The following is a 72,089-nucleotide window of genomic DNA, read 5'->3' on the forward strand; positions in this document are numbered from 1 at the left end:
TTTGCTCCTGGGCAGAACAGACAGCAGATGTTCACTTGGTTCTGTATTCATGAGTGTATCTTCCCCTTTATTTCCTTAATAAATCCTTGTTACCCCTCAAACAGACTCATGGATTTTTCATAAAAAGTGGCACCCAACATGGGGCACGAACCCATGACCCTGAGATTAAGAGTCTCATGCTCTACCGACTGAACTAGAATAGGATTGACAGATTGATAACTCTTTCTTGATTCCATGAGTGGTGGTACATGGCAATTCTTTTTTGTTTATTTGTTTTTTTGTTTTTTGAGACAGAGTTTCTCTGTGTAGTTTTGGTGCCTGTCCTGGATCTCACTCTGTAGACCAGGCTGGCTGCAAACTCACAGAGATCTGCCTGGCTCTGCCTCCCAAGTGCTGGTATTAAAGGCCACCACCCAGCTCTTTTTGTTTTTAATTTTTATTCATTTTACATACCAACCACAGATCCCCCTCTCTTCCCTCCTCCTGTCCCCCCAGCCTTCCCCTCCAACCCACCCCCCCATTGCCTCCTCCAACAAGGTAAGGCCTCCCATGAGGAGTCAGCAGAGTCTGGTACATTCAGTTGAGGCAAGTTCAAGCCCCTCCCCCCTGTATCAAGGCTGTGCAAGGTTTCCCACCATAGGTAGTGGACTCAAAAAAGCCAGCTCATGCACCAGGGATGGATGCTGATCATACTACCAGGAAACCCCTTAAGCAGATCAAGTTGCACAACTGTCTTGCTTATGCAGAGGGTCTACTCCAGTCCCATGGAGGCTCCACAGCTGTTGGTCTAAAGTTCATGAATTCTCACTAGCTTGGTTTGGTTGTCTCTATAGGTTTTTCCATATGATCTTGATGCCCCTTGCTCATGGAATCCCTCTTCTCTCTCTCTTCGACTAGACTCCTGGTGCTGTTGTTCTCTGCATCTGTTTCTATCAGTTACTGGATGAAGGCTCTATGATGACAGGGTGTTCACTGATCTAATTACTGGGGTTAACCAGTTGAAGCACCCTCTCTACTATTGCTAGTATTCTAAGCTTGAGTCATCCTTGTGAATTCCTGGGAACTTCAAAGAATGCTCAATCATACTACAAGGACACATGCTCAACTATATTCATAGCAGCATTATTCATAATATCCAGAACCTGGAAACAACCTAGATGCCCCTCAACTGAAGAATGGATAAAGAAAATGTGGCACATATATACAATGGAATACTACTCAGCAGTAAAAAACAATGACATCATGAAATTTGCAGGCAAATGGATGGAACTAGAAAATACCCTGAATGAGGTAACCTAGACTCAGAAGGACAAGCATGGTATGTACTCACTGGTAAGTGGATACTAAATGTAAAGCAAAGGATAACCAGACTACAATCCACAGCTCCAGAGAAGCTAACTAACAAGGAGGACCCTAAGAGGGACACATGGATCACCTTGGGAAGGGGAAATAGATAAGATTTCCATGAGTAAACTGGGAATGAAGGTGGGCAATGGAGGGTAAAGGATGGCAGATGAGAACATAAGGGAATAGGATGGTAGAGCTGGAACAGAGACTGAGTGGGAGAGCAATGAAAGAGATACCATGACAGAGGGAGACATCAAGGGGATAGGGAGAAACTGGGTGTTAGGAAAGTTCCCAGGAATCCACATGGATGACCCCAGCATGGCTGTTCTTAATTGGTGGAACGAAATCCTACTACAGTTCCCTCTTATGGCATGGGTCTCAAATTAGACCAATAATTGGTTAGCCATTCCCACCTGATTTCTCCTGTTTCCATTCCCACCTGCACCAGTCCACTCACAAAATCTATTGTTTCCCCATCCCAAGGGAATCTATACATCTCCCCTAGAGTTCTCCTTTTCCCTTAGCCTCTCTGGTTCTGTGGATTGTAGCATGATTATCATTTACTTAACATCTAATATCCACTTATAAGTGAGTATATACCATGTTTGCCTTTCTGGGTCTTGGTTACACTACTCAGGATGATTTTTTTCTAGTTTAAATCATTAGCTTGTAAATTTTATGATGTCATATTTTTAACAACCAAATAATACTCCATGATGTAAATATACAACACCTTCTTTATCCATTCTTCAGTTGGGGGATATCTAGGTTGTTTCCAGTTTCTGGTTATTATAAAAAGAGCTGCTATGAGCATGGTTGAGCAAGGGTCCTTGTGGTAAGATGAAACATCCTTTGGGTCTATATCTAAGAATGGTATAATTGTATCTTCAGGTAGATCAATTCCTAGTTTCCTGAGAAACCACCATATTGATTTCCAGAGTGGTTATACAAATTTACACTCCCACCAGCAAAGAAGAATATTTCTCTTGTTCCACATACTCGCCAGCATGAGCTGTCACTTGAGTTATTGATTTTAACCATTCTGACAGCTGTAAGATGGAATTTCAATGTAGTTTTGATTCACATTTTCCTGGTGGCTAAGGTTATTAAATATTTCTTTAGGTGTCTCTTATCCATTTGAGTTTCCTTTATTAAGAATTCTCTGTTTAGATTTGACCCCCTTTTAAACTGGATTATTTGTTTTCGTGTTATTTAGTTTCTTAAGTTCTTTGTATATTTTGGATTCTAGCCCTCTATTGGGTGTGGAGTTGGTGAAAATCTTTTCCCATTCTGTAGGCTGTTGTTTTGTTCTATTAGTGGTGCCCTTTGCTTTTCATTTTCATGAGGTCTCATTTATTAATTTTCGATCTTAGCATCTGTGCTCTTGGTGTTCTATTCAGGAAGTTGTCTTCTGTGCCAACGAGTTCAAGGGTATTCCCCCACTTCTTCTTCTCTTAGATTCAGTATATCTGGTTTTATATTGAGGTCTTTGATCCACTTGGACTTGAGTTTTGTGAGGGGTAATAAATATGAATCTATTTGCATTCTTCTACATGCAGATATCCAGTTAGATCAACACCATTTGTTGAAGATATTTTTTTCAATTTAATAATTCAGGTTTCTTTTTAAAAAAATCCACAGGTTTGAGGATTTATATCCATGTCTTTGATTCCATTTCTTTGATCAACCTGTCTGTTTTTATGTAAATGTCATGTGGTTTTACTACTGCAATTCTGTAGGACAGGTTGAAATCAGGGATTGTGATACCCCCTGAAGTTCTTTGTTAGTTCAGGATTGTTTTAGCTATCCTGGATTGCTTTTTGCATATGAAATTGAATATTGTCCTTTCTAGGTCTGTAAAGAATTGTGTTGGGATTTTGATGGGAATTATATCTAATCTATAGATTACTTTTGGTAAGATGGCCATTTTTCTATGTTGATCCTACTGATCCATGAGCATGGAAGATTTTTCCATCTTCTAATATCGTCTTCAATTTATTTGTTCAAAAACTTGAAATTTTTATCAAACAAGTCTTTCACTTGCTTGGTTAGAGTTACCCCAAGGTTTTTGACATTATTTGTGGCTATTGTGAAGGGTGTTGTTTCTTGATTTCTTTCTCAGCTCCTTTGTCATTTGTATATAGGAGGGTTATAGATTTTTTTAGTTAATCTTCTATCTATCCATTTCACTGGCAGTGCTCATCAGCTGTAGGACTTCCCTGCTAGAATTTTAGGGGTCACTTATGTATATTATATAATCTTTTAATAATAAGACTTTGCCTTTTTTCTTTCCAATTTATATCCTCTTTATCTCCTTCAGTTGTCTTATTGCTCTGTCTAGAACTTTGAGTACTATATTGAATAGACACGGAGGGTAGACAGTCTTGTTTTTGATTTTAGTGGAATTGCTTTGAGTTATTCTCCATTTAAAAGGATGTTGGCTATAGGCTTGCTGGAAATTGCCTTTACTATGTTTAGGTATGTTCCTTTTATCCCTACTCCCCCAAACACTTTTATCATGATGGGGTTCTGAATTTTGTCAAAGGCTATTTCATCATCTAATCAGATGTGCTGAGGGATGTCTTTCTGTACACTGTGAATATATGTTATTCCCATTGGTTAATAAATAAGCTGCTTTGGCCTATGGCAAGGCAGCTTAGAGGCAGGTAGGCAATATAAGGAGAGAGACAGGAAAGAGAAAAAATCTGGAGAGATGCTAGCCTGCTATCCAAGGAGCAACATGCCAGCAGAACAATAAAGCCATGGAACATGTTCAGAGTATAGATTTATAGAAATGGGTTAATTTAAGATATAATAGCTAGCTAGCAAGAGGCCTGACATGGGTCAAAGAGTTTGTAAATAATATTAAGCTTCTGAGTGATTATTTTATAAGTGGCTGTGGGACTGCGGGCCCAGGTAGGACTGGAGAAAACTTTGACTACAGATGAGCATGTTGGTTTTTATTTTCCCCTTTCCTTTCAGTTTGTTTATATGGGGGATTGTATAGACTGATTTTTGTACATTGAATTGTCCCTGCATCTCTGGCCATCTTCCTCCTTGATCAGGTTAGATGATCTTTTTGACATGTTCTTGAATTCAATTTGCAAGTATTTTATTGAATATTTTTGCATCTATATTCATAAGGAAATTTGATTTGTAATTTTCTTTCTTTGTTGAATCTTTGTGTAATTTTGATTATCAGGGTGGCTGTGGCCTCATAAAATGAACTTAGCAATGTTCCTTCTGTTTCTTTTTTTTTGGAATTATTTAAGGAGTATTGGACTTAACTCTTCTTTGAAACTCTGGTAGAATTCTGTGTTAAACCTTCTGGCCCTGGGCTTTTTTTTTTTTTTTTTTTTTTTTTTTGGTTTGGAGATTTTTAATGACTGCTTCTACTTTACTAGGGGTTATAATTGTTTATCTGATCTTGATTTAAGTTCAGTAAGTGCCTCCTATCAAGAATGTTACCAGTTGTTTTAAATATTCCAATTTGGTGAAGAATAGGTTTTTAATGTATGACCTTATGATTCTTTGAATTTTCCTGGTGTCTGTTGTTATGTCCCCCTTTTAATTTCTGATTTTGTTAATTTGGATATTCCTTCTGTCTTTTAGTTACTTTAGATAAGGGTTTATCTATCTTCTTGATTTTCTCAATCAACTCTTTGTTTTATTGATTCTTTGTATAATTCTCTTTTTTTTCTATTTTATTGATTTCAGCTCCCAGTTTGAATAACTCTTGTTATCTACTCCTCTTGGGTGTGTTTGTTTCTTTTTTGCCTAGAGCTTTCAGGTGTGCTGTTAAGTTGCTAGTATGAGATCTCTCTGATGTTTTTAAAGAGCTTAGTGCTATGAACTTTGCGTTTAGCACCTCTTTTACCATGTCCCATAAGTTTGGATGTGTTGTGTACTCATTTTCATTGAATTCTAGGAAGTCTTTAATTTCTTTATTTCTTCTTTGACTCAGTAGTCATTAAGTAGAGAGTTGTTCAATTTCCATGACTTTGTAGGCATTCTGTTGTTGAAGTCAAGCTTTAATCTGTAATGGTCTGATAGAATGCAGTGGGGTTTATTTCAGTTTTTTTGTATCTGTTGAGACTTGCTTGTTACTGATTATGTGGCCAATTTTGGAGAAAGTTCCATGAGGTGCTGAGAAGAAGATGTATTCTTTTGTGTTTGGGTGAGTGTTCTGTAGATATCTGTTCATCCCATTGGTTCATTATGTCTGCTAGCTTCAGTATTTCTCTGTTTAGTTTTTGCCTGCTGTCCTGTCTGTTGATGAGAGAAGTCTGCCACTATCCATGTGTGAAGGTCAATATGTGTGATTTAAGCATTTGAATGTAGATGATAAGAATTTAAACATCATGTTTATTGGTGAAATTATTAAGGCCACTCGACGTAGTTAAAAGGGAAATTTATTTAATGGCTTAACTTACAAATGAAGGGATAGGTAGGTGCCAGGTTCTGTGAAAGACGCAGCACAGTCTGGCAGTCCAAACAGGAAGAGAGTGTGGTGCATTCCCTCTTGGGTCTTCAGGGCCCTCCCTTGGCCCCACCTTGTAGGCGTGATAGTTACCGAAGCCTCAATGGGGGTTGGAACTTCCAGATCAAAGCTGGAATGGCTACCCACTACACATGTTGGTGGATTTTTTCCTTTGATTATTATGAAAAGTCCTTCCTCATCTCTTTTGATTAATTTTGGTTTGAAGTCTATTTTGCTAGATATTAGAATGGCAGAACCACATTGTTTCTTAGGTCCATTAGCTTTGAAAAATGTTTTTCCAACCCTTTACTCTGAGGTAATGTCTGTCTTTGATGTTGAGGCACATTTCTTGTGTGTGGCAGAAGGATGGATTCTGTTTTCACATCCATTCTGTTACTTTGTGTCTTTCTATTTCAGAATTGAGTCCATTGATAATGAAAAATAACAATGTCCAATGGTAGTTAGTTCCAGGGGTTTTGCTTTGTTTTGTTTTGTTTTTGTTAGCAGCATGTGTTTGTGTCTTTTTATTTTGGAGTTGAGTCCACTGATATTGAGAGATATCAATGTCCAATGATTGTTGGTTCCTGTTTTTTTGTTGGTAGTTTTGGTACATGTGTGTGTGTGTGCATGAACACAGGCATGTGCACATGTGAACGTGTGTGTGTGTGTGTGTGTGTGTGTGTGTGTGTGGTCCCCTTCTAAGGGTTTTGCTGATACAAGATCATTTATTTCCTGCATTTTTATGGTTGGAATTAACCTCCTCGTATTGGAGTTTCTCTTCTACTACCTTTTGTAGGGCTAGACTTGCAGATAGATATTCCATTATAAAGTCAAATTTAAACAATATATTGTTTTTTCTTCCTACAGTGATTGAAATTTTGCTGGGTATAGTAGTCTGGGATGGAGTCTGTGGTCTCTTAGAGTCTACATCTGTTCAGGCCCTTCTGGTTTTTAGAGTCTCTCCTGAGACCCAAATAAAATAAAATAAAATAAGCCGGCGGTGGTGGCACATGCCTTTAATCCCAGCACTCGGGAAGTAGAGCCAGGCAGATCTCTGTGAGTTCGAGGTCAACCTGGGCTACAGAGTAGTTCCAGGAAAGGTGCAAAGCTACACAGAGAAACCCTGTCTCAAAACACCCTCCCACAAAATTAAAATAAAATAAAATAGAGTCTCTCTTGAGAAGATGGGTGTAATTCTAATGGGTCTGCCTCTGTGTTGCTTGCTCTTTTTTTTTTCCTTGCAGCTTTTACTAATCTTCATTCTGTATATTTAGTGTTTTGATAATTATGTAGTGAAAAGACATACTTTTACGGTCCCATCTATTTGGTATTCTATATGCTTCTTGTACTTTTATAGGCATCTCCTTCTTTAGGTTAGGAAATGTTTCTTCAATGATTTTGCTGAATATATTTTCTGGGTCTTTGAGCTGGGATTCTTCTTCTATTTCTATTTTTCTTAGGTTTGGTCTTTTTATAGTATCCCAGATTTCCTGGATGTTTTGTGTCAGGAATTTTTCATTTAACAATTCCTTTGTACATGTCTATTTCCTCCTTGTTTATCTAGACTTTTCTTTTCCAGAATTCCCTCTTTGTGTTTTCTTTACTACTTCTCTTTCCTATTTTAGATCTTGAAGAGTTTTATTTGTTTCCTTCCAGTGTCTCTTTTTCTTGGCTTTCTTTAAGGGATTTTTTTTCCTCCAATTTATTGTTTATCTTTTCCTCAATTTCTTTACAGAATTTATTCATGTCATCTTTAAGGACCTCAATTATCTTCATAAAGTTGGTTTTAAGGTCTTTTTCTCATGCTTCAGCTGTTTTGGAATACTCAAGGGTTGCTGTAGTAGGATAGCTGGGCTCTGGTGGAGACATATTGCCTTGGCTGTTTTTGATTATGTTCTTCTACTGGCCTTAGGCATCTGGGTTTGGGGTAATTATAGGTCTAGTTGCAGATTTATGAGTTTGTCTTGTTGGATTGGTGTTTTATTCACTGTTTTCTATTTCCTCTCTGGTCTTCTGGTCACTGTGGCCTGGAATTTTGGTGGCCAGTGTCATTTCTGACAGAAAACGGAGCCTACCTTAGTTGAGGGCTGGGACATGGAGATATGGAAGGGGGTGAGGACTGGGAAGAGGGTTGGGGTGGCACCAAGTGAGAAGGGAGAGATTACTGGACAAGTGACATACCTGGACTTCTGGAGGCCAGTGTGGTCTCTGTGTAAGTTAATTTTTTATCTTTCTACTTTGCTGAAAACACTTATCAGCTGTAAGTTTCCCAGTGAAATTTTACGAGTCACTTGTGTATATCACATCATCTGCAAAGATACTTTGACTTTTCCTATCAGATTTGTTTCATCTTCATCATCTTCAGTTGTCTTACTGCTCTAGATAAGAACTCAAGAACTATACTGAATAGGTATGGAGAGAGTGGACATCCTTGTCTTGTTCCTGTTTTAGTGAAAATGCATTGCAGTTCTTTATATTTAGATTATTATTGGCTGTGGGCCTTCTGCAAATTGGCTTTACTCTGTCAAAATATGGCCCTTTATCCCCAGACTCTCCAGGACTTTTATCATGAAAGGGAGTTGGGTTTTGTCAAATGACAAATAAGATGTTATTATTATTATTATTATTATTTTTTTTTTTTTTTTTTGGTTTTTCGAGACATGGTTTCTCTGTGTAGCTTTGCGCCTTTCCTGGAACTCGCTTTGGAGACCAGGCTGGCCTCGAACTCACAAAGATCCGCCTGCCTCTGCCTCCCGAGTGCTGGGATTAAAGGCGTGTGCCACCACCGCCCGGCCTTATTATTGTTTTTGTCCTTAGTTTGTTTATTTGATGGGTTTTGTTTCTCAATTTATGTTTGTTGAATCTCTGCAGTGAAGCCTACTTGAAAATGGTGGATGATCTTTTTGATGTGTTCTTCAATTTGGATGCCAAGTATTTTATTGAGAATTTTAAATTTTATGTTTATAATGGAAATTGGTCTGTAATTCTTATTCATTCTTGGGTCTTATGTGACTTGGGTATCAAGGAATCTGTGACCTCATAAATTGAATTGGATAATGTTCCTCCTATTTATATTTTGTATTGGTATTAACTCTTCTTATTAGTTTGATAGAATTCTGTGCTAAAACCATCTGGGCCAGGGCTTTTTATTTGGTAGACTTTTAATTACTGTTTCTATTTCCCTAGGGCTTTTAGGTGAGTTTAAATTCCTTATCTGATATTGATTGAGTTTTGATAGGTAATATGTATCAAAAATATTACCCATTTCTTTTGTATTTTCTAATTTATGGAGAACATGTTTTTGACCTGTGTCCTCAAAGTTCGTGAGATTTCCCCCATGTCTGTTTTTATGTCTCCTTTTCATCACAAATGTTTTTAATTAGCATGTTCTCTGTATACCTCTTAATTAATTTGGATAAGGGTTTGTTGATCTTACTGATTTGATCATAGAACTAACTCTTTCTTTCATTGATTCTTTATATTTGTTTTTTGTTTGTTTGTTTCTATTTTATTGATTTCAGCCCTGAGTTTGATTAGTTCTTGCTGTCTACTCCTTTTGGGTGTGAGTTTTTTTCTTTCTGTTCCAGAGATTTTCATGTATACTCTTAAGTTACTAGTATTAGATCTCTACACATTTTTTAATATAGGCACTTAGTGCTTCATAGAACTGCCTTCATTGTTTTCCATAAGTTTGGGTATGTTGTGTATTCATTTTTTTTTTTCTATTCCAGAAAGTGTTCAGTTTCTTTCTTAAACCATTTTTTCTTTCAGGAGTGAATTGTCCAGTTTCTATGATTTTTTTTTTTTTTTTTGGTTTTTTGAAACAGGGTTTCTCTGTGTAGCTTTGTGCCTTTCCTGGAACTCACTCTGTAGCCCAGGTTGGCCTTGAACTCACAGAGATCCACCTGGCTCTGCCTCCCAAGTGCTGGGATTAAAGGCGTGCGCCACCACCACCATCTGGCCAGTTTCTATGATTTTATAAGCTTTTTGTTGTATCTCTGTTTGTTGATATCCAGCTTTAATCCATGTTAGTTAGATAGGATGCAGAGTGTTATTTCAATTTCTTGAATCTGTTAAGACTTTATGTGCAAGTATGTTGTTAATTTTGGATACAGTTCTATGAGCTGATGAGAAAAAGTATATTCTTTTGTGTTTGGGTGAAATATTCTATAAATATCTGTTAGGTTCATTTTGTTTGTGACTAAGCTCCAGCATTTCTCTGTTTAGTTTTTGTCTGGACAACCTCTGGTAGAGAGAGAAGGGTATTGAATTCTTGCACTATTGGTGTATGAGGTCAATATGGTATTTAAGCTGTAGTGGTGTTTGTTTATGAACTTGGGAACCCTTATGTGAAGTGCGTGGAATTTAAGAATTGCAATGTCCTTTTGGTGGATTTTTTTCTTTAATGAGTATGTAGGTGGCTTGCCTATTTCTTCTGATTAATTTTAGTTTAAAGTCTATTCTGTCAGACATTAAAATGGTTACACCTGTTTGCTTAGTTTGATTTGGTTGGAAATTTTTTTTCCATCCTTTTACCTTAGACATCCATGATGGAAAACTATTATTCTTGGATACAACAGAAAACAGATACTGTTTTTATCCATTCTGTTAGTCTGTGTCTTTTTTGAGGGGGAATTGACACCATTGATATTGAAGTTTTTTAATGAAAAATCTTTGTTGATTTCTGTTATTTTTGTTGTGAGGTGTGTTTGTGTGTGTGTGTGTGTGTGTGTGTGTGTGTGTGTGTGTGTGTGTGTGTGTTTTCTTCTCTTTTGATTTGCTAGATTGGGTTATTTATTCCTCGTGTTTTCTTGGGTATGGTTAATCTCCTCAGGTTCAGGTTTGCCTTCTAGTGTCTTCTATAGGACTGAATTTGTAGCTAGACAGTGCTTAACTTTGGTTTTATCACAGAATATCTTATTTTTTCCAGCTATGGTGATTGAAAGTTTTGCTGGGTATAGTAGTCTGGGCTGGAAACTGTGGTCTCCTAGAGTCTACAGCATATCTGTCCAAGTCCTTCTGGTTTTAAGAGTCTCCATTGAGAAGTAAAATGTAATTCTAATAGGTTTGCCTTTTTTCCCTTACTTGGTACTTTTCAGTTGCAGCTTTTAATATTCTGTCATGTGAATGAAAAAAAAAGTGAGTATCTTTAAAAAAAGAGAGATATTCTCTTGTGGAGGGTGTAGAGAGATGTCCCAGGAGGGTGTAGCAAGCTAGAGCCAAGGGGCATTCTTATGGAGTAGAGCATGATTGATGAATGGTTAGAAAGCAGGTACAGGGAAGTAGAATCTAGAATAGAATTTGGAATCAAACTTGGTGAGGGGCAAAAGCCAGCAAAAACAAAAGATCTCTACACACCTTAGGAGAGTCAAATGAGCAGCTTGGTGTGGAGCAGCTGAGTTCCTTGGAAAGGAACTCGTTTATACTACTCTTGTGGTTTTAGCTCCAGCTGAATGAAAAAAAAAATGAGGACCTGATTGACACTAGGTATGGGGAACAGGAAGGTTGATTGTAGATAAGAGGAGTTGCATAGTCTAGTCAGAGGCATTTGGAAGGCTCCAGACTGAACCAGATCATGGGGTGAGGGCCAGGAGGATGTAGACAAATTTCTAAATGGTCTTATTAATTAAAAAACACAGAGCCAAATACAGGGGTGAAAGCCTTAGAGAAAGATCAGGGAAATACGGAAAGCCGCCAGCCAACCTTACTTCACCAACTCTGCAGCTTCCAAATGCGAGTTACTTCCTGTCTACCCATGCCTTTATTGCCTTGCTATTCTGACATCTCATTGGCTCTCTTAGTGCAGCTACCTCACTTCCTCTTCCTACACAGCTCTGTCACTTTCTGTCGGTCTGTACAGACCTCCAGGTCTCTATGGTTGGTACTAGGATTAAAGGTGTGTGTCACCATGCTTGTCTCTGTCCCCTAGTATGGCCTTGAACACACGGAGATCCTACCTGCTAAGTGACAGGATTAAGGATGTGTGCTACCACTGTCTGACTTCTTTGTTTACTTAAAATGGCCTGCTATTTCCTCTGGTCTCCAGGCAAACTTTATTTATTAAAGCACAAATAAAATTATCACCACAGACGGGGAACAAGAGAGGAAGAGAAGAGAGAGGGAACAAAGAGAGTACTTGGGAACCCAGAGACCAAGAGGCCAAAGTTTCTGAGTGACTTAAATGGCTGGGTTGTATAGGGAAGAGCAGCTGAGGGCAGGGAAGCCTAGCCTAGTCCTTGAGCTGGAGAGGTTAGGGTAGGGAGGGGGCAGGGTATGCCGACCAGGAAGACACTGTAATAGCGGCAGTTGCTTTCACAGAGGACTCTGAGCAGCATTCTCAGTTTAGGCTGTGGTCTTTATTAAAGAACCTTTGAGTTTTACAAGTTAAAGCCTTTAGCGGGATGATTGCTGCTCTCACGGTACCTTTCCACTGTCCTGGCATAGAAAAGGATGTTTCTCTTTAACAATTCCAGTTGCTTTTCAGCACACGCCCTGCCTGCAATATTCATGCCACAGACTGAATGGTTTCCTGTCTTGAAAATTCCTCTTTCTCACAATTAGACCATTACCTTTAAGTTCACCTTTACTCAAGTTTTTAAGACATGGGCAGAAGGAAGCCAAATTCTTTGTCAAAATATCACAAGAGTGGACCTTAACCCTGTATCTTACAGGGTTCCTGTTCCTCTCTTGACCTAGATGCTGACCTGTTGCTGGAATTACACACTGACCAAAAGCAACCTGGGGAAGGAAGGGTTTATTTGGCTTAGACATCCATGTCATGGTCTATCTTTGATAAGAGTGAGGGCAGGACCTCAAGTTAAAGCAAAAAGCAGGAGCCATGGGAAAAAAAAATCTCTTTATTGACTTGCTATTTTTACAACCTAATACCAACTGACCTGAAGTGGACTGTCCACAGAGAGCTAGACCCTCCCACGTTAATCAGCCATCAAGAAAATACCCCACAGACATGCTCAGAGGCCAGTCAGATGGAAGAAATTCTTCAACTGACATTCCGTATTTGTAGGTGACTCTTGTTTGTGTATAATTGACACAAACTAACAAACACTTCTTGAAGATCAGGATCCAGGCCTCCACAGTCAACATTTCTCTCAGAATTCTTTCCTTCTAACATCCCACCAGAATGATTCAATAAGCTCTGCTCACAATCTATTCAAATACTTAGTTAGCCTGATATCCTAGTTAGGGTTACTATTGCTGTGATGAAACACCATGACCAAAAGCAAGTTGAGGAGGAAAGGGTTTATTTGGCTTACACTTCCACATCACTGTCTGTTATCAAAGGAAGTCAGAGCAGGATCTCAAACAGGGTGTGACCCTAGAGACAGGAGCTGGTGCAGAGGCCATGGAGGAGTGCTGCTTACTGGCTTGCTCAGCCTGCTTTCTTATAAAACCAGGACCATCAGCCCAGGGATGGCACCATCTACAATGAACTAGGCCCTCCCACATCAATCACCAGTTAAGAAAATGCCCTACAGACTTGTCTACAGCCCAGTCTTACTGAGGCATTTTCTCAACTGAGCCTCCCTCCTCTCCAGTGACTCTAGCTTGTGTCAAGTTGACATAAAACTAGCGAGTGCAGCTGGCATTCCAACCTCTTCTGTATTCCCTTTGCAAACCGGTTCAAAAGGCTTAAGAACCATATAGGCAGGCTTACCCTCAGCATGGTGCTACAGCTTGGTACCAGTTTCTATGTTAGTAACATCCTCATTGCTTTGCTAAAGTACTTTTCAGGAACAACTTTAAGAAGGAAGAATTGATTCTGGCTTACAGTTTGTGGTTACAGTTCATCTTGGCAGGGATGTCACAAGCATCAGAACTTGAGGCAGCTGCTTACACTGCATCCAGTCATAAAGAGAGAACAATGAATGTCTGTACTCAGCAAGCTTTCTCTTCTTTGTGCATTTTGAAACTGAAACCCAAGGAATTGCACTGCCTACCTTTAGGATTGGTCTTTTCACCTCAATTAACGTAGTCTAGATAATTTCTCTCAGGTGTGTCCAGATCCTAACCAAATCCATATAATCTCTATCAGGTGTGCCCAGAGGCTAAACTAATCTATGTAATCTCTCTCAAGTGTGCCCAGAAGCTAACCTAATCCATGTAATCTCTCTCAGGTATGCCTAGAGGCTGACTTCAGTCATGTAATCTCTCTCAGGTATATCCAGAGGCTTGCCTCTTTGGTGATTCTAGGTGATGCTAAATTTATAACCAATATGAACCATCACATTGGTCATCATAATTTATAAATTTTACATCCCAAATCTTTAATTATAAATACCCAGATGTAATGGTTTGAATTAGATGCCCATCCTCTCTCCCTCCCCCTGCCACCATTGACTAGGGCTTTCAAACAATTGGTCCCCAGTTGGTGGCGCTGTTTGGGTAGATTTTGGAAGGGTGGCCTTGCTGGAGGAAGTATGTCTCTGGGCAGGCTTTGAGAGTTTAAAAATTCTTCAGCTTTTGCTTATTCAGCTTCATGAGTGCAGTTCAGGATACAAGCTTGCTGTGGCAGGGGTCATGCTCACCACTATGCCTGCTGCTTCCCCTGCCATCATGGTGATGGACTCTTACTCCTCTGGAACCATAAGCCCAACTAAACTATTTCTTCTATAAATTGCCTCGGTTTTTGTGATTTATCACAGAAACCGAAAAGTAGCTAATACACTAACTAGGCTAGCAATTTATGTACTAAGGTATGCACACAGGATGTTTAGGCCATCTTAAATCATATATGTCAATTACTGGTACCAAATCAGAAAACAAACATAGCTATAGGAATAGAGATATGCATAAAAATCATCTTTTCCCTCAGAGTCCAAATCTTTGATTACTTGGAGATATGTTAAAATTAATCTTTTCTGCCTCTATGAGTATTACGTAAAGACCACTCCATATCAATATAACACAATGACAATATTTGCAAAATTATAAAAATGGTTTTAAATACTAATGAAGCATTCCATTTTAGCTATATTTTTCTCAGTTTTTATTTAGAAAGCTCAGTAAAACAGGCATCACAGTTTAGAAATATTTTAATCTCACTGTAACTCAACATTTAAAAAACTATTCATTTCTGATTTTCAACAATGAAATTTATAAAAATAATTTTGCATTTATAAAATGAATTGTTATTTCACAATAAATTATTTTTATCTATCACCTGAAAAAGTGTATTATATAAAAGCAATGACTTTTCTTAATAATATCATGATAATACACTGAAAACATCAATTCTTCTTTGTCCACTATTTCTGACAGCTTGGTATATAAAAATACTATATTACAAGTTCCCTGACCATAGTTATTAAAAATTATTAGCAATAGTTTCTAAAACATATATCTTTAGTAAATCTTTATGAATACATTATTCACCAAAAATAAATTTTATATTTTGTATTTTTAAATTATTTGCTATGGTCTGAAGGTCCGTATGCCTCCTCATTTATGCTGCAATACAGTAAAAAATATGATGATATGCGAAGGTGGAGATGCTGGCAGGTAAAGAGGTCATGAGGGTGAAGCCTACGTGGATGAGAATGGCGTTCTTACCAAAGTGGTCCCCTGAGAGCTGTCTCAGAAATCACCATCTACAGATCTGAGAGGGAATCTGACAACTCTTTCTCTTAGGCTTTGAACATGGAAAGCTGTGAGAAATAAATCTCTGTTTATCCTTCCCAGTATACGATATTTGGTTATAGTGGTGTGGATAGACTATTTTTTTTCTTTTAGGAGAATAACATTCAACAAGTAGACAAGCCCTACAGTTGACATTTGCATTCATGAAATTTAGTAACTTGCTTATTTCATGAAACAAGAGTAAATTTTAAAAGCATTAAAAATTAAGGAACACCCCTTTCTGTTTCTCTCTCTCTCTCTCTCTCTTCCTCCCCACTCCATCAAGGTTACATTTTACTTTCATAAAGATAATAGCATCTGAATAAATACAGTTGATTCTGTGAAACCCACTGATAGCTGCCACATTACTTCCCTTTTGGAGCCAAGTTAGTTAATATTAAAATGATCTCTACACTTGTAAGTAGGTGGAAATTATGACTCATAATCTGAGAAACTGTGAAGGGCCATGGAAAACTTTAACCCAAAATTTTACAGCTTCAGATGCTTTTTTCTTTTGATATATATTCAGTTTTATATACTTATATAATAATATTTACATATATATATATTCAAGCATTTTTCACTTCATCTGTAAATATAGTCAAGGGAAAGAACAACAGAGGCAGGAGAGAGAGAGAGAGAGAGAGAGAGAGAGAGAGAGAGAGAGAGAGAGAGAGAGAGAGAGTGCACACACAGAGAGAGGCATTGCTGCTTTATGAGGTGTCCTATGATTAATGCTTTTAAAAGGAACCCCAGCTGTGGGTAATCTCAAGTAGTTGGGATTACTTCTCAGTCTAGATTTAGATGTTCATTCCTAGGTTGCAAATTTTCCTGAGTCATCAAAACCAATGTTTCTATCTTCTTTGTGTTTTAGGGGAAGATGTAAGGATTGAATAAGGTACAAAACCGGCCTCTTATCCTCACTGAAAATACTGTAAGAAGTTCTGTATTTGTCACTTTCATTTATGAGTACCATGGCAAATAATACTCCATTGTCAGCCCTGTAAATTTTCAAAACCACACCGTAGACTTTCATGTGTTCTTTTGTTACCTAATCTCATTAAAGCCAACCAGAGTTGGTTTGCACAAATGTGTTCAATGACTTGTTCCCCAGTATCCTTTCTCCCAGAGTTGCATAACTTGAACTGACCAAGGTCCCTATAAAAAGCCTCTCCTGGCTTTACAGAGAGCTGGTGTGGGGATGTGCTAAGTTCTAACGAATGGGTGACTTTTCACATTTCCCAGGAGTGAGAAATGAATGTCCTTTCAGTTGAGCCATTGTTTAGTATGTCTTTGTTTTACTTTGGCTTGTATCCTAACTGAAAGAAGCAACTTGTCTCCCTTAGCAAACCTCTTCAAATACAATCACATTGCAGAGATTATCCAGTCATCTCTAAAATGGCGTTAGTTCTCTGAAGTTAGCATGGAAACATTTCCTGCAGGCAACAGAAGGCCCTGACATATTATCTTTTAGAGAAATGCTCTAGTCTACAGCTACTGCTCACCTTTTCTAATCTTCAAGTTTACAATTTATTTTTTTAATTTGGTTAATTTTTATATTATCTAGTATTTCTGATCTACTTTTAACCAAAAAGAATACTTAATTCTGCATCACATCACAGCAAAGCAATTATTTACAGACTTAAATTAATATTATGAAAAAAAATGAAAGTCATACATAAGATCCCAGTGGTTTGGGCACAGTGCATGGATAGTTTGAAACAATACACTATAAAACAACTTCAAATTCAAATATACATAGGTTGCATGTAAAGGCTTTACTTTACATCATCAATAAACATAATGTGTTTACAAACAAGAAAATAGGAGACCAGCTTACAAGAGCACCATGAAGAAGCCTTGTTGCCTAAAAGTTGGCAAAAGTACCATCCTGAGAGATTTGCGGACCAATGTGTTTCACATTTACACAGTACCAGTCAGAAGCAAGCACATTCTCACAACTGCTTTGGTTTAGAGAGGGACTGGTGTGAAATGACCGAAGCTTGGTTTGCAGTGATTTTGTACTGTTCTTGTCCTGAGCCCTGGGGTGGGGAAGGCAGTGGGGTTTCTGGAGTTGCTGAAAAGAAAGCAGAGAATTCTATGAGAGCAGCGGTCCTTCTGCCTCACCACACGAAGTCGTACATAATGTCAATATGCATTATTATATTTTGAGTAACAGCTCACATGTAAAGCATTAATGTTTATAAGGAATTATCAGGCCACTGACATACTAATGGCGAAACACTTACCCTCCCTTCCTAAATACAGCTAAACAATGATAGATGATCATGTTAAGCAATCTGCTCTCACTTCAAGATGTTTCCTGCCTTTCATACATTCACCATCACACCCAGAAGAAAGAAGTTAGTGAAGAGAATTAATAGTATGTTGATTTCTCCCAAATATCAGAAAATGCAATCTTCATAACATCTGCAGTTAAGATAATGCATAAAATTAAAGTATATGTGGCTTGCATTCCACTAGTTCATACATATTAGATGATCTAAAAACTAAAGTTCAGTTACTTTACATGAGTTTTGAAACCTAAGCCTCAGTCCACAGCCTTTGCAGCACACTAGTTTGTTGCTTCACAGTCCTAATATGATTGAGCTGGCCTGCTCCATCCCTTTCAATGCTAAGAGCAAGACTGCATAATTGGATTGAAAGTAATGGAATATAAAAAATGGAATTGAAACTTTTTTTGAAATGTAGTTTGAATACTTAATTGTGTAGGAAAGTATTTCTTCCTATCGTGAAATTTTACCAAATTATAAAATAAAATTTATGATATTCTTTAATTTTAGAAAACAAAATATTTAATGGAACTAGCATTAAATGTTTTCTCACATTATGAACCTTATAGATTTTTCAGTTTTTAAAGAATGCTTATGAAAACAAGAACAATCTCCTTTTTACTGGTATCCATTAATACTTTATATTATTGCTAAGTGTGGATTAGCAGTCACTTCAAAAATGGCATTCTTAATATTGCTTGGCTGAATAGAAATATAGAAATTTGGTATTCAAATTATTCCTTGACAATTTGAATAGTTTTAAAATTTTAGGGGTTTTCCCTGAAGACCAAGAAAACACTGAATTTTTTAGTTGGTGTTTAACACTTCACTTTGCATACACTGCAAACAGTTCCAAGCAAGCACAAGCAAAGTCAACTTTTCCCTCACAAGCAAGTCTCACAAATGTGGTTCTGAAGAGGAAAAAAGGAAGGAAATAGTGACATGTAATTCTTAAATGCTAAACACTAGCATTTTAAAGGAATCTACAGCCAGTCAAGTTTTCAAACTCTAACCAACTGATGCCTAGGATACTTAACGTGTTGCTAATGTGTTTAATAGAATTCTGAGCTTATAAATTATCAGTTTTCCAGGGACGGAATTCTTCATCCTTTCGGGCACAGTGTTGGGCTCTCCTTCTCTCTGTCCTTTAGCATTTATGAAATGAAATATAACATTACAAGGGGATGAGAGAGCAATGGATGGGTGGATATTAGTAAATTGTTTACACAGATGTGTTTAAATATCATAAATCCATTATTTTGTTCAAATAATATTTGCTAATAAGAAGTGTGATTTAAATGCATGGTATTATTTCTAGCATGTACAGATTTTTTCTGACAACTTTTCTCTGACACCATCAATGATGTCAATAAAATATATGACAGTAAAATATCCATCAATGTTTATTTCTGAAGAACAGAATGGTAACAGGCCACTTCCCTGCCACAGACTGACAGTCTAATGGAACTTCCAAATTGTGCAAATTCATGGAACATCTGGGTTCACCAACATTATAAATAGTTATTAAAGACTATTGTATATTTAGTAAGCAATGCAAATATGCATAAAATTATGTCACAATAATTAAAGCCAGTGAAGTGTGTTAGTTGGTTTGGTATTAAAAGTAAACAGATGAAAGGTAAATTTTGGATTCATAGGTACAAATTCAGAAGCAATTATTTTATGTTTTGATATTTCCCTCAGATCACATATTGAAGGCTTACTCTCCAACTAATGGTGTGTTGGGAGTGGTGGAAACCTCAGCTTCGGAAGTAGCTGGCTGTAGATTGTCTCTAGAAAGCATTTGTTCCTGATCCATTCCTGTCTCTTGTTCTCTGCTTCCTGGCTGCTGTGAAATGAGAAGCTCGGCTGCACTAAGCCCTGTCTATTGCGTTGTCTTGTCATCTACCCTGTGGAGTGGGGTTTAGGGAGCACATAATGAAAGCACTCAAACCATGCACCAAAACAAATCTTATCTGCTGAGTAGTCCTCTCAGGTACCGCTGCAATGATGAAAATTGACTAACATATGATTAACCAATCAATTCTAGATGCCATGTTAAATTGAATTTTTATCCCCAGAGTAGCTTAGAAAAGTAAAACTTGCATTAAATCTACACTAATGTGTAGTTAACATTGTCACCGACAACCTATAATACTTAACAGTTGTTAGAATTGTAAAGAATTTTCATAAGTAGCCTCATTTTGCACAATTATTATATACCAGAATTCTATTTACCATGGCTTAGTTAAAATGCATTACGCTCAACAACATGCTTTAAAATCCAGTTACCATGGTAACTTACAATTACCCACATGTACCTGCATAAACAAAACTTCCTCTCAACCTTTCATCTAGAAACCACTACCTAAATACCAGAAGCCTGTGGGACAAGTCACTGATGTCAATGTATCTCTCTGTGATGGGCCACTGATAACTTTTCTTTAGTTCAAGCAGATGACATAGCATTGAGTTGCCTTCTTTCTTGCCCCACAATGATGAACTCAGGTAGCCGTTTACAAACTGGACAATTGAAAGGAGAATTGGCCAACAGTGATAAAGAGCAGAGAAGAGACAATAAACAGTAGTGCTGGAAATTGAAATTCAAGTCTACACAGGACTACAGCAGAAATAGCTCTGCAGATAGTATTGCTGTTCAAGGTATAAACATGCATCTAGGAACCGAAGAAGAAATGCTGGTCTGTATAAGTGAGGGAAGTATTGTTGATTAAAAAAAAAAAAAAAAAAAAAAACAATGGAGGTGAAATCAGCAAAGAAAAAAAGTTCTAATAAATTTTCACAGCTGCTTTAGAACATTGAAAATCAAGAAGCTGATTCAAGCTCCTGAATGAGTAAAACTGACCATCACACAGGCAAAAACAAAAAAACAAACAAACAAAAAACATGCCCTTTCTGTCAGGACATGGTCAAGGAATGAAGTCGTATGAGGAGATTCCTGAGTCCAGGAAAACAAGACAAGAGTTCTATGACCTGGGCTTCTTTCAAATGAAATTGTTCTTGGAATGTGTTTTTGTGTTCCTCCCAGGTGGAGAGGTCAGGAGTGAGTTTACTTCAGATTACTCATCATTGCTTGCTGTTGTCATTCAATTAAACGTTTTGACTATCCTTTATATGACTCTAAGGAAAAACATGGGTTTTTTTTTTGTCCACATGTGACTTGTCCTTGTGATTGTATACAGCTTGAACTCATGAGAACTTTACTTATTTGACCTTTCTTAACCCTCAAAGTATAAATTGTGCCAGACTCTGAGTAAAGTTGGCTATTCCATACTTTAGTCCACCTCATTTATAGGCTCCATTCTCTCCCAGGTCCCACCACCCCTAGAACAGTGACACCTTCAAATGTAAGAAGACAGCAAGAACTGCTCAAGTTGCTCTGTTACATCTTTAACAACAAAATTGCTCAAACTGCTCAGGTATATTTTAACAACAAAATTAAAATGTGTTACTTCTCACTGTTTCTGATCCCTTAGAGCTCCCTAAGTCAATATCACAAGTTTGTTTTTTTTCACTTTCTCTATACATTTTCAATATGTAGTAATGTTTTTAATATTTTGCCAATTTTAAAGGTCATGAGCAAACATAATTGTTCTATTGTTTATTACAATTTATTGGTTTGGTTTCAATTTTTATGGCTATTTGTATGGCCCTACACAAAGACAATAACTATCTGTATGCTTTATGCTGCCCAGGCATATAGAATAAAAAATTTAAATATTTACATCTCCAGTTTGGGATTCAAATCATACGTAGAGAGAGTAAGTAATGAACTGAGTGTTTCAGTCTCACAGCTAAGTACAACAGAGGAAAGCCTATCTAAGATCTGTAGTTCCAGGGAACTAACAGTTTCCTATCCTAAGTTATAACGTCCCCAAATAACTCAAGTTAAGAGATGCTATAGCAGGAACTTTCCTCGGATACTTACAGATCTGGTCTGTATGCACCAGTGTGGACATGGGACCTAGAAGTATAGTTTGCCCAGTTAGTGGATCCTGAGACAAATGTGGGTGCATTGGGTGATGGAGATGGCTGCCATCATTGGCAGCACCTACGAAAGACATAAAAGTGTTTGCATTAGTGACGTTTACTGTGGCTTTACCTTGAAGTATGTTTCCAATGACAGTTTAAATTGTGCTATTTGCAAAGTACTTTTAGAAAATTCAAAACAAATGGAGAGAGTTACCCCCACGTTAAAGACAATGTCAGCTTTCATGGTGCATTGGAGAAATGAATGCTATATCATAATGTTGAGTATTAATAATGGGCCTTGTGTGCTGTTTCCTGGAATCATTAGGTTTACTGCCTGTTGTTAAGGCAATTCCAAGAATCACTTACCTCAAGTTTATAGTATTTGGATTCACCCTAATGGCACGAACAACTTTTTATTTCAGAAAGATATCATTAGGAACACATTAAGTACCAGAAAACCAAAAATAAATATAGTGACTTTACAAGGAAATTTAATCTGTATCAGAACATAAAATAACGATTCCTTAACTTATTCCTGACATTTATTGCAACCCTGAAGCTGCATTTTCTTCTTCTACTAGGTTATGCCAATTAATTCCTTCAGAAGCAAAATGTTCATTTTTAAGCCATTTGATTCATACATGGGCTAAGCAGCTATTTCTTTGTTTTTAGAGTTTTAAAGAAACTAAAGACAAAAAAAAAAATTCTATACTTCTCAGTACCCTAAAAGCAGGGAATACATTCTATTTACCACACATGGAAGGGTCTGAGAATTGAAGTCAAAGGGGCCATACCCACAAGCATTGCCAAGGGCTGGTGAGAATGGGCATCTGAATCTGTTCAGGACCACCTTTTGTCTTGCTCGGGCCCTGCAGACTTTCTAAATGTAACAAATTAGATTTGGTATGCCTTGTTAGAAGACCAAAAGCAGGGAAGAATGGGAACCTCAAAGTAATGACATAAATCTAGGCCACAGGAAACGCAGGGAGCACCTTGTTCTAATGTATGGGAAGGGAAGCTAAGCAATAAGAAATAGATGCCAGGGCACTCACCCCCCAGCAACATTTCCTGCAGGAGGTTGTCGATCTTGACCATGCCGAACAGTTTGACAAACTGAATTTGCTCGATCATCTGCCAGGTGATGCTCTGCAAGGTTGGCAACAGCAAGAGCAGCTCTCCGAACCGGCCTCGGGAGTCATACTGCCTGTCGTTGATGTAGTCCTCCAGGCTGATCTGCACCTGGAATCGCATGTTCTTAATTTTCACAGGGTCACTCAGTCCCTTTGCATCTGGTGAGGGAACAGACACAGGCAGACTTAGGAGGTCATCAGCCTGGAGTGTGAGAGGGAAGGTCGCGTAGACGAAAAAGAACAGTTTAAGTCTCACGCCACTACTTTTCAGTTTTGAAAACAAACCTGGGTCGAAGAACACAATGGCCTTCAAACATGCGTACTCATTGTCATCTATCTGGATCTCTTGGAACGGTCTAACCAGCTCATCGAGGACGCGATTGGCCACACGGCTGACTTCAACTTCACAGCTGTTCCGGTGAATAACGTAGTTGTTTCCTGAGAGAAAATGAAGAATTAATCACCTTCTCTGCGGGACTGTTGGACACTGTTTGCCTTTTTATGTATCGATGTTCAAAATGGTTTATTGTGGCAGGGACTGTGTTGGGTATTGCACCTTTCTGTAGCACTGAGTTAGTGAGGCAAGAACATCAGAACACTCAGAGAATCGATAACGATAATGCGCCCATGTGCATTTTAACAGCCCCAGTCACTGGTGATAACACAAAAGTACAGACTCATAACCAGCTAATAATTGACAGGGGAGAATCGACCGATAATGATTAGCCTTCCTCTGTGTCAGACCTCTATTAGTGCCTCACTCATTAACGAGCTGAACACAAATCCTAAAGAATCTTTCTTGCTAACAGTGGATTAAAGCCAGCATGCTTTGGTGCTCTTGGAGTAAGACCGGATCAGATGCAGTTTAAACAAGCTTAAGTATGGGAGAAAAATTAGCATGTGTATTGACATGTGTTGCCTCACAGATAGTATACTCCATCTTTTCAGGTTCTCTCTTTTTTTATTTGTTGGGAGGGGGGCGGGGGGGGGGGGGCAGGGGACGTCAGTCAGGCATCCAGGCCTAGGAGAGATCCAGCATATGCATGCAAGTCAGAGGGCAACCTCACCTTCCACCTAGTTTAATATAGGGAATCTTTGTAGTTCCACACTGTATGACAGAGTAGCAGGCCCATGAGCACCCAAGGAGTCTCCTTCTTTTGCCTGCCATCTCCCAATAGAAGTATTGGGCCTATGGATGCAAACTGTGGCACCTGACAGTACATGGGTCTTGGGGATTTGAACTCGATTCTTCACAATTGTGTGACAAGAACTTTACCCACTCAGCCATCTCCCAAGGCTGTTCTTCCTTGTTGTGCCACCTGTTTTTTTTTTTTTTTTTTTTTTTTTTTATCAACTTGACAGAGGCTAGAGTCATCTAAGAAGAATACCTCCATAAGATCTGGGTGTAGGTAAGCCTATTAGGTATTTTCTTAATTAGTGGTTGATATAGGAGGGCCCAGTCCACTGTGCTTGATGCTATTCCTGAGCTTGCGGTCCTGGGGTCTATAACAATGCAGGATGAGCAAGCCATGAAAAGTAAGCCAGGAGGTAGCACACACACACACCCCCCCCCCCCCGCGCCCCCACCGTGACTTCTGCATCAGCTGCTGTGTCTAGGCTCCTTCCCTACTTGAGTGCCTGCCCTGATATTCTTCAACAATGAATAGTGATGTGGAGGTGAAGGCAAAGTACACCCTTCCCTACCCAAATTGCTTTTGGTCAGTGTTTTATCACAGCAATAGAAATCCCAACTAAGACATGTAATTTCTTTTTTTTTTTTTTTTTTTGGTTTTTCGAGACAGGGTTTCTCTGTGTAGCTTTGCTCCTTTCCTGGAACTCACTTGGTAGCCCAGGCTGGCCTCGAACTCACAGAGATCCGCCTGGCTCTGCCTCCCGAGTGCTGGGATTAAGGTAAAGGGCTTGACCGATTTATTGAATTTAATTCAAGGGAGTTCAGAAATGTGAGAGAGCAGCTAATCCTTCTAGGTCTTTCTACCTTAGACATTCTCTGGTTATACTATGGTAAATATTTATCATAGTTTCTAAAATAAATCAAGACTACTATTTCCTGGTGTTATATGAAAAAATGTATTTTTAATTATCCTGCTACAGGTAAAGTGATCATTATTGTTTGATCTTAAATATCTCCTAAAGGCCTCGGTATTGAATTTTTGAATTGTAACTTAAAGCACCTCTGAGGAATGATGAAACCTTTAAAATTGGGGCCCAAAGGGAGGGGCATATTTCACTGAAGGTGTGCTCTTTTTCTAATTTTAATTTTATTTTAACCTGCACAAGTGTTTGGTGAGCATGTCTATCTGTGCAGCACATACATGCCAAGAACCTACAGAAGCTAGAAAAGGCTGTCAGAGCCTGGTGAACTGGAATAACAGATGGTTGTAAGCCATGCTATGGGTTCTGGGAATCAAACGCTGGTCCTCTGGAAGAGCAGCCAATGCTCTTAACCACTGAGCCATCTCTCCAGTCCTGAAGGTGTCCCTTTGAAGGGAATATGTGGACACCAGCCTTCTCTCTCTTCTTGATATGAACAGTGTCCTCTGTAAAACACTCCTACCATGGTGTTCTGTGCTTTCATAGTAATAGGGCCAAGCACCTATAAACTGAAACCTCTGGAACTGGGAACCACATTGACCTTTCACCTTTATTTGTTTGGTTCGTTGTTTTTTCAAGACACAGTTTCTCTGTGTAGTCATGCCATCCTGGAACTCTCGCTGTAGACAAAGCTGGCCTTAAACTCAGAGATCTGCCAGCCTCCTGAGTGCTGGGATTAAAGCTATGTGCCACCACCACCTGACTTAACCTTTCCCCCTTATAAGTAGATTATTTCAGGTATTTTGCCAAGGCTCTGTATGTCAAAAATATCCAATCACTAAAATGATAACCTTTCTCCCAGCTCCCATATCAGCTTTCTTGATGTGTGAGAGATTAAAATACTGTAATATTTAAAGTGTGCATGTGTGATACTTGGAAAGAGAAATGATTACCACAGTCACGCAAATGAACATATCTATCATTGTACATAGTTTTCTTTCTGTGTGTGTGTCTTACTCTGTCATGTGAAAATAGATGACCTAGTTGCTGTGGGATGGTCTGTATGTCAAATGTGTTGTTGATTGGTCAATAAATAAATCACTGATTGGTCAGTGGCCAGGCAGGAAGTATAGGCGGGACTAACAGAGAGAAGAATTGAGAGAACAGGAAGCTGGGGGAGAGAGACACTGCCAGCCGCCATCAGGACAAGGAAGATGTAAGGTACCAGTAAGCCATGAGCCATGTGGCAAAGTAAAGATTAATAGAAATGGGCTAAATATAAGAGTAAGAGCTAGACAATAACAGGCCTGAGCTAATGGCCAAGCAGTTTAAATAATGTAAGAGTCTGTGTGTTTATTTTATAAGTGGGCTCTGAGACTGGCGGGACTTGGTTGTGGGAGCTGGAGAGAAATTCTCCAGCAACAAATGGCGCCCAACGTGGGGCAAGAGTTTCCACCTAAAAACTGAGAAAAAAGATTCTAAAACGGAGCTAAAAACAGCTTCCTAATTGTCTCAAATGAGCAACAGCTGCCGGTTTGAGCTACTGGCGGGTTCCTGGCGTGTGCGCTCAACCTGCAGTATGGCGGGAATCAGGCCTCTGCAAGTGGCACATTAAGCTGCCTGGTGGATTTAGCCTTTGCAGGTACAAAACAAAAAAAGAGGTTTCTGGGCTACACGCTGCTTGGATAAAAGCATTGACCCACGATAGCTCCCAGAGCTGGCGGTAAATGTAGCCATGTTGGGAAGCTGAGGTGGGCGGAGCCAGCAGCCACAGCTGCTGCAGTTTAAGGCAAGAGATTCACAATAAGACAGATTCAGATGTAATAGTTTACAATGTGTGTAAAAGATACGTAGGCTTGAAAGAGACAAAAAAGGTGATATATAGAGTTATAGAAACAAATACATAGTTTTAAAAAATAAAGTCATTAAAGAGACAGTAAAGGTAATATAAAAAATAAGCCACGTAAAAATGGATATTACACAGAGAATCTGGATTGTGTTGTCTTTGGGATTTTTAACTACAAAAAAACATTTGATTGTAAAAGCTATAGAGTTATGCCAAAATATATATTTTAAAGATACCTTGACTTCAAAATTTGGATATAAGGATATGTTGCTTTAAAAAAGAGTCTCTTTTGTTTCCACAAAAAGCCAGAGACTATGGATTTGTTCCAGATTAAGATACATCAGGTTTGACCAGCCAAGACCCCCTGAAAGGTCTCCAATGACACCATGGCCCAGATGACTCAACATCCAAAATGATTCCAAGGCAACTGGCTCAGACAATACAGCCTCATGGACTACTCCATGATCCTAAAATTTTCTTCATGTCCCCATAAGATACAGCGCCCCCCTCCAACAGGAAGTAGTAAGAGAAACTACGCCCTAATTCCCAAATATACCAAGCTGGCTTTAGAGATGGAATTGGCTCACTCCCCCTCTAAACCCAGACATATTGCTCAAAAAAAAAAATGGTTAAGAAATTCTCCAGCAACACCTAGTTATTAAAGAAAAAGCAAGAAAGAATGAGGTATGGAACACTTGTTTTCCAGCGTATGTTGTAAAAAGATTTACAGAAAAGACAGTAGTTGCAGTGTTTGGTAGAAATGCAACCAAAGCACTTAGCTGAGGTCCAGGGCACATTCTGTGGTCCCATTATGGTTTGGAATTCCAGGTCTTGGCTGCCTGACTTCCATCATGATCAAGACATTCCCTTCCTCTATTTCTTCACTGTAGAATTAGCAGGGAAGTAGGGTTTTGTTTCAGTGATTAAATGGGATAGTGTATGTTAGCACAATGCACTTAAAGTGGATTATTTAATAAATATTAGCCTTTAATAGATATTAGCTTCTCTTATACTGTGTTCTATTCTTTTACATTTGGGACCCAAATATCACTCAGAACCTAATGTTCTGAGTTCCCAGGACAGGGCTGAGACAATTTTTAGTTAAAACAACAGGTCTTCTCATGTATTTTTACCTTCAACACTCTGTTCTTTTGCGGCTTCTTACAATTCTACCTATCAGAATTGTTCAGACATTGCCTACCATTTTTAATAAGATTATTGCATAGTATATTATGAACAACCAGATCATAGGAAATAAATATGTTCATTGAAAGAGTATAAAATAGCCTACTAAGGAATCTCTGACAGAGCATTTAATAGTTGGATATTTAATGGTATTCTTTGTCTTGGAAAGTCTTAAACAGAAGTCAGCATTAGGCTCATGGAGCAAAATCCCTATTACATTTTTTAAGTTTCAGTGTCTCCCCATCATCTCACAGCACTCTGAACTTACATTCAGTCAAAACAAAGAAAAGGAGGGCCAGCAAGACTGTCAATGATTAAAGATGGTTACATCCATGCAGGAGAACCTGATTCCATTTCTGAGACACACATAGTTGAAGAAAAGAACTACTCCAGCAATCTGTTCTCTGATCACACCAGGCACCAAAAACATGCATGCCACAATAGAGCTGAGTAAGGGCAGGATGAATGGCATACACCTTGAAAACCAGAGGACCATTCCCCAATGTCTGTGTGCTTTATACATGCAGAATAGATCTTACATATTGTAAGTACAAAATATGCATAATTTCTCCTTTAAAAAAATCTTACCCAAAAGCAAAATATCTTTATACATCATGGATCTCTTTGTAGCTCCAAGCAGTAAGTGTTCTCCCGCATGAGCTCTCAACAGGGCCACCTTAATGAAAGTTTCCAAGTTTAACAATTAATTATAAAATATAATGATTAAAAGACAGTACAAGTTGAGTCTGATTAACTTACAGTCTTTCTTAAGCTTGACTCCTTTTCTGCCTTGTTTTGTTCTGACATATAATATTCATACATACTTAAAATGATTAGGATTTCTAAGTTTCTATCTTAGCACATCAGAAATGTTTGATTTTGGGGTAGCAGAGAAAAGCATATCTTCTGTTTCTGAGGCAAGCAGAATGGAGCAGGTTTGAGTTTATACCCCAGCTTGGTGGCCTACTCCTTGATTCCCTGTTTAACCTTACATGCACCTGCTAGTAGGTTTGGATGTCATTTGTTTTCATATAAAATGAATTACCAAATGTCTTCCTGAAAATTAAATGATGAAATATATATAAACATAATTTTCTGCAAATAATAAATCAAATAAACAAAAGCCAACCATAGGCTTGCAAAGAAGAAGGAAAGATGGCTGGGTCCTGCCTATTTCTAGATTGGGCATCTGATTCACAGCAGTGACCATTCAACAGAGTCTTATTCTTACACTCAGTTCCATGCTGGGCCTCATCACTAAAAACCAGAGGAAACAAGGCAAGCATAATACATCCCAAATGACTACTTCTCCTATGTCTTCTGCACAGTTGTAAATAGTACCATTATCCAAATATGGTTGTTTGTGTCCAAACAGGAGCCTATTTGGAGTGTTCTCCAACTGTTCAGGGATGCTTATTAACAAGTAAGCTGAATCCATATGCCGTTTCTCTTCTCAGTGGATTCCACCCTGGCTCAGGCTGTCACTTGTGTCCTGGACCACTCCAGCACACTCCATGGTTATTTTTACTTCTTCATTACATCTCTGGTTCTCATGCATCTTTGATTTAGCTTCTCGTATACACATATGAGAATGCTCATATGTGTATACAAGAAGCTGAATCAATGTCACATCTCTGCTAAAAACTTTTCAGTGGTTTCATATTGTCCTTAAAATTGAATCTAGATTTCTCAGTTGTGGCCTCACAGGTGACCCGAGGTGAGTGGACATTATCTCCTTTGCCTCCTCCTCCTGCTTTATCTTACAGCACTCGCTGTTCATGCTGCTCCACCTGCCTGAGAACCTTTGAGCATAGTGTTCATGGACTCAGAATTCTTCTCCTTTGACCTTGGCCCCCGCCATTCTGGTCTGGGGGATGTCTTCTCTGATTCCCACCATAAAGTCCTTCCATCCCAGCCCTATTCATCCAATTCCATTTTATGGAATTTCGTAAAACTTATCCCCACCTAGAGTCAACTTACTCATAATTTGTGTATTTTTTTATTATCAGTCTCTCCAAAATAGACCACAAAGTTTATGAGACCAATGAAGTAACCTTCACTTTTACTGCAGGATCCCCTCAGATTCTAACTGAAACCAGTAGTCTCCTAATAATAATAGTCATGTCATGGGTTTATGGATGTAATAAACTGATTTGGGGTCCAGTTTCAGGAACTGTAAAATGGAGATAACACCTACCCCACAGAGCCCCTAAAAGAATTAAATGGAATAACATACTTGATCACACATTTGAGAGTTCATTCCCAGTGCCTTACCCACAACAGGCATTCACTAACAATAGCTACTAATGGTATGTTGTTGATATTAATGAGCAGTAAACAAAAGCTGTTCAACTAGCTACTGATCTTCAATTTCCCAATATTTGCACCATTGTCTTCATATATAAGTCAGTAGGTTTTAAAGACCAATGATAATAAAAAATATAAAGCTGATAAATAACACAGCCCTACTTATATTGCTTGGGGTGAGACTGGCAGGTTTTAGCAATTTAGCATTATTCACTCTGGCATAATCTTCTGAGCCAAGCTATCTTTATGACATGTCAATAACTGTGACTCATTCCAGGAAGGGAGTTACAAAACACTGTAAGAGTGATTTCAGTTTTCATGGAACTTTTTCCTGTCACGAAATAAAATGCCTTCTTAGAAATATAATTGCTAACTTCCTATGATGATTCTGTTCCATTCTGGTATGTTACAATTTCCATCTTCCTTGATTTTTACACAATCACACTTGCTTTCTCTTACATTTGATGAGGTTTTCCTGTGTGGTCAGAGGGTGTATACAACCTGGGTTAAACTCTTAATTTTATTAATTCTTTCAGTGTGAAAGAAATAGAAAATTTAAGACTATTTTTATCTACAAAAAGGTATACATGCTTTAGGAAGAAAAGTTCGAAGTGAATCAAATCCAAATAAATCTATGTACTAATGAGGAAATCCAAGTTTCTAATTATTAATTAAAATTTCTTAATGTAAATATGCCAAATTTAAAAATGCATATAAAGAAGCCTCTTTTTCTTTGTAGATTTCAGATATGAAAACTGTGGACATTATGCCACATCTACATTTAAATATAGTAAGTGCCAGAATAAAACTGATAGCACAAAAGGAAAATCTTACATGTTAATTATATAAAGGATCCACCAAGACACCAACATATCCTACTTGGTTTCTGTCAAGGAGTTGCCAGGTATTTCTGAAGGACCTAATTCGGTACCTTCAGGAAACTCAAGACACCAAGGCACACCACCTTCTTCCTCCAACTTACCAAACATTTACTCCTCTAACAGCCAAAAAACTTCATGAGTCTTGTTATTTGCTGTTTGTCTTTCTTCCTCATGGAAATATTTAACCCCAAGACTGCAGAAGATTGTCCTGATCAACTCTTAACTAATTAATAATTTTGCTAGAGCCTGACAATAGACACAAGACGGTTCTGTCTCTTGACAGAATAAGGAGATAAAAAGATGAGAAAAACCCTGTGTTTGGTTCACAAAGTAGTTCATCCATTGTCTAATATACCAAATTACAAATATAAATCAAAGAGCACAAGAACTTGGCGAAGATCAAAAGCACTTTCGAAGGGAGTCATGATTTCTTGTAAGTCCTACCTGGTCGTCCAAGGGCAGTTCACAGAAGGCAGGGATGTACTTGGCCCATTCCACCAAGACTAAGAGCTGCTGCTTCATAGATTCACAAACGTCACTGATGCTTGCAATTTTCTTAACATTTATGTCAGTACTGGCACTGGGGCTTGGGACTGAGATCTAATGTTAATAGAACATTATATTAATTTATCATTGAAACTACTGGATAGACAATAAGCCTTTTTCTATGACTACATAAAGTAAACAGCATGGAAGCAAAAATTATTATTATCATAGTACTTTAATATCAGATGTGAGAAACAAAATCCTTATTGGCTTAAAGCTAAATTTAAAACATGTATATAAATCCACACTCTGAGTGTATGATTTTATTTTAAATACCAAATCTATATATCAGGTTAGGCTTTAGGAGAAATTTTATAGTTCAAACTGGTTACATAAAGAAATTGATAGTAACCACAAGAAATATACTCTGTGATTTTAATTTTATTTTCACTAAGTGAGTCCATCTTTAATTTGTTGATTTTGATGAAAAATAACTAGTGGATAAAATTTATAAAAGGTGAGAAATACTTAGAGAAGAAACTAGAAATATTGATGATGCCACATTAAACAGAAGGCCATAAAAAACAAAATTAAGAAACAAACCTTTGACTCGGCAATGGTAGAAAGCTTAACACACAATGATAATCGTTTTTGAATTACACATCACTTTTGACTGTGTGAAAATATAAATGAGACTTTAAATTGTTTTCTCCTGAGAAAGCAAATACTACCTAATTAAAGTCTTGGAAAACTAATTTTAATCGTGGACTCACATGGGTATGTGTGTGTGTGCATGTGCGTGTTTGTCATGTGAACCCAGAGGTGTCCTTCCAGCTCCCCTTTAAGTCATTCTCTAAATGCTTTATTGGATCATCAAGTAATCTTCAAGTAATAGTGATGATAATGCGATGGTAACCTCATCATATTACTCCTGTGTTATCAAGAACGAAAGGAGACTCATTGACTCCTTGCAGGACCTGATTAACTACTTAGCTATGTCATAATTTGCTTTGTCATAGACAAACACCCCGAACACTTCCAATAAAGGCAATGCTAAAATATACTCTCTTCAAAAGATTATATATCAGACTTCTAAATGATTGGATTTTATGTGTAAAATGAATGATTTACCATTTTAACTTTACACCTGATATTCTTATTCTAAAATTTGAAAATAAAGAAATTTACTTTCTTCCCTGTTTTGTGAATTCTGCCTTTAATTCTCAGAAGGTAGTGAGTCAGCTTCTTGAGTTCAGACATAAATTTTAAGGAAAGAAACTCTGATGACAAAGTCCTTCAAAATTGTGGCAGTTGATTTTACAGATTCAACCAATAAAATATTGCCACTAGAGCACCATGGTGTTTTATTTTTACTCAGCTTCATAAATGAACATCCCAACAATGTAAAGATAAGGTCCTGTTCAAAAAAATTCAAAATTAAGTCAACAATTCTCTTACTACTTTAAAAGTTATACTTTTGAGCTTGTCTAGGTTAACTCTAGCAACGAATGAGCACTAAACAGTGAACTCAGATTACAGCACTTCCTATCCACAGACACTGGGTTCTACTGAACAGAGCCAGTGCTGAGGTGTGGTGAGTACCTGGCGAGAGCGAATTTCAGCTTGTGCCAGAGTGTTTATGGAGGGGATGTTGCTGCCATCAAACGTGCTTCTTCTGGTACTTATTCTGTCCCGCTCATTTTGCACAGCTAAAAAAGAAAACCCCAGTTATTATTAGTTAGATCTCTAATGTAGGCTAGGACATATGGTTAGAAACAAGCAAACATACAGAAGTTCACAGATGGTCTCTCAAGATTCTTCTTAAATCACTTTCAAAGGTAGGAATAGCCAAGCTTGTGGACATCGCTCATAAAATACAGTTACTTGGAATTTGTGATGGGTTGTACGTTGGGAAATATTGGGTCACCCAGTTTTGACATGCTTTGTTTTTCATAAGATGGTCTTCTATTCTCTCACAGTTAATAAAACTGTAAGGTAACTAACGAGGAATACCGCCTGCCAGGTTGGCCCGGTCAAAGATAATAAGATAGCCACTATCTGGAGAGGAGAAGGTGAGTCATAGATTCTGAAATTCCTACTTTCTTTTAAGCATAAAATACTACCAAATATGAAGAGTAAATTGATTTTAGTTATGATGGCTTTAATCAAATATGTGACTTTTATAAAGCAATGTTCACAGATGTTAGCTTCAGAAATCATTGCACAATCTGAGGTATCTCCCTAGAAGATGGAGGCCTGAATATCTGCTTCTCTGAAAGACAAAATCATCCCTTACATTACATAAAATGTCTCTGAGAGATGTAGGCTTGCTTCCTTGATTCAGAGAGGTAAGAATAAATAATGGACATGTCCAAAACCCTTATTGAAAACCAAATATTTAAGTATAAGAAGAACAAAAAGAACTCCATAAATTTGCATGAATACTCATATAAAAAGTGTCAGATGTCAATGTTAAATTTCAAAAATAAGGATGTAAGATGATCTTCCATTAACCAAAGACAAGAAAACAAGACCTATAGCCCCCCAACTGTTTAGGTTAATGCTTTAATCAGTTCTGTTAGAAATATGAAGAGATTGGGTTCATTCAGGGTAGTATGGCTGTAGATATCAAACTACCAAAATTTTCTCCAGCAAAGAAATCCACCAATTTCTACGTCAATATCACAGAGACCTAAGAGTTGCAACTATTGACTGTTAAATTGGAAGAAAAAAGAGTGGGCTTTTGACATCGTTAGGGTAAATCAAATATTTAACATTTTATATTAAAAATCATACCTACTAATAGCTAATTATTTAAATTATTTTCCATTTATGTGGAAATACATATACAGAAATGAAAAACTAAGACATTCTTCTGCTTTTCTAAATTTCCCCCATATGACCAAACTTTATAAAAATGCTGAATGAAATATATCATAAGCATTTACAGTATTTTCCCTGCTTTCAAGTTTTACATAAATCCACATTTCTGTTTCCACTTAATTCATATTGATATTAAGCTCTATTATTTATTGAAGAGTGAGTGCATCAATTTTGAAACTCAAAAGTTAATTTCTAATCTATTTAGTAAAATCAAACCATCACTTTGTGAACAGTAGAAGATATAATTTCACTATTTTCAAAGGTAATTTTATTTCCTAAGACTCAAAAAGGAAATGCAAGCTTGGTATTGTTTACAATTTTATAAGGTAAAGATTGGTCTTCAGGTAATAAGGCAATAAGATATTTGATAAATTATGCAGTTATTCCCATCAACTACCTAACGGAGCTTTTGGGACATTACCTATGTCATTTGTGAAAGGAGAGATTGCTTCTTCAATTTAGTGAACTTTACTTTTGTAGTATTCTTTTAAGATTAGCAAAGCAATGAAAGCTAACGAAATTTCTGTGATTTTAAATTACTGAGTTAAGAGAAAAATAGCTATGTCCAAAATGGGTTTCATATATTTTATGCTTCGGCAGTATTGTGATTTGATTTCACTTTATTTTTTTTTAAGTTTGTAATCTTCTTGTGGAAAACAGCTCTTTGCACATGACAGACACAGGCACACAACAAACTGCAGGCACAAAACAGCTGCTAAATCTGCCAGATGTTGGGGCTGTGTAAAACTCTTGTCTCTAAACATACCATAAGGAGAAAAGATAGGATGAGATGACTTAACATGACAGAAATAAAACCAACATACACTAATCCCATGTCTGCACTGCCACCGTTATTGAATAGAATAGAAACTTCTCAAGATAGAGGACTATCTTGTCTATCAAGTCCTCAGTTCAAATCTCAGTACCTGAAACAGCGTTTGGGAAACAGCAATGTCCAACGAATATTTTTAAATAGAGGAACGCATAAAAAGATGATACGTAATTGATGTTCATGAGATGAGTAAAGATACTGGGTTGTTAGTAAGAATGAAAATTGTGTATACAATACATCCATAGCTTTAATCTATAGATTTTAAGAGCTATAGATTTTGCCGATGTAGAGGGTGGTGTCAGAATCAGAGCAGATAAGCTCTAGTTCTACTACTTACTGCCTGGGTATCCTTGGGCTAAATTCTTTAACTCTAGGAACTCTTTGACAGATTCCCCATTAATATATTGAGGGAAATCAGAGCTTATTAAGTGGGTTATGTGATTAATGAGAATTCTCGCACATTGTTATCACTTTTCATCAATAATGTTAATTATCATTCTCATTATTATTAGTATTACCTTCTTTTTTCATTCCTGCTCGAAAACACTTTCTTAATCGACAGTATCTACATTGATTCCTTTTGTCCTTGTCAACAACACATTGGCGACTGAACCTATAACAGGAAGCACACATTAGTTCACAGAAACCCATCATTTATCAAAAAAAGCACATAAGCAACCAATTAGACTTTAAGTAATTGCAGTCAAATCAGGCTCAATATAAAGCACGTATAAAAGTAATTCTCTAAGAAATTGAACATCTCATGGTAGGCATATACATGGCAATGCACAGCTCACCTCTCAGATAGTTTCATACTAATATAAAACTGAATGACTACATCATTTTGGGCTAGTGTACATAATTATGAGTCATGAACGTCAAACCTAGCTTTAAAATCTTTGTCATATAAATTTTGGTGTTTATTGCTGAACAATTTTAGCATGATGGACAATGTGTCATGATTCATAGCTTTTACACTCATGTCTTTTTTTCTTTTTAAATGTTTTTATTCTATTAATTTTAAATGACTTTGAGTTGGATTGAGATTTACTAAAATTATCAAATTTAGCACTGAGAATGTAACTTCTTCTTAATGATGTATCAGTTTATTCTTTTTAAAAAACCCAGAATGGGGTGAGGGATTCATGTGTTGATGAAGATGTAGAAGAAAATGAAACTCTTATATACTGTGGGGTAGAATATTAAATGCTGCTGCTGCTTTGGAAGAATGCTTAGTGGTTTTTCAAAAAGTTAAACAAAGAGTTACACATAGGACACAGCAATTCCAAGCTATTGTGTATACCCAAGAAAAATGAAAACCGATTTCTAGAATAGTATTTTCTTAGTGAATAAAATGTTGGAATGATGAGCAGATAAGAATATCAGACAATGGAACAGTACTATTTGTTAATAAGCAAGAATGAAGGACCCACAGACATGCTACACTGTTCATGAACCTTGAAAACACTTCCAAATAAAGGTGCTACCAAAGGCCCATAGTGCATAGTTCATTAATGTGGTGTCCAGAGAGGCAAATCTGTAGAAACAGAAAGCAGATTAACAGTTTCCTCACACTGACATAGAGTTGGGGAAACTGGGGGACACCCTAATAGGGTCTTCTTTACAGAGTGATTAAATTCTATTCTTAATTGATGGTAGTGATAGTCACACAATTCTGTATATGCTAAAATCTAAGTTCCTAGCTACACGTGATGAACTTGCCTCATTTATTACAGATGATCATTAAATGATGAGGGTAACAGAATGTATTTTGTGACCTATTAAAATTTATGGACAGTGACTTAACATTGAGTAAGAATAAAGCTCCAAGTGAGTTGTGCTCTCAGAGTAAGAAAAGACAAGACAATTTTTTTTAATATGGGGATGAAGCGATTCAGTGGAAGAAATTAGGTGACCAAAAATCACAAGTGTACATCTAGTTAACATTAATCAAACAACAAAAGTAGGAGAACATGCATCACTAAGCTCATCTCATGTTCAAGATCTTGACGTAGGCACAGAAGAGGAATGCTGCCTATATTTTCCATTCAAAAAAATTGCAATCTAACAAGTACACAGGAACATTAACAAATGTTATAGAAAGCATCCCTGAATAGTATTGAAGTAGAAGATTTAAGTAGTTTAAAAGGGAAAGGCCAGCTTCAGCATCATAGGACTATTAAAGTCAAATTAGAATTTATCAGTCTAAGAAATGGGATGCAATTGAGGCAAGTAAATTTTACTAAAAAGACGTTGTGGCCTCTCAATTTGCATCTATATAATAGTGATTAAAAAAATAGATCACAGAGCTTACTTGATACTAAAAACTGTAAAGAAGCTTAGATAGCTGACAGCAGACAGGCACAAAACATCCACCTGCTTCTGCTCCAAGGGGACAAAAAAACCTCAAAAAATGTTCTGGGAGGTATTCTTCCCTACTCACCCCATAAAGGAAATGTGCATATCATCAGATTCCACTGTCAGAATCATCACTTTTCATGTTGATGTGTTTTACTATAATAGTGCACATGACTCAGAACAATGGAACCTCTATGTTCCTTTGTTCCTTTAGGTGTTAACATGAAGAACTCTATGTGTGTCATGTAACCATAATGAAAATGTGTTTGGTGGAGAAGATGATTCATACTTAGCTAAGGAATGTGCTTTGTATATACACAATACCATCTAAATGTTTTTCGCTTTGTCATATTTCAAAAGTGGAGGATTTACATTTTTATAAACCTACATCAAACTCCCCTGCAAATACTATAAGACAACACGAGGTAGATATTAGTGGAGTTATGAATTAACTTTTATTACATCTTGAAAAAGTCAAATGTTACTGGGTTGGGAATTCTCAAATGTCCAACTTATTTTTACAACAGCATTGCTGGACTGGCAATGTAGAGTATTTGGCTAGCATGTTTTAGGCCCTGAATTCAATCTCTATTCCAACCAAATAGTAACAATGGCAACCAATGATAATATTTATTACTGATAGAACAAAATTAGATTATTTTCTTCTGTTAAAGTAAGTGAGTTGTGTCAAAAGTTCAAGTTCAACCTAAACAATCTATATTAAAGAATTATCATAGAAATCAATCAGGATAAATACTTAAACTTAAACTGAGCTATGATATTGACTAAGTAGTATCAAAAAAACTATTAGGAATGTATGGACATATGAAGAAATTAAATGAGATCTAGACAAAACACTGTCAATTATATAAAATTTAACATAAGAATTATTTTGAAGTGAAAATCAATTTTCACTCTTCGAGTTGGTAAGTTACAAAATCATCTGTAGTTTTATAATTTTGTTCTTAAAGGCCTAGGATGTAGTAACCCTGAAAGCAAAATTAAAAAAAATCAATCTACACACCATAAGAAACCATTTAAACAGATTTACAAATGTTTAGTGGTGTATGAACATGTGATAAAACAATAAAGAGACACAGGAAAAGATTAACCCTAAATTCTAGATGGTGGTTCCTCCTGGAACACTGAGGAAAATGACAGAGTGGCCAGGGAGGTGTCCACTGGAGGGTTCAACTATATTGCTCTGAACTGGGTGGTAGGTATATGAATTTCTTTATATACATTTACAAGTCTCAAACTGTTCATAGGATGGAACTACTGGTGTGAATGTGAACTGCACATACAATCATGCACTTTTTTGAAGCTTGGCACTTTTGTTCCAAGTTACGGAGTTATGAGAGTGCTCAGTTCACTTTCATTACATCCCCACGGCGTCTTCAGACACCAGCAAAGGAAACTTTGCTAAAATGAGCATTCCAATAATACCTGCAGGAATAAACGTGACTTTTCCGAATGCTGCGCCGGAAAAATCCCTTGCAGCCATCACAGCTGGACGCCCCGTAGTGCTTCCCTGTTGCTCTGTCCCCACATATGGCACACAGACAGTTGACACCACCGTCTGTGGTATTCATACTTGTGGTCTCTGGGGCAGAACTGTCTGTTGAAGAAAGATGAGAAGAGTTAGTGTGGCTGACCACTTAGCACAGTGCTCTCCTGTGCACTAGTAGGCCCGTCTTTGTTTCATGGGGGAACCCTTACTGCCGCCTTTCTTTCAAGTGAAAGAACGTATCCTACTCAGGCTTCTGTCTCATATTTGTGATCATTTAATTTTGGGTTACTATTGGGCTCAGTCCCCTAACTAGCACCATTCCCAAGGGAACCTCCTGCAATCTCATGACATATCAACTGTATGATAGAAAAATCCTCAGATTTCATTTATGCCATGATAACACCATAGAATATAGTTTTAAAGACTTAAGAACTCATGTAAGAATTTCATTTTGAAACCTAGTAAGCATAATAGTTGAAAAGAGAACTTAGATTTCCCGCAACCCCCAGTGGATCTTCTGCCTCATTCAGTCGTCCTCATAAAAGTCAATGGTTCCACAACAGAGATAAAGTTCTAGGTGTCTTTCATGAATTCTTTCTATCACTACTTATTTATGGTGACCCCATATTTAAGGTAAGTATTCACCCCACTTTTCACCTTCACCTTCAGTCTTCTTTTATCCAATACCATCATCCTTTCCAAGGGTTATTAGAATAGCTTTCTAAATAATTTTCTTACTGTCACCGGGACTCCTTTTCTCTTTATTTTCTAACAGGCAGCCACTTCATGTCACCTTTGTCCATCCAGTACCTCTATGACCTTTCATTAGAAAGTTATTTCACCATAATCCAAAATGGCCTTCACATCAACATCTCCTGCTCTGGCTGTTTCCACTTCTCACCACCCACTGTCTTTTCCATCCTGTTCACTGTTCTAAACCCCTGCTACACTCTTGTATTCTTTGAAACCTGCTTCATCAACTGTGCTTTTAATAGTTGCCTGGACTTTTCTAAGGTTTCTGATCACTTCTCACATTCAGCATGAATCTTCTTTAAGAATTCACAGTCATCTCTCCTCTGTCCTTCAAGCAGAGCCTAAAGTTCCACAAACTCCTATTATTTCAAGGTACATTATCATTTCCTGGAATTACAGTACAAATGGGTTGACTCATGAATTCATCATTACACAGAATATCAACATCATGATGCCAGAGAATTCAACTATTTTCCTCATCCTACTGTGTCCCACCTCATTGAACTGTGCCCAGCTACAGTGGAACATCTAATACAGTTTTAAGAAAAAATACTATATACATATATATATATATATGTATATATATATGTGTGTGTGTGTGTGTGTGTGTGTTTTATATATAAATAGTTTAATGAATTGATATTGTTGAAAATATTTCATGAATTCCAATGAACTCAAAGACATTAAATACATTAGGCATTATATTAAAACTTAAACTGGTTGACTAGGGATATACTTCAATGACAAAGCAATTCCCTAGTAAGCACAAGGTCATAGATTCAACAATAAAATATTAATGAAACATAAGCTGAACACATAATACAGGAATAATAATAAACCATTATTGTATCTCTAATAAAAATGGATAAATTTAAAAGTTGGCATGTATTAATTACATTATATGATATTATACACATTCTACTTATGAATACACTATATTTTTGAATAGATAAATAGCATGATATATAATTTCATAAAATTGAAAAAACTTTAATAAAAATATATTGAAAATTAATGATGTGGCATCATAAAGTGTAGATTACAAATATTAGGAATGTTTTTTAACATTAACAAGGTATTAGCAATGTGGAAGTTAGAAGTGTCTGAAATTAGAGCCAGATATTACATAGAGAGTGAGAGACCTTGGAATATTCATCCCTAAATGGGATCTCTGCATCAAATCTCTCCCCTCAGAGCTCAGGGAATTCCCCAGAAGTGGAGGTGGAAAGAGTATAAGGACCAGAGGAGATAGGGGACACCAGGAGAAAAGCCCTCTGAATCAACTAAGCATGGCTCATATGAACTCACAGAGACTGAAGAAGCATGCACAATGCCTTCACAGGTCTACACCAGGCTCTCTATGTAGATACTATGGCTTTCAGTTTGGTCCTGTTATGGCATTCCTGCGTGTGTGAATGAGTGTGTCTCTGATTCTTGTGCCTTCTCTTAGGTTCTTTTCCTTCTGTTGGTTTGCCTTGTCCAACTTCAATATGATCGTTTTGTCTTATCTTATTATGTTTTATTTTGTTATATTTTAAAAAATGATTGAATGAAAATCTAGCTACTAGTGTAAAGGTTAACAACTCAGCTATCATTCATGCCTGCTGGGAGAGGGAAAGTCGGTTTTCCCCAGTGGAGTGGGGACATATCAGGCACTCCAGGGAAGGTCTTTTGTTCAGGAACAGTTGGCCTACCTGATGGACTCCCCAGTGTGTTTGTGTCCTTTGGTTTGGTTACAGGTGGGTGGGTTTGCTGGTGTCATACTGTTTTATTGTTTTTCTTTCTGGGTGCTATTTTATTTTAATTTCTTGGTTTTGGGAATTTTTATTGTTACATTGGGTTTTTGTTTGTTCTTTGAGAGAGAATTTAAAGTTCAGTGGGGAGGGAGGTGGCTGGGACTGGACAAACTTGGAAGAGGGGAAGAATATCATCATAACATAGTTAAATTTAAAAGTTGTTGTAAATAATAAAAAATTATTTTAAAATGAGATATCTAGAATCAACTGTACTCTATTGTATAACATTAAAAACAAATTCAACTCTGGCTTCATGTTTAATACCATATTTACATGCAGTTGATGATGTTGTTACTAGCAAACAAGTTAGACACTACTGTATAAGTAACTATGAATGTCAATTATTTCAGTATACACTGATAAATAGAATAGATATATGTGGAACATCCATACCTACTCCTTGCGAATCTGTGGTCTATTATTAAAAACTCTGATTCTACTATAAATACTTTACTGATCAAAACTGTCTTCCTAAGAATTACACTATAGCTTCACTCTATTTTTTGTGTGAAATTATAGAATTGGATTTTTCAATTTCTAAAAGTCTCTCCATTATTAGGGTATTGTTTATTGAAAATATAAATGAAGTTCATAGTTTAGTAGATTATTAAGATAACCATAAGATGATTCCTAAGTCCTAAACTATACAAGCATACACAGTGACACACAGACACATACACACCTTTCCCATAGCATACATAACTCTAAGTTATAACAGTCACAATCTGCCTTGAGTAAACTTTCTCCTTAGAAAAGAAATATACATCCAGAGTGAATAGTAAGCCGCATTACATAAAGACCCAAACCCCAAACAATCTGTGTCTTAGTTAAAGTTAAAATGTTACAGTAGGTAAACGCCAAGAGCTCTGTGAAGCTAAACATTAGCCTGCCTCCTAAGGTTATAATATTAACCTTTATTTCTTTTTATATCTGTGGCCGGCACAGAGACTGCACAATCATTTTCAGTGTAGTTTCTCAGCATCATCATCAGAGTTCTGAAAGGATGAGAGGGAAGGGGAAATCGAAAAACTCCCCAGCATCCCATGTAAAGATGCCCATAAGCCTCTTGAAACATTGCATAGGAAATGTATTTTCAAGGCCAATCTGTCAAAATTACTTATTACTACTATGTACAGCAAATGAAATAGCCCTTGAAACTATGCTTCTTAACCCAATTTGCTCATATAGAACTCTGAGGTTACTTTTTTATAACACAAATATAAGCTATCCTACCTCTAATATTAAAAAGCCATGGCAACATGAATTTACATTTCATGATGATACACAAAGCCTCAGATTTGTGGCCTTCAAAGCAGTTCTTGGGTTCCCCAGCAATGAAGCTAAGCCAGTACCTCAAGGAGCCCCATTTCCTTCTCCTCCAGGGCTTACTTCTCTTACATATGAAAACTTACCATTGGAATTATACAGAATCTGCATGGTGTCAAACTCCAAAGTTGTGTAAGTCGGGTCCAAAACTTCGCTGTAGTTTCCCATGTCCATGTCCAGCATCGGCTCTGACACCCTCATCATCGGTTGGGAGACACACATGCGAATGGCCCCACACACCCCGAGTGTGGCAACTGTTAGGCGTTCAACCCGTGAGTGCTAACCAGAGCTAACTGTCACTGGGTGGCTTTAGTGCTTCTGTGGGAGGGGCTGTAAAACTGTAACTCCTTCAGCAGGCCATATTCTGCTCATTTTTCTTTTATGGCACATGAGAGCAATTCCTTGTGATAATCTTGGAATGCTTCATGGAATTGCCTCATCCGAAGTGCTTAGTAGACTAACATGATTTTCTAAACTGATTTCCAGGACGCAGTAAATGACGTCACTTAGAGAAGGGTTAAACACAGACAGGAGTCCCTGTCAGGTTTTTGTCATGGATGGTAGCCCACAAGAGGAGCTTCAAAGCACAGACCATATGTTTTGAAAAGTCAAATTCATATTATTTTTATAATTAGGTAAGTTAAAACTGTAACTTCTCACTTAACATACCGAACACTTAACAGGGCCAGGTTTCCTTTATATGTACAATAAAACAGGCTTTGTTTATTTTGGAGTAGAACAGATTCACAGTTTGTGCCACCAGGACTTATGACGTGTTCTAGCAGTGTAGAGCAGTGTCCTACTATGAGCTGTGGAACATCCTCCCAGACTGTCAATTTACCATGAGGATCACTTCACAATTGCGGATTTCTGGTGGGCACAAGCACAGAGTGGCTAGTACACTGCAACCCAGTGACTAATAAGGATTCATTTAATTTGACTCTATCTAATTACATCCTAGGCATTAACCAAATAAAGCTATCCCTAATTTATGGGTTTATGCATTCTGATTAACCTCAATATATATGACACAGCATGTTTTTTATGTGTCATTGTGGTGAGAAACATTCGGTGTTCAAGAAATATTTGGAAGTTATATTCAGTGTCAATATTTTACTTCTGAGAATACACTTATTGATTTTTATTTCTAAAAAAAGAATGCTGTACTTACCTTTTAATTATTTTTTTAAGTTTGAAATTTTATATTCTTTGTTAAACATTATAGTAAATTAATCTTGCAAATCAATTTCCTACTCCTGTGAATACTCTTGGATATGATTGTATTTCCCCAAAGAAATATAGTATGTTAAGACAAACTCAAAACATATGAAGTACTGTGAAAAATATGTCATATTAACCAAATACATCATATTAGACCAATTATGGGAATAGTCTCCTTGCCCTCATAATCAATATATTTCCAATTCACAATTAATAATTACTTTAAAGTGAAGAACTTTTAACTGAAGGTTAAACACAGTTATTCTATTTTTGGAAAAGTGCAAGCAAGTGAATACTGTGTTTTTATTTCTATGAAGTGGTCTTTTTTGTGCTAAGTAGTAGGGCTGTGTTCCCATGGGAACCAAAAGACTGTGTGCACAGTCCTCAACCTTTCTCATCCACATGGTAACTAAACAACGTGGAGGGATGTCAGTACGATCTTTGTTCATAACACTGCCAATACTAAAAACAACACAAATACAGCTCACTAGAGTAATCCCATGGTTTTATTATTGTTCTTCACTGTCCTGTTCTCATGGTGAATGTAACAATCAGACCAGGGTATTCCTCTTCAAGGTGGAAATGTCTGAACACAGGTCTTCAAGGAGTTGCTCCAGTTAGTTGGAGATGGCTTCTGAGAGAAAATGTGTCCCCCCTACCGCAAGTGACTGTAAATTATTTTTTGCATTTCACAGAGTAAGATCAAAAGCTGTAGCGAATCCAAAATGCCAGACATATCTCTTCAAGTGCAGTTTGCCTTCCTAACAACATCAGAGGTGGGAATACTCACAGAATACAGTCAGCCTCAATTTACAAAACGAAGGATTCTTCAGCCTTGTTTTCTCAGATTACAACCTTGTACAGTAAAATCCTTTTTGTAATAATTCTTGAACTGATAATTTTCAGAACTAGTTAAGCAATTAACTAGAACAGAGAATCACAAGGATGGCATAAGGATGAACATGCCCTATCTTTTTGACTTATATAGGTAGACATGCTAATGTTTAATTGTAGAATGAAGACTCACACTAAGTGTTACTCCGTTGCTAAGGATTCTACATTTTTGTTTGTTTGTTTTTCAAGACAGGGTTTCTCTGTGTAGCTTTGCACCTTTCCTGGATCTCTCTCTGTAGACCAGGCTGTCCTCGAACTCACAAAGATCCACTTGCCTCTGCCTCCCAAGTGCTGAGATTAAAGGCTTGCGCCGCCGCCACCACCACCCGGCGGATTCTACATTTTGCATAAATCCCATGCACTGTCCTCGGTCTCCAGTATTCTTATAAATAGAGATGAACAACAAAGCAACCCATGGAGTAATTTGAATACAGAAGCCTCTACAGTTTTACAGTTTTTAAAAATATTTAGTACACTTAATTTAACCTACTTTTACTTTTGGTTTATTAAGGGGAAAATACAAAAGTCTTCTTATACTCATTTTGCACTGGGTTGTAGAAAATTTGTGTTATTAAGTACAAAAAATTCCATTGTATATTATGAAATAGAACAAGAAGAAGTGGAAGTAACATGCTAGATATCAAATACAACCAAATCTCCATAGGTGTTTGAAGTTGTGCGATGTAGCCACCTTGGAGGATCATTATTATGTTCTCTAATGGAAACTAGAGATCTGAGTTAATCATAGGTGTTAACTAAATCGAAGCATTTATTTGGTATTGGATTTAAATTGAGATTATTTGTACCTATAAATTGGATTACAATCATCTTCACAAACAGTCCTTACTCTCTAATTCTAAAGTTTATTTCACCATATTTAGAATATTTTTATTTCTTCAAAGAAAGGAATGGGAACATGAAGAATAAAAGGAAGATGAAGTGGCATGCCTGAAGAAGGAAGAAGGGATTGAAAGGAATAAGGTGGAAAAAGTCCATGTTGACCTGATGATTATGAAACATAATGAAAATCAGTATCATGCTCTGGTTTCCTTGCATTTTCCATGCAACAATGATTATGGGTTATAGACAAGGGAGGCAAGCTTGGAAGGAGGGAAGGAAAGGCAAAAGAGAAAGAAAGTCTTAAAGTTATTACTTTGAGTGGTTAATTATGCATTATAATAAAAAGAAGTATCATACTCTTTGGTTTTACTTTTATTTTCCATTCAAAAGTGAGCGTGGAGGTCATGTAATTCAGAAAATATACCAATGGCATTTGTTGGCAAAATGAAATTAAAGTCTATATAAATTTTAGATACAAGAAAGGTGAAATGTTAGTTTGCATGTTTTCACATTCAAAGTCATTTGTTTTTAGGAAAGGTGGGTAGCAGTCATCAAGGCTACATTAGATTTTTTTTTTTCAAGGCTTAACTAAAAAGAAAAATAGCATTATCTTTGAGGAGATGGGACGGATGCTACAGAACGAACGCTCCATTCAGCTAAGTGGATGAGCACAGCTGCCTAGCCCTGGAAGTGTGAAACTCATACACACACACACACTGATGATGATTCATACATGAGAGTAAGCAGCATATATTTTGTAAACTAAAAATATACAAACACCATCTGCAACCAAAAATATAAGAAATAAAATGATAGTGTATCTGCATTCTCCCCACCCTCTCTCTGTCTTTGAGGCTGAGTCTCACTGTTGCCCTGGCTGACTGGGAGCTTACTAAATCAACTAGGTTGATCTTAAACCCACAGAGAGGACTCGTCTTCTGAATGCTGGATACAAAGGTGTGCACCGCCGGGCGGTGGTGGCGCACGCCTTTAATCCCAGCACTTGGGAGGCAGAGCCAGGCGGATCTCTGTGAGTTCGAGGCCTGCCTGGGCTACCAAGTGAGTTCCAGGAAAGGCACAAAGCTACACAGAGAAACTCTGTCTCGAAAAAACAAAAACAAAAACAAAAACAAAACAAAAACAAAAACAAAAAAAAGGTGTGCACCACTACAGCTGGCCAGAAAATATCTCTTAAAGGAGCCCTCTTTTCAGTATCTGTAGGAAGCCTGAGAAATATACTACTGTTGCTTAGGAGGACCTAGTGTTCTGACAAATAAAATGTGTTTTCTCTGAGCACTGGCCAGATCAGTCACTCCGAAGGGGATAATAGTTGCTCGAGTGTCAACTGAATTAGTGCGATCAAGGGTTTTTAACAATGATTTGATGAACTGTCTTAAAAACCACATTAACTTTCCTTAGAGAAACAGAACAAGGTGAAAATAGTGTAGTGCTTACAGGAGAGAATTCAGTTCAGCATGAACTCTCAAGATAATTGCAGAAACATTTCTATCTTATCTGTAAGACTATTAAGCCTACTAAATTGTTCTATACTTTTACATTTGATTTAATCATTCCTTCATAGTATGATTTAGAAAAGAAAACAGGCTAATAAAAATCAAGGTTATTTTCATTAGAACATTTTTATGAAAGCAATTTTGATGCTAAGATTTTTATAAAAACATTTTATTTTCAAGTATAGTTAGTAAAATTTGTTCTTTAAATTTAATCCTCCAGGTATAGCTGTAATTTTCATTATTTCTGTATTCTATTTTGCCAGCATGAAAACTACACAAATACAATCATTGAAAACTAAGTGAAAGGAGTTGATAATCCACACCGAAACAGTAATTTTCACTGTAAACAGAAAACCATCAGATGCTAGAATCTATTCCACAAAAGGACATATTAATTAAAGTAAAACAACCTTCAACTTTTCACTTCTCATAAAAAACTCAATAAGATCATTGTACTTCCTTGTCTTTATTGTACTAACTAAATTATTCCTTTTTTGAAATGAAAAGCTTGTCTCTTTAAGTTTGAGGAAAAGAAAAAATGTAAATTAAAAAAAGTCAAGACAGATAAATATTTAAATGTTTATCTTCAAAGCAAATTTCTGTCATTGATTCACAAACAAGTTTGACATTAGCTATAATGATGGGTTTAATTCTCAAAAAGATTAAAATTTTTTCATGAAGTCCAGATTATGTATGATTTTTAGATAAATAAAACCACCTTTTCCTTCTTATTTTCTTGTTCTTAGGTCGAGTAGATCCATGCAGTGGTCATCAGAATCACATCAACTCATTAGGACACGTATGTCAAAGTCTTTCCTAACATCACAAAAGTACATGACTGTTTTGTTATTAATATTATTATCATCATTACTATTATTAATTGTGTATTGTATACTAACAATTTCTGCATTAGCACTAGTAATTTTTTTAAAATCTAAATTCACCTCTCATGACTTTGTTTAAATATACTTTAAATTCTTCTCTTAAAATTACAATTATTTCATAGGTCATTTCTCAACTAATGTTTTGCAGATCACAAGCTTTAGTCTCAGGAACTAACTTAAACCTTTTGGTTTTACACTTAATTCACAGCTTTTTCTTTGTACAAAATGAGTAATTCACATGCTTCTAGAGAATGCCATTTGATAGTAATGTTTCAAGAAACGAACTGCAGACCCAGGTACTCTGTGACACAAGAGAACTGATTGAGGGAGATGACATTTGGTATTGCAGTTGTGATGTGACTCAGTTGTTTTGTTTAACTAGGTATTTTGCTTGTGGCAGGGTCTCCCTTTGTCACCCAAGCTAGCTTTGAGTTCTTGATGCCCCTGCCTTAGTCTCCTAATTTCTTTAATATTTGTTCTACTTGCCTATGAAGCCATAGGATTGTTATCTGGAACAAAACACACAAATCTACATAAACCTGAAGACTAAGAAACATGTGAGACTGACACTTGAGGACTGCACATTGAGACCCAGGTAGAACCAAGAAATCCACGGGAGGAAAGCTTTGGGTGATGTACAAAATCTACATATATTAAACTTGCCTTCAAGGTCAGTTGCCTTATGATTCAAAATAGACTCTCCTTTTCTGACGATAAGAGGATGATTAGTACTAAATTATTAACTTGAATCCAGATTATACTGGCGAGGAACATACAATAAGTGTGGTATAAGGCACAGGTTAGCATTGGCAGGCACTGCTTTTGCACATTTTTTTTCTTTTTACAATGTGTATTATCACTGTTGCTGCTGCAACCTCAGCAAAGCTACTCAGAATAATTAAGATTATAGTGGCACGCCAATACCAAACTTGCTGCATTAAACAGAAGAACGGGAAGGAAGTGATCAGTTTGTCACTGTGCTTGTTTCAGATATATCCCAAAGGATACAGGGTTTTAAAAATCAGCAGCAGTTTTACAATGCTGAGTATACATTCCTGCTTAAACATCTTAAACAAATGTGCTATAACAACCATGAACTTTTGCATCTGGAAGCCAAATAAGTAAATAAGTAAGAGTTATAACTTTTCCTTTAAAATAAAGTAATATATTGTGTGTACTGTCATACAGTGAAGAACTGCTCAGTATTCCTCAATGAAGCTGTCTTAGGTATCAAAATAGAACAATACTTTAATGTGACATTTGATTTGGATAAAACTAAACAGTAGTTGCATCTGCATTTAATAAAGGTAGATATATTCTTTACTCACAATGTAAATGTTAATATTTCATCTCTCATTTATTAAATGTTTAAAGTTTTAGCTGATATTTTCAATAATATAAAAGGCATAATTATTTTAAGAACAAATATGTTAATCTAATAAGGAGATTTATCTTAGCAAAGTGGTAACTTCTGCACAGGGTATCACTCCTTAAGTATTTGGAAACTTAGTACCTAACTTACACATCAATCTAGTAGTTTGTGGACTCTGATGCATGTTAGAATCATCAAGAGAATCTTAAAGGCCACATAAGGTCCAAGATGCATCAGATACAATTAAAACAGCAGAACTAGAGACATGGCTTAGCAGTTAAGAGTGTGTAACTACTTTTGCAGAGGACCACAGTTCCCAACACCCACAGTAAGGTGGCTCAGAGAACTCTGTAAGTCCAATCCCAAAGGGTCTTCTGGACTCCACAGGTACCTGCACATATCTGCCCCACACACAATCACACGTGCGTGCGTGCATGCATGCGCACACAGCTACACACACCCATATATACACATGCATAATTACAAACAAAATAAATCTTTTAAAAATATATCTGTTGATAGGGGGTGGTACTGGTGTCTTAAAAGAACTTTATGTGATTCATAAAGTATCATGGAAGTGACTTTCTGAGTTTGATGGGGGAAACACTTTCTATTTTCTACTTATTATTGTGACTCTGGGACTTTTAATACTCCACTTGATAAATACCCCATAAATACTGAAAGTGTAAATAAAAGACCTATACAAATAATTAATTTGACAAAGTACAACATGTATGTTGAGTACATGAACATAGTTCATGGGTTAAGTACTTTCCAATCACTAGACATTTTTACATGAAATACTCAAAATATTTTTCTTCATAGATCTGTCAGTCAAGTAATCATCACCATTGGTCATCACCAACATCTCCATAAGAGAGAGACAGACATATAATGATAGATAGATGACAGATATATAGAAACACAGATAGATAGATAAATAGATAGATAGATAGATAGATAGATAGATAGATAGATAGATGATATACCAACCATTGTCCTTCAGTGGCATCCAAGAAAACATATAACTAATCCCCTACCCATGTAGACTTCTGAAGCAGAGCTGATTTATGGGTATAGAGGTACATAGGAATGATAGCCCTCCTGTTGACTCCTGAAATGATGTCTATCATTGCATTGTTATTAATTCTTACATGATTCAGTAGGAAGTTGAAAATGACACGTTACATTATAAGTTTAGTGCTTGTTTAAATAGGAACTTAAAACTATCCTGAATTGTGATGCTGTAACTAACATGTTAGTGTACATCAGGATAACAATGTTAAAACTTTCCCAAACATAAACATGATTCTTCTAGTTGCCTCATTCATTTATATTGCTGGAATTATGATCAGAAGTAGCATTTTGGAAACGTATTTCATATAATTTAACAAACAAGCATTAGAATAGCAAACGCCTATATAATATTACAAAGAAAGTTTGCTGAGAGCCAGCAAGGTGCCTCAGCAAACAATAATGTCTACAGCCAAGTGTGATGACCTACCTTTGATCCCCAGATCTCATATGGAGGAATGTGTGAACTAACTCCCATAAATTATCCTCTGACCTACAAATATGTCAGCCCATATGCAAATACTTATGTACACATGCAAAATTAAAGTGGATCAAAAGCTTTTCTTTAAAGAAATTTTACTGAAATTCACAAGTAAAAGTCAATAAGGCTGTTTCCATAAACCTAAGAATATTGTAGAAGTTGACAAGCTCACTAGTACTAGTCAACATTTTTTTTCAATTCTAGCATTTGCAATAGGTAAAGAAATTAAATGCTTGCTATAAATTTTAGGAAATGTTATGAGAATGATCTTTAGAAAATGATGATGAGTAAACCCAATCACAAAAATTAAATTTATAAAAAATTAGTTTTATGAAAAATATAGTTCTTTAAAAATAATGTATGTAATTCTTATCATCAAGGCTAGCATATGTAGCTTGGGTCTTTATTTACTTCTGATGATGTGGAAAGATTTTAGATGACATATCATCAAATACATATTTAAGAATAAAAACTTGAAAAGAGCTAAAAATATTAAATTAAAGAAAACCAAGGATAATCTACTTAAAGCACAAATATAATATAAAGCCATCTGTGATGGTTAGCTTTAACTATCAACTTGTAATCTAGAATAAGAGGGTATTGTAATCCTAATGAAGGACTGTCAACATCAGGTTGACTTGTGGAAATGTCTGTGGAGGATTGTTTTGTCTTAAATAAGAAGTCTAACTGATGTGAGAAGACAGCTCCTAGTGTGGGTAGCACCATTCGCTAGGATGGTCGCCTTGAACTGCATAAGCGTTGAATGTATGTGTTCATTTCTCTCTGCTCTTGACTTTGGGTGCAAAGAACTAGATGTTTGAAGTTTTTATATTGACTTCCCCACAGATGATGGTCTGTAACCTTGAACTGTAAGCTGAATAAGTATCTTTTCCCACTCACTTGCTTTCTCTATAATAATTTTATCATAGCAATAGAAATGTAACCATGATGCAATCATAATTTTAAAACATATGGCAACATTAATATATAAATAGACCAGGAGATTAAAAATAGAACTCAAAACCCTTTATTATGCATCCAAATAATTGTTGTAATATCTTTAATCTCCTGAGTAAAAGAAAAGTGATCTCATTTATCACATTACACCTAAAAATAAATTCCATATATGTTTAAACAGCAGCAACAAACAACGACGTTGTGACTTAGCGTTGTAATGTCAGTGTTTAGGAAACTGAAGCAGGAGGCTTGCTCCTGGTTGAAGCCTAGCCTTGGCTACAGAGAGTGTAAGCCTGTCTCCAAAACCAACAAGCAAACAAACAGGTTGACAGACAATCACAGAAAACTGACTAGAAATTACCTTGTTTTTATTGTAATAAGTTCACTATATCTTAGGTGAAGAGAAGGTAACGAGTCTGAAGTATTTCCTATGAACTGGGAGTGGTGGCTTCAGGTATAATCCCTGTGATTTGGCTGAACAACAAACTCATTGCCAATCTGGCATGTATAGAATGTAGGAGGCAAACCTAGGGTACATGTTTACCTTTTATATATTTACATATTGCATATATATCACTTTTAGGTTTTTTTATTTTATGTGTTTTGCCTGCATGTATATATGTGAACCATGTGCATGTCTGGGCCCAAAGAGGCAACAAGAGGGTGTCAGATTCTCTAGGACTAAAGCAACAGGCAGTGTGAGCCTCCATGTGGATACAAAGAATGGAATCTCTCCTCTGAGCAGCAAATGCACTTAACAGCTGAGTCATACTCCAGCACCAAATTCTCTTTAAAAAAAATAAATAAAATGCAGTATCTATCAGTCTTAATATCATTTATTGAAATGTAAATTTTGAGTGTTGGTAGAATTCAGAAGTTTTGTTAGTTTTTAGGAATGTACCATTTACATTCATTTCTTCTTTGTGGAACTTGGTGAGCACTTGCTTTCTGGACTTGCTAATTCCTCATCAAAGGAGAGAGATGTCCTCAATGATGACATCTTTAAGCCCCTTATTCTTTATTCTCCTTCCAAATCCTGTGTTACTCTGCGTTATCTCTCTAACGTTTCTACCTTAAAGGATGAGTGACTGAGAAACTGAAGAGCATGGGAAACACCAGGCATGTCTTTGTGGCTTCCATGTCTCCCTGGCTGGGCTCTCACTTAGCAATTGACTCTGTAAGGCACGGTTTTCGCCATAATCTGGGTCTCCATCAAGACCTCACTCTCACTGAATTCTTCTTTTAAGTTTAGGCTCAAAATAATGCAAAACGATTTAAAATGAAATGTTTCTTTTTAGTTGTAATTCTGATGATCAGTCAGCTGCAGAAAGTCTTTACCAAATGCTTGTTTCTGTTCTGACTGTTCTTCTGCCTGTTTCCATTCTCTCGCCTCTTGATTCCATTAGGTGTGTTTATTAGTTATAATAGTAGTTATTACTATTATTCACGGTTCTATTCAACCTGAAGTCTCAGAGCTGCTTTTATGGCTTGGGAATAAAGAAATTCAGCTTAACACTACAGATCTCCATTTCCCTAAGAGGCTTAGAAGATCAGAGCTGTTCAGACAGCAAGCCACTGAGGGAGGCACACCCTATCCTTGAAAGCAGTGGGGCTGGTCAGGATATCTTGGTCAGCACTCTGATTGCTGCCCCTGCACTGTCTGGCACAGATCCCTAGGCTCATATCTAGATCGGGGACCCGATGGCCTCTGCAGAGTCTCTCCGCTGTGCTTTGTTCACACCCTGCTGACCCTGCTGCCGGCTACTCTCAGCAGTTTCCTCATAAGGAAGGCAAATGGAAACTCAATTGAAAGCAGGGTGGGGGAGATGGGGGGGGTCACCGTCAAGGATCTGAGCTGCCAAGATCGAGTAAATCATGCCTAATGATATTCGGGTCTGTTAGATTTTATGATAAATTTATGAAATAGACAATAAATATTAAACTTTTCAGCAAATTGTTATGTTTCACTCATATGCCAAAATACTGTGTGAAGTAGAAAGAAACAGAGAAGGATAAATAAAGATTACCTAATCAGTCAAAAATATGATCTGAAGTAAAAAGATAATATAGTGAAAATCAATGGCAATAGGCTCAGATGTTAAAAAGAAAAGGTGAGAAATTGAAATATACAGGAAATTAACGACAGCATCCTCAAAAACTGTGATGGATTCAAAAGCTTCACTGGTACTAGGTATTTGGGCCTACACCCATAATCTCTGAGCACAAGAGACTGAGGCAGGAAAATCACAAATTTGAGGCTGGCTTCAATTTCATGGTAAGCTCTCACACTCCCAACCCTACCAGAAAAAAAAAAAAAAAAAAAAAAAAAAAAAAGACTCACTGGAAGGAATGGAGGAAAAAGACAAAGATCCCACACATGATTGGACCAGTGGTTTAGAGAAAGACTGTGGAAGCTTTTCCAACATAACTCAGAAGAAAGATTTTTTTTTTTTAACTTAGGGGAATAGAGGGATGGCTCTGCTCTTGGGGAAGAATCAGTTTTGGTTCCAACCACTAATGTCCAGCAACTGACCACTACTTGTAACTCCAACTCCAGCATATTCAACCCGTTTGACCTCTGCAAACATGGGCACTCATACATATAACACACACACACACACACACACACACACACACACACACACACACACGTGCACACACACAGAGATACATAGGACAGGGAGACAGAGAGACAAAGACACAGAAAGAATTAAAAAATAAGTCTTAAGGCTGTGCGGTGGTGGCGCACTTCTTTAATCCCAGCACTTGGGAGGCAGAGGCAGGTGGATCTCTATGAGTTCAAGGCCAGCCTAGGCTACAGAGTAAGATCCAGGAAAGGCACAAAGCTACACAGAGAAACCTTGTCTCAAAAAAACCAATAAATAAATAGATGTCTTAAAAACAAATTAATAAAGGAAATAACTACTATTAGGAGAAAGACTATTCAAGTCAAAGTCATAGTTGCTCATAGGAAGCCATTCACATTCAACCTAAAGTGGACCTCCCTATAGTACTCTCACAAACCATTTTCTGTGGAATTTTCCCATATGTAATTAACACTGTTTGTATGATTATTGTCTTTTTTGTACAATTGACAATCAAGTAGTGTGACAGGTACGAGCTGCACCTTCACTGCAGTAGACAGCGACACCCAGCCTCCACCTTCCAGCTGTCAACCTTGTGGTCTTGTAAGATGGCCTTTTATAATTAAGCCCCAAGAAGAAAACGGTTCCTGCGTGGAACGTTACTTCCTGACCCTTCTGCTTCTGACTGCAGCTCACAAAGCATGAGGAAGAACTAGGGAGATGTTGAAGCCCTTCCCTCTCCAGCATCACTCCAAATGGAACTTGAGGAACCGAGCCAGGGAGCCAAGCCCATAGGACTGGCCTATGCAGATCCTCTGTGTCTGAGTTGGAACAATGCCTTTTTTGAGTTTCATAAGAGTACTGTATTGACTTCATTTCTTCCTCCCTTTCCTTTCCCCAACTCCTCCTATGTCCCGTCCACCACTCTTTCTCAAGTTCATGGCCTCCCATTCTTTAATTAGTATTGCTACCTATTTATAACTACAGCATGAAGATCTTCTAGAAGCGGGGCCTTGGGAGATTTCCTCCATCCATGTTGGCATGCCGATTGGTGTTACAATTTCTCAGGTCTTTTAAGGCGACCCTACTGTTTAGATTTCATAGGCATAGTTTCCCCTTCCTGTGGAGAAGACACAGTCTGTAAGCAGACATCATGGTCCTCTAGCTTAGACACCCTTTCACCCCTCAGCCTTCTTCTTCTATGTTCAGGGTTAGAAACAGGAGTTGTATCAATTTGGGCTGGCATCCCATGGTTAAATATTCAGCCTTTTGACCAGTTGTGAATTTCTGTAATAGGTTTCTCCTTGAAAAAGAAGCTTCTTGGATGAGGGTTGAGAGAGTGACTTGCACCTCTCTGTAGGTGTAAGGATAAATATTTAGAATGTGGTAGAAATTATACTGGTTTAAGGAAGCAGCAGTAATAGATTCTCCTCGACAGTCCTTGGCCTCATCAGCCATAGGCTGTATCATTTTCAGGCACATTATTGTGATATGTTTGAGTGAGCTTAGAATTAAAGAATCCTTTTTCCACAATGCTGGCTTCAGACTGGAAGGAACTCCATTTCTTAAGTACAGAGAAAGTGAAATATATTGCAAAAGGAAACATAGACTATTAAAAGTGCCTTCTGTGCATAGTTTGTTAGCTATGAGAGTTTGATCAGGTATTCCTATGCTCTGTGTGTGTGTGTGTGTGTGTGTGTGTGTGTGTGTGTGTGTGTAAAAAGAGGAAAAGCACACACACACACACACACACACACACACACACACACACACACTAGGCTGAACTTGATGGCTCATGCCTTTAATATCAGTATTTCAGAGGCAGGAGGACTGGAAGTTCAAAGCCAACCTGAGCCACATAGTGACTGAGTGAGACCTGGTCTAAAAAAAGAAAGGAGGAAAAAAAAGGGTAAGCAGTAGTGTAATTGTGATACTGGATTGTGACAGTACATGAAATGTTTGTTCAGTCCCTTGGTTACACCCATATTCATTGGGGCAATTTAATTTTCAGTGATAAATACACATGTGATAGCAGATAGCACGTTCTAACTGTTCTCCTTGCAGTCATGGGAAAGGGAGAAAAGCTGTGTGGGAGGAAGGAGGGAGGGAAGCAAGGAAGAGGGGGGACTGGGAGGAGGGGGAGGAAGGGCCGAGGGAAAGAAGAGGGGAGGAAGGGGAGGAAATAGAGAGAAAGAATGGAAGGGAAGAAAGAGAAACAGAAAGAATGAGCATCTATGTCTTGGGTCATAAATACTGACCTTTGGAACTGTATAAGGCAGAAATACACAGAACATAAATAAATTCAGTAAGATGTGTGCTGAAATGCTAGGGGCAAACTGTTTCTCTGAAATGCACAGAACGAGTGAGGACTGAGCACTAAACCCTGGACCAGCTCCATCCTGGCTTTATCCCCAGCACCCTTCCTGCTCCAGAGAGGGACAACAGAGCACACCACAACAGACCATTTTTATGACATCGCTATATGTTAAAACAGAAATGAGTAAAACATAAGAAGTGTAAACCAAAAGTGCTTTCAGTTGCTCATCTAACTTCCTGGGATTGAAAACTTGAACAATTCTGAGTGGCCTCTTAGAGAGTGAGAAATGCGTTATCATATAGGGACTTAGAGGTGTTCAAAGAGAGGATGGGCCTGAAAAGTCCGCACTGTTACCTTGCCTTGAAATCGCCCTCTGATTTCCTTCTTCCAGTGATTTCTATGTAAAATCATTTTGTCTCAATTTTCTTCTGTCACTCCTTTCTCCATCTTCCTCATGCCCATACGTATGCCTCCCCCAAGCCTCATTCTTCAGCTTGCTCTTGGTCTCTTCCCTTGAACTCTCAGATGTTTAAAATTATCATTGTCATTTTGAAGATGAGTCCAAATATTTATCACAGAGATCGCTCTACTGCAAAACATAACTGTGCATCTCAGTTTTTGAGTGCATAGTCCCCCCATTTCAGAACACCTTTCTTCACACACTCTTCCACAGTAATACAAGTACAACTCAAAAGTTAAAAAAAAATCTCTTCTTCTTAGCTTAACAAAATGGCACAAGGCAGCATGGCGAGGTGTCTGGATTAGAGGCTGTGGTGTTGTGTGGTATAAGTGATGTTGTCCTGTGTACCAGAGATGGTTTGGAAATGATTGTGGTGGTATTGTGTTCCCCAAAATACTGTGCACCCTAATAAACTTATCTGGGGTCAGAGAACAGAACAGCCATTAGATACAGAGGCTGGAAAATGGTGGCACTCACGCCTTTAATCCTAGCATTCCAGAGGCAGAAATCTGTCTGGATCTCTATTAGTTCAAGGCCACATTGGAAACAGCCAGGCATGTTGACACACGCCTTTAATCCCAGAAAGTGAGCCTTTAATCTCAGGAAGTGAGGGAAGAAAGCAGAAAGGTATATAAGGCGTGAAAACCAGGAACTAGGCTGGTTAAGCATTTAGGCTTTCGAGAAACAGTTCAGCTGAGATTCATTTGGATAAGGACTCAGAGGCTTCCAGTCTGAGGAAACAGATCAGCTGAGGAATTGGTGAGGTGAGGTAGCTGTGGCTTGTTCTGCTTCTCTGATCTTCCAGCATTCACCCCAATACCTGGCTCTGGGTTTGATTTTATTAATAAGAACTTTTAAGATTCCTGCTACAAATGATATCAATTGTCATTAAGGGTGAAATGAAAAGGACAGAAATGAGTGTCGAATCCCTTCGAACTGCATTTATATATGATTGTAAGCTCCCGTGTGGGTGCTGGGAATCAAATCTGGTTCCATTGGAAGACCAATGCTCCTAACCAGTGATCCACCTCTCCAGCCTCTAAAATACTTATTTTATAACGATGTCATTTCAATTGAAAAAAATAACAATGACAACATTAAACTCATGCATTATAGGCATATATAAGGCAGATAAGGTAGATTTCAAATCTATGCACAATAGAGCATTAAAAAATACACTATTTCTTATGAATACTGTTAGTCAGATTAAGTTAGCAATATTTTTCTTTGCTTATTATTGATAAAGACATAATTAGACATACAATACTTTCAAATTATTGGCTAAATCTCACCGACAATTACTCCCAAATACATATTAATAGAGGTCTTTAAAGGACATTCATATCTCTATGTTTAAATCCTAATCATCAGATACATGGGTGTGTAGAGTTGTGAAATTTTATCAAGCTTTATGCTTATAGCTTTTCTGTATCTATATTATACTCAATAAAGAGTTTAAAATATTACTCTATTGTGAGACTGCATTTAAAGAAATATTCCTAACAACTGGTGGCTGCCCACGTAAAACATCTTCTATTAATGTTTCCCATTGTTGTCTGTATCATTACAGGGAGATTCCATAGAAATGTCTCTTAACTATTGCTCACTACTGAACTCCAAAATATTAAAATAGTTAGTTTAGTACATATCCAAAAATACTTTCTATGTATGGCTGGGGAAAGAAGAAAATTACTTAAATAATTCAAAATATTTTCAGAAGAGTTTTATGAACCACAGTATTGGGATTTTCTGATCCTATAAAGTTGAGTTGTATGCATCTTGAACAAACAGTGAGGAGAAGAAATGCATAGTCGTGCTGACTTGAAGATGTGATTATCCCTCTGTAGCATCTACACAGAGTTGTAACTCAGAAGAGATCTTCTGATGGCAAAGGCTTTGTTCATTAATAATAAAAAAATTATCCAATCCAAGGTGAAGTGTTTGAATCACACACACTTGCTATAATTCTGCTTTACATTAACATATGAAACATCAATCAACCAAAATTTACATGGTATGTTAGGAAAGCCAACAAATCACAACATTGATTGTCATAAAGGAATGATTTTGACCCTCAATTGCTACCCAGGGGGCACTGGAAAATATAGAGATAACATGGAGATATTTGACAACTGATGGGCAGTATCCCACTACACATATACATAAGAATATGTATATGTGTGTGTGTCTGTCTGGAAACTAGAGCTTGATATCTAGTGTTTTCTTCACCTACTCTCCACTATATTTTTGAAGCAGGAACCTCACTGAATATGGATCTTGCTGATTAGACTAGGTTGGCAGGCCAGTGAGGCTGTGTGATCTCCCTGTGTCTGTCCCCACTACAAACACGCTACCATGTCTTTTATGTTGGACTGGGCATCTGAACTCAGGTCTTCAGTCTCTCAAGGTTGCATTTTACTGACAAAGCCATCTCTCAGCCCCTACAGTGGATAGGTGCACAAAAGTTTTCATCTAATATATATTTCTTGTGTTTCCATGTATTCACAGACCTCTGAAATCACTGTAGTTGACCAAGTGATCTACAATAAGATTCAAAAGGAAACTGTAAAGTAAAACATGATATCTAATTAATGCTCAGATGAAGAGTATAAATTTATCTTTGAGCAGAGCTTTCTACTGACCCAAACTTCTGGGACCAGCACGATCTTTTAGAACATTCAATATAAGTAGTAAAATTCTTCTCTAAGTCAGAGCAATTACTGCTATTAGTTAATGATTGTAGTAAATATTATTCATTCAACTACTCATATTATTATTTATACCTAGAGTATGTAATCATTAATATTAAATTCTGACAGTACATCTAAAGATCTTTTTATTTCTTCTTTCTATGAATATGTGTGTTTGTGTGCTTGAGTCTATGTGCAGGAACTCAAGGAGGCAAGAAGAGGATGGTGGGTCTCCTGGAATTGGAGTTACAAGCAGCTGTGAGCTGCTGTGTGGGTGCTGGGAACTGAACCCAGGTCTTCTGCAAGAGCAGGGTGCCCTCTTAACTACTAAATCTTTTCTCCAGACTCTATAAATAATTTTTAAATATATTTCACTTGTACTGCATTTTAAAATATCTACTTCTTTCAGTATTGATTTTTTAAATTAATATTGTCACACTGGTATGACAATGGTATGTCCCACAGGGCATGATTTTTGTTGTTGTCTGTTTGCTTTTTTATTTTTGTTTTTACATTCTCACCAAAGTTTTCCCTCCCTCCCTCCCTCCCTCTTCTCCTCCCAATCCCTCCCCACTCATTCCCCCTCCCACATCCATTCCTCCTCTGTTACTCTTCAGAAAAGGGCAGGCCTCCCATGGATATCAGGCAGCCATGATATATCAAGTTGCAGTGAGACTAGATACACCCTCTTCTATTAAGTCTGGACAAGGGAATCTGGTAGGAGGAAAGGGTCCCCAAAACAGGCAACAGAGTCAGAGACAGTCCCTGCTCCCACTGGTTGGAATCCTACAAGAAGACTAAGGTACATAACTGTAACATATATGAAGAGGGCCTAGGTCAGTGCCGTGCAGGCTCCCTGGTTGTCTGTTCAGTCTCTGTGAACCCCTATAAGCCCAGGTTAATTGGTTTTGTGGAGTTTATTATGGTGCCCTTGACCCCACTGGCTCTTACAATACTTCCTTCCCCTCTTCTGCAGGATTCCGCGAGCTCTACCTAACATTTGGCTGTGGAGCTTTCCATCTGTTTCCCAGTTGCTGGGTAAAGCCTCTCTGATGACAGTTGGGCTAGGCACCAATCATGATTGTCTTTCTGAGTCTGGGTTACCTCACTCAGGATGATCTTTTCTAGTTCTACCCATTGCCAGCAAATTTCATGATGTCCATGTTTTTAACAGCTAAGTAATACTCCATTGTGTAAAAACATACCACATTTTCTTCATCCATTCTTTGCTAGAATGATATCTAGGTTCTACTTTCTGGCTAATATGAAGAAAGCTGCTATGAACATAGTTGAGCAAGTATCTTTATGGTATGATAGAGCATCCTTTGGGTATATGCCCAAGAGTGGTATAGCTGGGTCTTGAGGTAGATGGATTTCCATTTCTTTTTTTCTTCCTTGCAATGCTAGGAACTAAATCTAGGGCCTCGGGCACTCAAGACAACTTCTCTACAACTTAGCTATAGACCAACCCTCAACTGGCATTCTGTTATTGATTAACTAGAGAAATTAATCTGAAAATTGTGATATATATATGTGTGTGTGTGTATATATATATATATATATATATATATATATATATTTATATCCCTATCTAAGGAAGCTTAAATATTTCTTCAGTGGGCTTATTTTGCTCTGTTAATCTCCAAATATTTTTCTTTTAGGCAATAGTTTTACTTTCTATTATTATGTTAATTTAAAAATATCTTCATTAAATTATTAAAATATCTACAAATAAAGCTGGGCATGATGTTGCAAGTTTGTAATCCAAGCACTCAGGAGCCTGGTATATAAGGGCCATGAGTTGTAACCTAGCCTGAGTTTCATAGCAAGATCTCATCTCAAAAAATAAAAATAAAATCAAAGAAAAAGCATTATAATTCTAATCTGTTTGAAAGCTACTTTGCAATATTTCTAAATTAAATTTTAAAGCAAAGAATATAAGTCAATGATAGAACAACTGCTTAGAACATGTGAGGTCCAGAATTTGATCCCCAGTATTGAAAACAAAAGTTTTTTCCCTCTCCCCACATTAGTCTCTAGTGATGAGACCACAGAAATAGAGAATATGACAAAAGTAGGTAAAAATATAAGTAGACATATTTGTAAACAGGAGTAGGTTTTAATATATCTGTGATTCTGAATATATAAATAAATAGTATATATCCTATACAGTCACATAAATACACATATGTAATACCTGTGTATACATATCCTTTTCCCATATATACACGAATTTTCAGCTCAAATAAAATTGTAGTGCTCAACCATCAGAACCTGATCATCACCCTACATTAACAAGTAAAGATGCACTATACATTTTAGGTACTGCATAAAAGCTTTTTATTTTTCTGGCCAAACAACAACAATCTTATTTCCCTTATTTCTCACCTAAGTTAGGGGACTCTGACTTTGAATACTATCACAAAATTTACCAGATGATGACAAATAATCCCTATAGGTGACTTCTTTGTATAAGAGCAAAGAAAAAAATAGAGCAGAGAGAAATCAGGACCTAAGCAGTGCATTCAGAAAATAGTCTGAAGTTGTAATGAGGTGTCACTGAAACTGTACAAACACCAGCTTTATTAGGCTGTGACTTAGAAAGGAGGTCAAAGGGAATGATATTGTAGCAATCAAGACACATGCTTCCTCGTAGGAATTAAAAGGAATGAGAATGAGGTGGTTTGTTAATTATTTTCTCTGATTAGGTTACCTATTTCACTGCGTGTGCATTTAAATATTAATCAGAGATTCACTTTAGTACAGTATTATTCAAAAGGATAAAATGAGGGAAGAGTTCAAGCATGAGATAAACAGCTCCTCAGAATGGAGGAGCAGGGTTCCTGCTTGTGAGGTCTGCTTAGAAAGCCTTACAGAACAAGGAGACTACTGTGTTTTTATTATCTTGAAAGGTGAATTTATCTTTTTATCAAATTAGTTTGTCGGATGAACTTTCAAACCCAGATTTTGAAACATTTAGTTCAGTATGCTTTGAGAATTTCCTACATGAGAACTGTCCAGTTTCCACCCCTTGCTTTTCCCTATTCCAACTCCTCCCGAGTCTCCCTCTACCCCCTCTCAACTTCATGACCTCCTCTTCCTTGTCACGCCATCTCAGATTCTTAAAAGTCACCATACCTTCCTTCGAGGTTTGGTGGCTACAATTATTTATTTTCTGGCCTGTACTTTACACTGCACTAGAAGATTGGTACGCAGTTAAAGGGAAAAAAACCTCTATAATTCCCTCCATTTATACAATATCCCATATATTGAAATGTTTATATAATCCTCTTAAAATTACATACAGAATTGCTTAAATGCAAAACACATATTTTCATCAAGAGAAAAATTAACACTAAACTAACCAATTTTAAGACTTCAGTTTTGCCTCCAAGTACATTCTTGGGGACAGCTTTTCCTAATAAAAATTTAATTAAAATGTGCTTTGTTATTTATTACAAACAGGCTGTCAGGGGTCATTCCACTTCAATCACTGCGTGGTGAGCAAAGTTAATTATTTAGAGCTTGTGTTTCTACAGAGCACTTAAACTCTTACTAGATAGTTAAATGGATCCATCACAATCTTCCTCAACAACAAGGACAACAAAAACCCCAAGCTTTGTTTAAAACGTGGGAAGAACAACCAAATAACTACCAAAAATTCGTGTCCCAGTATCAGGTAGCATTTTGCAGCTCCCATGAGATTTGCAATATGACTGTCTCTATTATTTCCTAAGGTCAGAGCAGTTACACTGAGGCTTTAAAAACTGAAAAAGAAATCAATGGTTTCCAACATTTTCCTATGGCTCTGTTCTCATTTTAGTGAATGAATGAAACTTCCGAACACCTCAGCTTTGAGATCTCCACATTTCTAAACTTTGTAACAGTCTTCCTTTGCCAGAAAATGGTGAAGATGAGGTAGGCAGATGCTAACCCACGGGAGACTGCAGACAGCTTCAGACTCATTTGCATATTCCAAAGGTGTACCTGGAACACTCAGCATGCAAATCAGAAAGGCCACACGGTTAGGAGCTTAGAGACACCTTAAAGCAACACTGCAGCTCGTGATTGAGGAAACAAAGAGGTGAAATGTCTCGTCAAAAGTCCAACACCAAGTTAGTAGCAGCAATGGGTTTACCAATCAGTAACTACCTCAAACATTCACCTGTTAAAGTCAGTGCCTGTCTTCAAAACCTAAAACACTTTGAAAAAAAAAACCTCTAGAAACTCAAGTACACTAGCCATAAAATCTTTCAAAAAGGAAATTTCTCAGTGTCAGTTAAAAACAAATGAGTGTTAAGGAATACAATCCAGATTTTGGTTAAAATTTCATAATCATCTACATTACTGGATAGAACTAAAAAAATCCCCACCTTCTGTTTTTATAATGAATATAGCTCACCGTAAACTATAGAATCACGCAGATAAGAGGCTCAAGCTCATTTTCAAACTTTCAGAAATAACTATAAGACCTGAGGGATGCTTAGCAGTAAGAAATAATTTAATTTGTAATAAAAACATCAAGGTCATAAAAAACCAAATAAGCATGACAATTATTTTAGGTCACCAAGGTAATTTACTGGTGTGTGTGTGTGTGTGTGTGTGTGTGTGTGTGTGTGTGTGTGTGATTAAAAATGATCACACAGCTGAGAACTAAAGGTGCCAAATTGCTAAGCCTATCTGAATGTTATATAACAGCTAAAATTAAAATTCTTTGTTCCCGTTGGTTCTGACCTCCTGGATGTTCAGCAACTGCATGCAGAGACCAAAGTCAATGAATATTGCCAAAGAGGAGAGGTCCTTTGACCCCTACCATCATGCACAAGTTAGGTCCCAGGGGATAGTGAAATGCCTTTGAAAGGGTCTTTCAACTCTGGAAAGTCACCCATCCACTTGATCAAAGACCCGGCAAAGGCTTCAGGCACTGGTCTCTACTCAGTAAAGAGTCCATAACAGGAGCCATCCATTAAGGAAAAAACTATCCTCAGGGATTCCAAGGAATGTCACATGATCAAGAAAGCCTTGACCCATCCCAGTAGATGTCAAGCCCGGTAAAGGAAAAACCTAGAAAAGCCAACGAGCTTATTCTACATCCTTAAAAGTAATCCCTAAAGAGCTTTGACTGGCCTTGGCAGGAAAAGGATCATTTTTAACTGCATATCTACATGGTCTTAAACACCCAACAGGAAAATTCCACAGAAGAGTGGAAGATCTGGTGATAAAGCAGAAGGAACCAGACTGGACTTACAAAGGGACTGAGCCCTTGGCCAGCTATCACGGAGGGAGGCAGCTCAAAGAACAGCAGACACGCTGTCTAGGAATACTGAGGCATTGCAAAGGCTCTGACAGACCTATGGCATCTTGACCAACAGCCATAAAAGGTTCTGATTCCTAGGCCCACTTGCTTTTCAAAACTATCTTTCACCCCTCACAAAGTCTTATTAAGTACACAAACTCCTTTCAAACTCCAGGACATTCTTAGCTAAATAAACTTGTCCAGATTCAAAGTGCCTTTCCTAAAGTGTTCCAGGTGAGATCTGAGAGAACTCTTCCAGGAGCGGGAACCAACTGAGAACCTGGGTAGCTCCCCGACAATGACTCCAAAAACTAGCTTTCATATAAGTAAATCTATGGGGTCATGATTCAAAGCTACTACACTTAGACTTATTCCCCTGATGGGCTCCTGACAGTGACCAGGCTTACTCTTTAAGGCACTCTATTCCTCTGCCGAGATGAATCTATCTCCCTGTTAATGGGAATCTGATTATATTTATCATTGCTACCATTATGGTTGATTGAGAAAATCCCCATCAGCATATGATCTGTTTTATTTATCCTCATGACCAACTTACACTGCCTCTATTTTCACTCCAGTTTTCAGCACCTACCTCTTAACTCCTTCTATGGGTCTCAATCCCCAAGGGATCTCCATAATATCACGGTACAACTGGAACTCACTAATTTGCAGTGCTTAAATCTGTCTTCTATTACTTTCTAAGGTATTACTAACTCCAAGCTTTGGCTATTTCTTCTGGTAGCAAAATCAAGGTAATACATTGCACCATTGCTCCTACCTCCCCACTCGCTCATGACCCATGGACCTTGGATGTTTATTCTAATCTTTCAATATAATATATAATTCTACAGCAATTGGTAACTGTGTCTTAGACAGGTTTTGTCCTGCAAATGGTAATTACTTGATCTACCTACTCAGTTGATCTGGTTTAGGGGAAAATGCCTTTGCAGGACATGACTCCTAGACCTAACTAATATTTTATTTGTCTACCCTAATAAAGCTTATCTGGGGATCAGAGGAAAAAGCCAGCCACTGTATTAAATATAGAGGTAAGGCAGTGTTAGCACATGCCTTTAATCCTAGCATTTGGGAGGCAGAGATTACATCCGGACCTCTGTGAGTTCAAGGCCACACTGGGAACAGAGCCAGATGTGGTGGCACACACCTTTAATTCCAGTACTAGTTAACCACAGAGGTCTGGAGGTCTGTACAGACAGACAGGAAGTGATAGAGCTAGGCAGAAAGAGGAAGCAATGTAGCTGGCCAGAGAGAGGAAGTAAGATGGTAGGGCACAGAAAGGTATATAGGTGTGAGTATAAAGGAAGTAGCTCTCTCTGGAGGCTGAGGAGTTGGTAAGGTGAGGTTGGCTGTGGCTTGTTCTATTCCTCTGACCTCTCAGTTTTCACTCCAATATCTGGCTTCGAGTTTTTTTTATTAATAAGACTGTTTAGCAATTTGTGGTACAACTATACACAAAGATTTCCTCAAGTTGAGGAAGCTCCCTTGGCTCCCTCATGCCAAGCTCCTGGTTTATCTCTTTTTATTCCTTAGCTTCCTTTGCCTGGGTTCTTCTAGGAAGGCATTACCTCTCAGTGCTCCTATGGGATGGGTATAGGTCTGCCACTCTATCAACCCTATTTCCATGTTGCCTAATCTGCTTTCACGTTTAATATCATCACTGAAGAACCCATCCCTCAAGATACATGACTCCACTTGAAGTTTCTAGACTCATTACTCCTGTCATAAGGGAAAGACTGAATTAATTTTGGCTGCAATCTACAGCCTCCTGGAATAGGTTCATCCATCATGAAGTCACCTCATAAAATCCCACAAAAAAATCTGATCACTTAGGTTTTCTTCACTACTGGGACCATATGAACTAAAAACACCTCCTGTGAGTCACCAGCCAGGAGCATATTAGATACTCAATTAGTTTTACATTACCACTTAGCACAGCAAACTGAAGTTCTTGTTCTTTTTAACAAAACTTTTTAGGATGGATGTGGTAGCACACACCTACAATTTCAGCACTCCAGAAATAGAGGCAAGAGGTTTTCTGTGAGTTTGAGGCTAATCTGTTCTAGATAGTGAGTACTAGGCAAGCTAAGGCTACAGTGTTAATCTTGTCTCAAAGCAAAAAACATAAACAAAAATTAGTTGTTGTGCTAATGTGAACTATTTGTGAACAATAAAGTCTGACTTTCATATTGGGGTGGGCTTTGAGGTTTCCTATGCTCAGGATACCACCCAGTGTTTCACTTGACTTCCTGTTGCCTGTAAGGTGTAGGACTCACAGCTCCAGCACCACATCTGCGTGCAGCCTCCATGCTCCCTGTCATGATGACAAAGGACTGACCCTCTGAAACTGTAAGTGAGCTCTAATTAAATGTTTTCTTTGTAAAAGGTGCCGTTGTCATGATGTCTCTTCACAGCAATAAAAACCCTAATTAAGACACTGGGGCTTTTCTCAAAAGATTTTTATCAATGAGATCAGAAATCTGCAAGAAATCTATAATGACAGCTATGTTCAAATGAGCTTTTGTGATTCCAATAAATCCCACTACAAAATCCCCAAGTTGCTTATTTTAGTTAATAATAAAATTATTAGTTAATAAAAAGTATTATTTTAATTGGTAATAAAAACAACAAAACCTCAATAAACTAATTACCACCATCAGAAGAACATAAATGCACAACTTAGAAAATTATAAACAAAAACCCAACACTGAAAAATGTTCAGTTTGTAATAATTATAATATATTAATCTCAAAATAAAACTTAATGCTTTGAATATTCACTAATTTTTAAATGACAGCATATGAAGATATCATAGTTTATAGATAATCAAAATATTTTATACAGTGTTGATGGCAATGTAAATTGCCTTTCTCAAAAAAGTGTGTGTCTGTGTGTGTGTGTGTGTGTGTGTATACATATGGAATGAACTGTTAATACAGTCACAACTTTTGTCATAGTAACCCCGATTCTAAGAATGTATCTTCCTTAAGATTTAATATCCATAACTGTTCTTGGTACTTTAAAGGCAGAAATACTGTTTATAATCCAAAGGTTAAGACTGTATATTCTGCTTTCTTTCCTGATCATGCCCAGAATTTTATTGGTTTTTAGGATTATGGACTCAATTTATATGCATGTATTCTGAAAACAGTCTACAGTAATTCCTAGGCCCTTAGATGACCCGGAATTTCCTGTTTACTGACTTTAAGCTATTTTCATCCTTATTGAAGGATTATAGCTGTTACCGTGCTGTTTGTCAGAGGTGACCCACTCCCACTGGCACGCCCAAACTTCTCCATAACTGTCAACACTATTGTCCTAAGTGATTCCAATCATCTCTTTCCCACTCAAAAAAAAAAAAAAAATTCTATAGTTCAACAGAGGAAGAGAGTTTTATAGGAGCAGCACTAATTCAGCTCAATCGTCAGGCTTTGGCAAAGACTTAGAAAGTAACAAACTACTCAGTACAAAAGATGATTATGATTCATTTGTTCTCGTGATCCAGGGACAGACATTTTCATTGGGACAGGTAGTCGTTACTACAATATCTTGACAGGGGCCTTCAAAGAAATCTGAGAACATAATATGTTCAATCATCTTAAGTGTTTGGGTATCATCACAGTAAAAATAATATACGCTATTGATTAAATGACCTTTCTATGCCAAGCCTTATGCTAGCCAACAGCTTCTTTGGATTTTTGGCATTAGCATATCTGAGGGTCACCACTACTTTTTATCTTTATTTTACAGAAATGAAACTAAGACTTAGAAAATTTAAATGATTGCCCACGATGTAGTTTACAAAACAAACTCAAATACAGAAATCCAATGCCAAAGTCTCTCAGCTAATACTTCTCTTTAATGTAGGAACTCTCTTGAAATACTTATGAAACATGTGCCTAAGACCCTATACTTTCTAGTGACATCATTTTGAAAAGTCTCATTGTTTTCCAGTTCTGCTTCTGTCCAGAGAATGTCTATATGTGTAAAAACTATATTTTATATGTGTTTTGTACTTTGTATGAATAAATGTATGTATATATGTGCTCTGTACTTCTAAAGTATAAATAAGCTGTTTCAATCTGCATATTTGATTTGAATAGAACTTTTTTCATATCCTTCTAATAGACAACTGGCTTACCACCAGGATTTTGCTGTTGCATATGAAGTCATGTGCTGTGGGATGTTCTGTATGGCAAATGTGTTGCTAATTAGTCAATAAATAAAACACTGATTGGCCATTGGCTAGGCAGGAAGTGTAGGCGGGACAAGGAGGAGAATAAAGCTGGGAAGTGGAAGGCTGAGTCAGAGAGACACTGCCAGCCGCCATGATGACAAACAGCATGTGAAGATGCCGGTAAGCCACGAGCCACGTGGCAAGGTATAGATTAACAGAAATGGATTAATTTAAGCTGTAAGAACAGTTACCAAGAAGCTTGCCACGGCCATACAGTTTGTAACCAATATAAATCTCTGTATTTACTTGGTCGGGTCTGAGCGGCTGTGGGATTGGCAGGTGAGAGAGATTTGCCCTGACTGTGGCCCAGGCAGGAAAACTTTAGCAACAGTCATGGATAGCCTATAGATATCCTTGCTGATAATGTGTGTGAGTAAGAGTTAGAATCCTGGAGTAACAAGGCACTGACTTTATATTTTCTTTACACGTCAAATTGTTTTAGAATGATATACAAATATACTTGTACATTAATAACTAATAATATGTGCTAACAGTTTATTCATAATGTTACCCAAAATGGCAGTACAATGAGGTTCCTTCTTTTATATACAATTTGAAAATGGCATCTCCAAGTTGTGAATTGTCTCAACATTCTTGATATCCCTGAAAGTATCAAAGTTTATAATCTCACTGGTCTAGTTTGTTTTTTCTTGTGTGGATGTCCTTTGAATGTTCCGTCTAATGGTCAACGGCCTACTCTCGGGTCACAGAGATGTGAAGCTATGTTTCCTAGTTCAGCATGACAGCTCCAGCCATGTTCCATCACTGATCATTCTGAGTTGTTTTTACACCATTTCGGGCAGGGGTTTAGCTTCTTTCTTTTGCTTGCCATTTTCCAGGTTTCCTAACATGGATTTTGAAAGAGGCTGTCATTTGCATGTTGAGTTATAGATGGTCTTTCTCTTATCAGAACCTATTAACCATAAACGACTGGGTTCTAGTCCTTCCCATTTATCTATGAATCTATTTTCTAGGTTAGTCTTGGACACCTAATTATTCATGGTTAGTGTATAGGAATGTAAATGGTTTTTATATTGGCTTTGAATCCCACAACCTGTTGAACACATTTATCAGCTGTAATAACTTTCTTGGATATTTTAAATAATTTTTCAATATAATAAGCACTACATATTATTATCCACAAATGGAAATAGTTTTTTTTTCTTTTCTTTCCTGTATATGCTGTCTAGTACTGCCAAAAAAATATTAAGTTGACATTACAAATGCAGGCATCTTTATCTTGTTCCAAATCGTTGGGGAATGCTTCCAGTCTTCATTATTAACATGATTTTAGGTAGATTTTTTTTTCTAATAGGTGAGCTTTATATGGTTAAAAATCTATGCCTACTTGATAAAGTTTTTAACATGAAAATGTATATTTTGCCAAATGCACTTTATGTTTACTGAGGCGTGTGTGTGTGTGTGTGTGTGTGTGTGTGTGTGTGTGTGCTCAGCTTTATTCTTTTAGTAGACATTTATTTTTTTAGTGTTTTATTTGTGTGAAAAAAATCCTATCTACTTATACTGCATAATCCCTTTTTGCTTGCTGAACATGTGATTGTTGCTCTTGTTTTGAAACAATGTCTCACTACGTAGGCTGACTTCAAACTCACAGCAATCCCCCTGCCTCTGGCTCCTGAGTGCAGGGATTAAAGGCATTCACAACTACAACAGTTACAATTCTTGTTCATGTTACACTTGGTTTATTGGTATTTTGTTAAGGGCTTTGCATCAGTCTATAAGGGCATTGGTCTGTGGCCTGTCATTTATTTCTGACATCATTACCTAGTTAGAGGATCAGAATAACACAACACAGAATAGGCTAAAGTGCACCCTTTCCCTTCAGGGTTCCAAAGTATCTCAAAGGATCCATGCATCTTATAAAGCTTTCTATGAATTGTCAGTAATTTTAAAATCCAAGGCTTTTCATGATGAGAATTTTCAAGTTACTATTGAATCATTTTACTTACCATGTATCTATTCTGCTTTATAGAATAGATATCCTGAGTCCATTTTGATAATGTGTGCCTTAAAATTTTCCTAAACATTCTAGGAGTAATTCTAATATTATGAAGTAACAAAAGCTTGGTATAATCAGATATCTAAAAGTGACTGGAAAAAACTCAAGAAGGAAAAAAAAACAAAAAAATGATAATA

The 72,089-nt window shown here is 37.3% G+C and overlaps 1 protein-coding gene across 1 annotated transcript; it reads right to left on the reverse strand.

The window, feature by feature from the left end:
• Nucleotides 1-17,163: 17,163 nt before the first annotated feature.
• Hnf4g (hepatocyte nuclear factor 4 gamma) lies at nt 17,164-43,314 on the reverse strand. The gene is made up of 10 exons (XM_059255673.1): nt 43,179-43,314; nt 39,154-39,325; nt 35,868-35,962; nt 33,237-33,343; nt 31,593-31,748; nt 28,549-28,636; nt 23,163-23,315; nt 22,800-23,036; nt 21,704-21,826; nt 17,164-17,540 (listed from the first exon to the last, which is right to left on the reverse strand). Exons 1-10 carry the CDS (start codon nt 43,312-43,314, stop codon nt 17,419-17,421), a joined length of 1,389 nt encoding a protein of 462 aa, XP_059111656.1. The 3' UTR covers nt 17,164-17,418.
• Nucleotides 43,315-72,089: the final 28,775 nt, after the last annotated feature.

Source organism: Peromyscus eremicus, chromosome 2 (genome assembly GCF_949786415.1).
Source record: "Peromyscus eremicus chromosome 2, PerEre_H2_v1, whole genome shotgun sequence".
Lineage (NCBI taxonomy): Eukaryota > Metazoa > Chordata > Mammalia > Rodentia > Cricetidae > Peromyscus > Peromyscus eremicus.

What these genes read in the sequence shown, in the direction of transcription:
- Hnf4g (XM_059255673.1), bottom strand. Translation starts at nt 43,314, where the DNA reads ATGTGTGTCTCCCAACCGATGATGAGGGTGTCAGAGCCGATGCTGGAC. An exon ending in TAAAGATATTTTGCTTTTGG is followed by an intron (nt 23,316 to 28,548) that starts GTAAGATTTTTT and finishes ATTTTCTCTCAG; the next exon opens with GAAACAACTACGTTATTCAC. An exon ending in GGTGCATACAGACCAGATCT is followed by an intron (nt 17,541 to 21,703) that starts GTAAGTATCCGA and finishes CTTTCTTTTCAG; the next exon opens with CAACTCCAGAAACCCCACTG.